The sequence below is a fragment of the Phascolarctos cinereus genome, unplaced genomic scaffold, assembly GCF_003287225.1.
Source record: "Phascolarctos cinereus isolate Bilbo 61053 unplaced genomic scaffold, phaCin_HiC Scaffold_2;HRSCAF=192, whole genome shotgun sequence".
Lineage (NCBI taxonomy): Eukaryota > Metazoa > Chordata > Mammalia > Diprotodontia > Phascolarctidae > Phascolarctos > Phascolarctos cinereus.
This window is the reverse complement of record NW_027555625.1, coordinates 191,232,341-191,304,429: the sequence shown is the minus strand read 5'-3', so window position 1 is coordinate 191,304,429 and position 72,089 is coordinate 191,232,341.

The window sequence follows — 72,089 nt, the reverse complement described above, 5'->3', positions numbered from 1 at the left end:
GAGTGCATTGATGGGAGAAGGTGATCCAGGTTTATATATATATCCTTATGCATTTTGCTATTTATGTATTGACTTTAATATGTTAGTGTCTAGGATATTATTTCTTTTGCCATTTTGTTAAGCAAATGGCTATGCTTACAATATAAAAGTAACATTACTGTGAGTAGCTGGTTATGTAAATATCATGTATTGTGTAATGTATGACTTTATGAGTAACTGGTTACATAGATAGAAAACACATTGGCTGTGGACTCAGAAGCTAGAGTGATGAGTACAAGTTGATTTCCCTTCAATAGACTTAAATCTAGGTTTTTGAGCGTCTCAGTGCAATTGTGTGGTTGTGGTCTATCTGTGGGAACCTAGGCATACTAGTATGATGACAGGTTGGAGTGAGTAAACCAATCCAAGGAGTCAATGTGTGTTGACAAACCTCATGTGAGGGGTGATATAGATATAGATACATCGCTAGATAGGTAAACAGATAGACATAGATATATAAATATGGCTAGATGCACATATACTTATATATCTATATACATGTTTATATCTGTATACATATTTGTATGATCTCTTACATGTGTTATATGTATACGTATGTATGTATAATAACAATACTGCTTTACAATGATGGGTTGCTATCCTATGTCACTCACCATAGCGGGACCCCATTACATTTGGGGGATTGTGTGTGGTTGTCTATACCCATTTTACTCACTGTAGCCTGGTACACAGATGCTCATTTTGATCTCAAATTAGAATATTCTTTGAAAACATAAAATAAGCCTGCTTTCAAAGCAAAATCTTATCATGTGGGAAAGAGAAACCCAGTCCTGGAAAGAAACAAATAATAAAAGAGGGCATGACTTTGCTGACAATCACCCTTATACCAGGTCTGTACTTGTAGTTTCTCTGCAGGGCTCCTATTAAGAAATGGAAAAATGATAGACAGCAATTATGAGCATCTCATATTCCCATCTAGTTTTAGGAATGCCTCATAATGATAACAACCATGTAATGATATGTATTGGACAAATGTGAATAATTATATCTTCATAAATCTGATGTCGATGTTCCCCCTCCCCCTCCTTTGGAAGAGAGACATGCTTATTTCCTCTCACCTAAAGGAAAAGTGGAAAAGCCACACACACACTCCCATGCACTCATACTCATATCCCCTCATTGAATTTTCACATCTGGAGCAGGGTTTATTAACAGGTGGGGCTCAATGACAGCAAATCACTTCAGATTGTCAGTGGCTCTTATGAGCCCTCTTTATGCCTTTCTGGCAGAGGTGTGCTTGTTCTGTTTCAAACCTGCAGCTCTTTCCAGAACAAAACGTTGACTAAATAACCAACTATGATGAACAGCATCCTAACTGGATTGATGCACAGCTGTTCTGCATTTCCACTGAGGACAGGACAAGAGGAAATTAGAGCCTGAGAGATTGAAGATCTGACAGTTTGGGCTGTGAGGGGCCAGAGTGAACTATAGAGAGAGGCAATGGGATCTCCTTCCCCAGGGAGCTTTCTCCACATGACAGACAGATCTCTGTCAGTGAAGCAATTCCACCTGGAGTCAAAAGAGGAAGTAATTCAAAGGAAATGAGCAGAGCCAGGCTGAGGCAGACTTGGGATGAAATGAGGTTTAGATTTATCAATTCATAGACTGTTGGAAATGGAAGGGATCCATCTCTCCTTCCCACACTTCCCCCCTCACCCCTTTTGTTACACAGGCCTAGAATGATTATGTGGATAACTTGTCCAAGGTTATATAGGCATGTAGGGGGCAGAGCTGGCACTCTAAAAAAAGTGAAAAAAAACCCCATGAATTTTCAAGTGCCTATGATGTTCCAGGGACTATGTTAGGCTTTAAAGATACCAAGACAAAAACTGAAATGATCCTTGCTCCTAAGAAGTTTACACTCTACAAGGGGAGACAATGTGCACAGTAAGAAGTAGATACAGAATAAATATGTAGGGAATAAACACAAAAAAATGATGTGATTAAATATGAGGTAGTTAAGGATGGAAGACACTAATGTTGGCAGGATCTAGAAAAGCTTCCTCTAGAAGTTAGGGCTTGGTGTTAGTCATAAAGGAAGTGAGGTAATGGAGTGTATTCCTAGCACAGGGGATGGCTAGTGAAAGTGGAGATGGGAGGTGGGATGCCTCCTCTGAGGATCCAAGGGGATGCCAGTTTGATTGCTCTGTATGTTGAAAGAAGGAATAATGTAAAACGAGGCTGGAAAGATACATCATGTATTCTTTATAGTATAACTTGTCTTCAGAATCATAGAATCTCAGGACTAATAGATCTTCAGTTTATCCTATATCTGAACATTCCTTCCATAACATACTCCAAAAGTGGTCCCAAGTCTTTGCTTGAAGAATTCCAAACAAGAGAAAATCTCCTATCACCTGGGGCAGGTAGCCTATTCCACATTGACATAGTTCAGATTTGTACATTACCAAGGATCTTGTAGTTTAAACGTGGTTGTAAATTAGATTTACTAATTCAGTACTCCTTACCTGTTTCTTGACTTCAGCGTTGTTTTGCATTTAGATAGCAATTTAGAGATCATATAGTCCAATGATCACATATTTAGTTTCACAAGACTTTACAGGGCAAGTTCTCTATTTTATAGATTTCTCTATGTATATCCATATCCCTATCATTTCTATCTCTACGATTGCCTCCAGTATCAAATGCAAAATGTTCTGTTTGTCATTCAAAGCGCTTCGTTAACCTAATTTCCTCTTGCCTTTCTAGTCTTTTTTATACCTTCCTCACCAACATATACTCTTCAATACAGTGATACTGGTCTCCTGGCTGTGACTTGAACAAGATGCTCCATCTCTTGGCTCCAGGAATATTCTCTGGCTGTCCCCACTCCTGGAACTCTCTCCCTCCTTCCCTCTGATGACTGACATCCATGGCTTCCTTTAAATCTCAACTAAAATATCACCATCTACAGGAAGACTCTTTAACACCTCTTAGTTTTAGTGCCTACCCTCTGTTAATAATTCCCTTTTTATCCTGTGTATAGTTACTTTGTATAAATTTGTTTGCATGTTGTCTCCCTCATTAGACCGTAAGCTTCTTGAGGGCAGGGACTCTCTTTTGTCTTTTTTTTTTCTTGTAACCCCAGAGCTTAACACAGTGCCTGGCACATAGTAGGCACATAATAAATGTCTGTTGATTGATTAACATCTATCTATAATTATATAGATATTTTATTACCCAGGGAGGTTAGCACCTTCATTTTACAGGGAAGGAAACTGAAAACTTAGAGGGGAAGTTCATAAAGGTAGCAACAAAGTTAGGATTTGAACTACGTTCTCTGATTCCATATCTAATGTCTATTCCATAATAGCATATATCAGTTCTTATTCTCTTGCTTCAGACTTAAATGTCTAGCCTGTTGTGTCTCAATTGTAGAATATATTTCTTTATTCCTGAATTATGAATGTGGGAGTCTAGGCTTTAGGCAACTATTTTCCTATAGCTCTAGATGACCTTAGACAAATAATTTAAACCTCCTGGGCTTTAGTTTCCTTACCTGTAAGATGAGAGGATTGGTCCAGATCAGTCCTCAAATGCCAATGGAATGGGGCCATTTAACCAAACATAAGTATCCCTGCAGGCCACATGTTGACTGAGAAAATGACTCATTAATATTATCTACATTTTATAGTATTTTTATTATTTAAAAAATATTTCCCAATTATATTTTAATTTGGCTCCACACTCAGGAATGTTGTGGGTTCAGAGGCCATGTGTTTGACATTTCTGACCCAGATGGCTTCTAAGACCCCTTCCATCTCTAGAGCTATGATCCTATGTGCCCCTTAACTGGGTCATTCTTAGGATACATCATTAGTTGTACTGGTTTTAGACTAAAAACAAAACAAACCTTCTGAGCCTCCTTCTAGAAAATATTTTTATTTCCTATTTCAGCCCCCAAACTATCTTTTTTGGGGGTCTCGGGCCTTAATATGTCCATCCCCCATTATTTTTCTATTTTAGTTATTTTGTTTGTTGTTGACAACATAGATGTTGTTGATAAAAACAGTTCTAATGGTTGCTTCTCAATTAACTCCTTAGTCCTGATTTTAGAGGCTTTGTCAATTGGAAGGACACCCAGGCTCTAGTTTGAGCCAGCTCTGAGAATATTCCAGTTTATATCATGAGTATAGTGTCTTGATCTCTCAATATTAGACTGTGCACTCCAACTTGATATCCTGCTATTTACTTCTTCAGTTTCAACCCTTGTTAATAAAGTTGACACAGCCTGTGAAATTTTACATTCAGTTTTAACTAAAGCAACCAAGGGGTGACAGAAAAAGCACTGGATTTGGAATCCGAGGATATGGATTCAAAATTTGACTTACCTGAGAACACAAAAGAAATAGAGGAATACCTTCAAAAAAATAAAATACCCAAACTAACATAAAACCAAACAGAGATCTTAATTCATTCTCACATAAGGAATTGAACTAGTTTTAAAGGAATTACCAAAAGATGGAAGGAGGGGAACAAACTTCTGAACCTTATATTTCAATCAAAAATTTAAAGAACAATTAATAGAAAACACTCTATCAAATTCCTTTTTTATGAGACAGATATAATCCTAGTGACCTAAACCAGAGAAGGATGAAGCACAGAAGGAAAACTATAGACCATTATCATTAATGAATACTGATTCAAAAATTTCAATAAAGCACTGTCAAACAGACTATAGCAATTCATCCAAGAAATGATCTATCATGACCGAGTTGGATTTGTACCAGGAATGCAAGGATGGTTCAAAATTAGGGGAAAAAATCTACATAATTAATCATATTCAAAACAAGAGCATTTAAAAGCACATGATCATCTCAGCATAAAAAATCATTTGACAAGAAATAACACTCTTTTATGCTAAAAAGAAATACTACAGAGGTATAGGCATAGACAAACATTTTCTAATATCATTAAATGCATCTCTCTAAAGCCAAAAGCAAGCATCATATGTAATAGGGATATATCCGAACCGCTCCCACAATTACAAGAATAAAGCCAGGATGCCTACCTTCCCCCAATTATTTGGTACAGTTATGGACATGATAATAATATCAATAAGACAATAGAAAGAAATTAAAGTCATAAAGATGTGTAAAGAGGGTCACTGTCCCTATTTGCTGATTACATAATGGTGTACTTAAAAAATCCTAGGGAATAAGAAAAAAAACTAACACTAAATGAATCATCTAATAGCTTCAGCAAAGTTGCAGTCTACAAAATAAGCCTTCAAAAATAAGCTATTTCTACATAATAATAACAAAATCCAAGAAGTAACAATAGAAAGGAAAGTTCAATTCCAAATACCTATAAAATACATTAAATATCTGGAGATCAATCAAACAAAAAGCACACAAAACACTTGTACAGATTCCATTACGAAGTTCTCTTTGAAGAAATAAAGAATTTGCATGGATTAAGAAAAATTCAGTGCTCATGGCTGGGCTATGCCAATATAATTAAAATAACATTTCCAATGTTAATTTATAGTTTTAATTCTATACCAATCAAATTATAAAAGGGATGCTTTGAAGAACTTAATATGATAATAAAATTTATTTGGAAAAATTTAAAAAAATTTAGAATATCAATGGAAATAATGAAAAAAGGTAGAGATGGTGGTGGTTAGAACTCTTGTTTCCATACTCTACATCATAAATCAACAGTCCAACACCATCGTGTATTTGTTAAAAAATAGTTAGATAGATCAAGGCAACAGACTAGACAAGGGAGTACTAGGGAAAAAAAAGGAACTCAATAGCCTACTATTTGATAAGCTGAAAAGTGTAACATGCTTGGGGGGAAAACCCTCTCTAATTGATAAAACAGATTAGGGAAAACTGGAAGGCAGTCCGGTAAAAATTAGACTCGGCCCAATACCTTAAACCATATTCAGCAATATGTTATAAATGGATATGAGATTTCAATATTAAAGATCCTGCTATAAAAAAAAATAGAAGAGAAGTACATCATTTTCTTCTCATAGCTTTTTGTAAGAGATATATTCTTAACCAACCAGGAATAGAGGGAATTATAAAAGATAAAATAGATAACTTTGATCCCATGATGCTTGAAATCTTCTGCCCAAATGAAATTAATATATCTAGGAAAATAAGGGAAGTGGTCAAATAGAAAAAACAAACAACAAGCAAACAAACAAAGAAAAAAAGCCTTTGTTGACTTTTTCTGACAGAGGTTTCATATCCAAGAGAAAAAAAATAGATATATGTATATGTATATGTATATGTATATGTATATGTATATGTATATGTATATGTATATGTATATGTATATGTATATGTATATGTATATGTATATGTATAGATAGTGTGTGTGTGTGTGTGTGTGTGTGTGTGTATATATGCATTTCTCAAACCAGAAGTCACTCCTCAATAAACAAATGGTGAAAGGATATAAACAGATGGTTCTCAAAAGAATTGCACACTATTAACAAGCACATGAAAGAATGCTTCAAATCACTAATAATAAGAGAAATACAAATCAAAACCATCCTGCAGTTTCACCTCACATCCTGCAAATGGACAAAGATGAAAAAGTTAACTATAGTCAGTGCTGGAGAAGATAGGGAAGATAGAGATACTAGTGAAATGTTAATGGAGCTATGAATCAGTACAACTATTTTGGAAAACAAATTGTTACTATGCAAGAGAGAGACAAAGAGAGACAGAGAGACTCAAATGTCTATGTTCTTTGACCCAGAGATTCCATTACTAGCCTTATTCCACAAGGGTGCCACTGATAAGAAGAAAGTCTCCCTATACACCAAAATATTTGTACCAGCACTTTTTGTGACAGTAAATAATTGGGAGCAAAATAGATGGCACATAGTTGGGGAATGGCTAAACAAATTATAATAAATGAATGTAAAACAATATTATTGTGCACTAATAAATGGTGAATGTGATGAATACAGAAAAAATCATAGAAGGTTCTACATGGACTGATGCAAAATGAAATAAGAAGAGCCAAGAAAACAATTGTAAGAATGTAACCTGAAAGAACAAATAGCTCCCCCCACCAGAAAAATTGAAAACGAATATTGCAAAATCATCTAGAACAAACATAGTTTAAAAGAAGAGACATTAGAGGACGTTGTCATTCCACCACTTTGCAGATCTACAGGTTTACATTCCACTTTTTTTAATGTATTTATCAGTTTTGCTAACTTGATGATTTCTCCCTCTTTTTTCTCTTTTAAAATACTATTTATTGAATAGGATGGTTCCCTGAGGGAAAGAGAAAGAAGGGGAAAGGAAATTGGGAGAAATTTTGGTAGTGTGAAAAATTAAAAGCATCAATAATTTTTTTTAAGTGGAGAGTGGGAAAGAGCATGTGAAGGTACCTAATGTAGTTGGCTTTCTCAAAGAGTTTAATCATGGAGAAGAAGAGAGATATAATGTAACTAGTGGGGATGGCAGGACCAAGTAAGGGTGTTTTAGGGATGAGAAATCAAGGGAGTGATTGTAGGTAGCAAGGAAGAACTAGTAGATGGGGAGAGGTTGAAATTAAAGACAGGATTAAAGAAAGGGATAATCTGTTGGTTAAAAGAGGAGGGGATTAATTGAAGGGTGCTGGTAAAAGGATTGACCTTGGCAAGCAGAAAGGGCCCTATCTTTATTAGAGAATTGACTGAAGGAGAAGATGTTGGGTAAAATATCTGAATGATGTAAGATGAGGAGGAGGGGAGGAGAAAGAGCTCTTAACAAACGGCTCATTTTCATTTGTTTGTTTAAGAATGGGGTAAAGGCCACAGCTGAAAGAGTGGGGAGAAAGGGGAGAGCTGGTATAAAAAAAAAAAAGAGAGATGGTTTGGAACAGCTTCTGTGTAGAGCAATATAGCACATGAACTAGAGATAAATTAAATGTTTACATTGCTGCCCTGAGGGCCTAGGTGAGATTAGCTAATATTAATATGTAGTGGACCAAGTTAGCTGGTTTCATGATTTCTTCCAGCCCTGTTCAGCAGCAGGTGAATAAAAGTGAAGGACACGGATAGAAGAAAAACCCAGGCTTAGGATTTAGGAAAACACGATCAGCAATAGAATAAGAAGGCAAGGAAATCCAGAGTAGAGGTTGGTGCAGAGTTGAGTTGTTTTACCAAGGGCTGGAGATAAAGAGGAAAGAATAATGTAGTTAGTGCTGAGTAATAGCCTAGAAAAGAATTGACAGATGGGATAAATGTAGATCACCGTGAGGAAGAATAGGGTTCAGATTCATAAGGCATAGCAAAAATGGATGATGAAAGATTGTGATCAGAAATTTGTAAACAGAAGAGGTACTCTTGTAGGTGATGGCAGATCAAGGGTATGACTTTCCTTGTGTATATCTGAGGTAGAGTTGAGTAAATCATGAGAACTGAGTAGTCTAAATGATTAGGAAATTAAAGAGGTGGTAGATAAAGAGTCTGGAAATTGTGATAAAGAGCAAGAAGTATTCTATGACCAGTGAGTTGGGGGGAATGAGAGAAGTGGTAGCTGGTACTGACCAGGAAAGTGTTGTCATCAGGATGGTGTAACATCTCAGTGAGTGCCAAAAGATCAAAGAATTAAGAAAGGAAGTGGTTTCAGATGATAGGAAGGGTTTTTTTTTTTAAATTATAGAGCAGGCATTTCAGAGACAAATATAAGTAGGTAGATAGATTTGTTGTTATTGTTAGGTTGTTTCATACTCTGTGAACCCATTTGGAGTTTTCTTGGCAAAGATGCTGGAGTGATTTGACATTTCCCTCTCCAGCTCATTTTACAAATGAGAAGAATGAGGCAAACAGGATTAAATGACTTGCCAAGGGTCCCACAGCTAGTTAGTGTCTGAGGCCATGTTTGAACTCAAGAAGATGAGTCTTTATGACTCCAGGCCCTCCATCCAGACACCAGCACTCTATTCACTGTACTATCTAGTTGACCAGATAGGTAGAACATTGATTAAACACTTACAATTTGCCAAGCATTGTGGGTACAGTGAAAGGGGCTGCCAGATGCAAAATGAAACATTGTGTGGGATAGGTTTGAGGTAGACAGGAAAAAGGAAGAAGTCAGTTGAATAGGGGGAACAGGATTGTAAATTGACAGCCAGAGATTCAGAATCACTGGGATGGGGCAATTATAAGGGAGTGGGAGTCAAGTGAAGTGAACAAACATTTCTTAAACATTTAGTATGTGCTAGACACTGTGCTAAGTACTGGGGATATAAATATAAACAGAGAGAAAGCTAGTTCCTGCCTTTGGGAAGCTAAAAAGGAGAGGAAGGGGAAGAAAGAACAAGACAGTGAGAGCATTGTCTAAGAGAGTCAGGCGTGCAGCCTGGAGAAAAATGAAGATATGGATGACATGGGCCTCCATGTTAAATTAAAATGGAGGTTCTAGGAGGAATCAGTCCATAAGAGGAAGAGGCTTTAGGGCAGAGGATACTTTCAACATATTAAATTCAGGGATGAAGCCCAGGGGTGCAGTGTGCATCCAAGGTGAAGAGGTTTCTGGGGCACTATAAAGAAAGACAGGGAGAATCAGGAGTGCAACCCAGAGTGGGAGTATGTTAACCCTGGATGTTTTAACACTCCAGGAGTGAGTCTACGCTGAATATCAATGGTTGGAAGAGAGCTATTGGTGGAGACACAATTAGATTGTTCGAAGTCCTCCCTTGACATCCTACCTCATGGCAGGTGGTGATGCTGTGTTCTGCTAGGTCCCAGATGTCCTGATTTACAGAAGGCTAGAGCATATAGACATATAGGAACTTGGTCAGTGAGCACTTGAACCTGGACTACTATGAAGAAAGTTCTGGGGGCGAGAGGTAGAAAGTATTTTTTCTTCTAGCTTCAATATTCTGAAAGTTGCCCAGGGAAGCTGGTAGGTGAGTGCTATAGGTCCTTTCTCCATTGATGGTCTCCAGAGATGGTCCTAGAGCAGTGGGGAGAGCTCTACAGAAGAATAATCACAGTGATGTCTTTTCAGACAAAATTATTCTCCTTGATGGTTCATTGAACCATGGATCTTCCAAAATTAAGGAAAACCGCTAAAATATCCTGTTTGTGAGATCATAGAATTACAGCTGAAGGAACCTAAGAGATCAGCCAGTCCAACCCCTCATTTCACACAAGATAATCCAAAAGAATAAAGAGGGCTTGTTCAACCTTAGACAGTTAGAATTAAATACCAGGCCCTTTTATTCAAAATTTGATACTCTTCTCAATGTTCCCCACTGTTTCCTTTTAAGCCTGTTCCTTTTGGATCATTTCTCCCGCCTCCACTCTGTAGGTTATATTCCCTGAATATTTTTGATGTGGATTTATATTATTTTCTACTTGTTTATTTTCTTTTAAAGATGTTTGTCAGTGTAGTGCAAAAATAATGGGGCCTGTTCTCCTATTACGGTCAAGAAGACTGGGTTTTAGATCTGGCTTTGACTTAAGGTAAATCACTCCACCTTCTGTGCCTCAGTTTCCTCATCTGCCAAGTGGGAATTCTAATATGCCTGTCCTAACTCACAAAGGTGTTGTAAGATTAGAATGGGAGGTGGGGGGGGAGGAACTTGCAAATGATCACCCAGGGAGGGGATTTTCTGTGGCACCAGCATGGCGGCATTCTAATTGGAACCATGGGGCTAGTTAATTCTGCAAACCTGTCTAATAGCTTATTTTTCCCCTATCACTAATATGTTTCTCTAGCCTATCACTAAACCGTCTTCCTTCTTCAGCCCTGTTATCCACAAATACTGCCCTAGGAACAGATGCCTTTCTTTGTTGCTTCTTTTTGGACTCAATTTTCCCCTCACACACTGCGTAGCACTACTGTATGATGCTAGACCAGCCCTCCATTCTGCCCTTGGAAATCTCTGGAGTTTGGAACAAACTTTTCCTATATCCTCCTCTTTTCTCCACTAGTATTCCTTGTGTCTCATATTCAACAGGCCATATTAAATGAGCATTTATTAAGTACAAACTATGTACAAGGTGCTGGGCTAAGTGCTAGGCATAAAAAAAGTAAATAAAAAAAATGAAAACAAATAATCCCTGTTCACTTAAACTGAAATCTGATGATATCACTTCCCTGGAAACCAACTTAAAAATAGAATATTTTTTTTTCCTCTCTCCCTTGATTTGAAGAGCAACATGGAGATGTCAGCTTACTGTTGGTTCATTACTGTTACTTAGGATGAATAAACAAATAAATGAAGGAATGAGAAAAAGTATCTATTAAGCGTTTGTTTTGTGCCAGGCACTGTTCTGCGGAGATAAGGATAATAAGACTTAAAACTGGAAGGGCCTTGAACATTTCTTTGGGTCACCTTCCCTCCCTCATCTTATAAATGAGGATCAAGGGAAGGGGAAGGAAAAGGGAACAAGCATTTGTTAAGTACTTACTGTATGCCAGGCACTGGGCTTAAACACTATAAATATTATCTAATTTGATCCTCACAACCAATTTAAGATGTTATCATCCCTATTTTGTAGTTAAAGAAACTAAGGCAGACAGAGTTTAAGTGATTTGTTGGGGGTCACACAGCTAGTAAATATCTGAGGCTAGACTTAAACTCAGGTGAGCTGATGTGATTTGTCCAAGGTCATACAATCAATTAATCGGTGAATTGCTATTTATTATCAGGGAACTGATGTGACTTGTCTAAGGTTACCTAATTAATAATTAAATGAAAAAAAATATTTATTAGGCACTTACTATGCTCCAAGCACTGTCCTAAGCAATGGAGATAGCCTCCCCCCCTCAAAAAAAAAAAGAGTAAAAATAGTCCCTGCTCTCAAGTAGCTTACATTTAAATGGGGGAGAAAATGTGTGAGTTTGTGTGTGGGGTTGTGTGTGTGTGTGTATGAATGATAGACATAAAGTAGATAAGAAGCATATTTAGAGGGAAAGGTACAAGTATTTGTTGGGAGTGGGAAAGTACTCCTGAAGAAAATGGCACTTGAAATAAGTCTGTAAGAAAGCCAAGGGATGTAAGAGGCACAGGCAAAAATAGAGAGCATTAAAGGCACGGAGCTTAGCCATTGCAAAGACATGGAGATAGAAGGATGGAGTATCATGGCATCACGCCTGAGGAACAGCCAAGAGGCAATGTGGCCAAGCTGTAGAGCACTTAGAGGGAAGTCCTATTTAAGAAGACTGGAAAGGTCGGAAGTAGGCAGGTGAAGGGCTTTAAATATCAGACAGGAATTTATATTTGATCACAGAGGTACTGAGAAACCTCTGGAACTTATTGAGTCAGGAGAAGAAGAGTTAAAAGCAATGTTCTTTAGGAAAATCTTTAGGAAAACTATTTTGGCAGCTTTGTGGAGGACAGATTAGAGTGGGGAGTGAGTCAGGGCAATGAGACCAATGACCACTTATATAGGTAGTAAGTGGCAAAGTCAGCCTTGGAACCCAGGTCTTCAGACACTAAAAGCAAGCAGTGATTGCTTCACTATACTGATTCCTTCTTTTCTGTTTCCTAACTATTCTACTCCCATAAAAATTTTAAAAATAAAGAACATTTATATAGCACCCACCATATGCCAGGCACAGTACTAAGCACCATGCAATTATTATCAAATTTTATCCTCACAACAACCCTGGTAAGTGCTAAGATTATTCCCATTTTACAGTTAAGGAAACTGAGGCTAAATCATTTGGCCAGGGTCACACAGCTAGTAAGTGTCTGACGCTAAATTTGAACTCAGGTCTTCCTCTCCATTGGGCCACCAACTTTCTCTCTTTGTTTTCTGTGCCCCTGGCTTATAGAACCCTGGCCTCATTATCTCTTTTTAATACAGTCTGGCTTTCTTCACTCCAACAAACATTTATTAAGTGCCTAATTTGTGCACGGCTCTGTGTTAGGTGCTGGGACTCCAGAAGACAAAAAAGAAATAGTCTTTGCCCTCTGGGTGTTTACCTTTATGTTCTGCTGAGTAGATAGAATGTGTTTCCTCATCTGGAAAATGAAAGGATTGAATTAAGTGGCCTCAAAGATCCCTTCTGGCTTTAGAGTTACAAGATGTGCTGGTTAATATTTAACAACCAGCTCTGTAAGGGAACTTTTACACTTTTACAATTAATCTGCATTAATATTGACTCCATCACTTTCTTAAATCTAGATGATCAACAGAACAATAAATCAAGCTGTGACTTGTAGCATTTGCTGATTTCCAAGGCATAAATGTTCACTTTGGAAATTTAACAACCAGCTGTGGAGAAATGATATGAGCAGGGTCTGGGAACATAGTCCTCCAAAGAGCTAGAAGCTCATGGACACAGCTAAGTAAATAAAGTGTAGCTTTGGGAGGGAGAGAACCAAAGTCTTCAGGGCACCTAAGCTGAGAAGGATTCTGAGAGTTGGGGATGGAGGACTTGCATTCCAAGCATGGAGGCTGGCTTATAAAAATGTGTGGGGAACAACTAATTTGGCCAGAAAGGAGAGTGGGTGAAAGGGAGTAATAAGAATCTCCTTTATTGATCTCAGCCCTTGAAGCTTGTCTCTCTCTACTCATTCCCTGCATTTATATTTGCTGTCAGAAGCTCTGAAGCAGACATGCATGCCCTAAGGGAAAATGGAATAACTTCTTGCTGGCATCTTCTGCCAAATAGAAACCAGCAGAGTCAGCAGTCATTCATCTTAGCATTCTAGAAACTCAGAGTAGAAAAGGACAACAAAGTTCATCTACTCCAAAGTGTCTTTGGGTAAGAGTTCCCCACTGCAATATCCTGATAATTAATCATCCAACCTCTGCTTGAATACTTCTAGTGATGGGTAACTCATTACCTCACTCTGCTTTGGGACAGTTCTTATTATTAGGAAGTACTAACTTCAAGGCAGAGGAATTCCGTCTCCCTTCAATTTCTATGCATATATCCTTTCTCTGCTCTCTAGGCTCAAATTAAACAAATTTAAACTCTCTTCCAGAAGGACTCTTTCTTCAATGCATGAAGAGAGAGATCACATCCTATTTCAGGAAGCAGGCTATTGCAGTGGAAAATCAGGCTATTTGGAGTCAGAAGAGTTCAGTTTGAATGGGTTTTTTTATGTATTACCTTCACAATCTTGGGAAATTCACTGATTGTACTTTTTCCAGGCTTTAGGCTCCTTATTTGTGAAAGGAAGGGTTAAACCAGATGATATCCAAAGTAGTGCTTTCCAAAGTAGGGTGCAGATACCCTAGAGGGTACTCAGGATGAATCATTGGGGTGTGGGAAGAAAATATTAGGATATATATACATATATAACATATTTACATATATGTGGATGTGTGTATGTATATACACACAAGTATACATATACATGTATATATATGTATTTTATCTAAAAATTAACTTTACTAATATTTGATATACAGTTTGATGCTGGTGTCTTCACTGTGTGTCAGACATCATCACACGTTATGTTACCTCCTCTCTGCCCCCCTCTCCCCAGGAACTATGAAAATTTGGGGAGTTCAGTATGTAATACATATAATTCTTCAGTGAGTCAATTTGTTATAACATGTTCTGAATCAAGGCTGGGTTGGATTATAGGATGGAACCCTTTTGTGCTACATAGATGCCCTGCCCACTGGGCAGCCAACATCTCTGAATTGTCCAGATAATTTTGCCCTGCCCTTTAATAAGCAAAAGAGGTGGCTGTCCCTACTCACTGCCAGGCGGATTTGGAAAGCATACTCAGCACCTCCCAACTTTCCGTTCCATCCCCTCCAGATCAGGGCCTGGAGTAGGTATCTTGGGTTCCGGGGGGACCAACCAGGGCTGTGCAATCTGAAACAGCACTAGCAGAGGCTGGAAGCCTAGGCACAGGGTTGATTTCCGGGAGTGAAGTGCTAACTGTCTCATTTGGGCATAGAAAGCTGGGCTAGAAGGTGGCATTCTTGTTTTTCCTGTTTCTGCCCTCCCCTTGATCATCTAGGTCTTCTCTTCCCCCCAACTTCATTCTTTTCTTTCGATCCTTTCTTCCCTAAGTTGGGCATGGTGGTTTTTGTAACAGAGAATGAATCGTGGACTCCCTCTGCCAACCAAATATGACTGTTTTCTACTCTGGTGGGAACTGGAAGTGTTTAAGGGGCAGACGATGGCAATGAATAGTCATTAGTTGCTGGTTGACTGAAAGGTATGAAATTCAGGAAGTAGAAACTATATGGTGCAAAATTCAGATTAATATACGATTTTGTTACTTGATCCCATTGGCTTGATGTCTCATAGGCAGGAGTGGCAGGCAGAAACAGAATGGAAAGTCAAGCCAGCAAGCATTTATTAAGTGTCTACCATGATTCAGTACCTGCTATGCCAAGTGCGGCAACTAACAACACACAAAAAATAGTCCCTTCTCTCCTGGAGCTCATAGTCTAGTGATCATTCTTTGCTATTCACAGACATTTATTTTCTATTATATGAATGAAAAAAGACTTGTACAAAAAAGAGAAAAGGATGTTCAAAGCTACTTCACTTTAATTGAAGAAATGTTTATTAAGCACCTGCTTTGTTTAGGTACTAAGGACATGATTACAAAAGGGGCAAAAAAAGGCTTTGCCCTCAAAGAGTTTACATTCTCTTAGGGTAAAGTAAGACTGTGCACAGAAACACAAACATGAAATACATATAAAAAACAAACTAAAATTTTGGGAAGAGGCGCGAGGCAGAGGACTGGGAGAATCTAGAAAGGCTTCTTATAACAAATAGCTCTCCCAGGTACTAAGGACATTTCACATTCATAGTTTGGCTTTTGACTGAGGAAGAATAACAATGTATGTCTGTCCTGAGAGTTAAATTTCCCGTAACTACAATACTGTTTCTGTATTAGGTTTGTGTTCCATTTCCCAATTTCCCTGTCTATCTTCTCTTTATATGCAGGTGATCATTGAGGTTCTCTTAACTTCAGTTTTTTATCTGTAAAATGGCAGTCATAATACATTACATACCTACTGCACTGAAATTTTTGTGAATATCAGATGAGATAGAATATGTGAAAGTACTTTGAACCCTGAGGTAAAATACATATATAGGTATAGGTATATAAATATGAAGAAAATGTACTATTATTATTAAGTTAAATTAATCATGAAAGGTAGAGTATAATAAATATCATAATAAAGGTATAAACACTAAAATGGAGATCTAGAGAAATAATTTCTAGTACTTTTAGGTGGGGGTAGTGCAGGTAATAAAAGTATTTACTTAGATTAAAGCATTAGAATTGGACCTTCATGGATGAATAAGATTTCAAAATCAGAGATGGGAAGAATAGCTGAACCATGAGGAATGCTTAGAAAAGGTACCAAAGGAATATTCATGACGTATTTGGGGATTATCTATACTTTTTGACTAGATTATTGCATACATATTGGCATTAGTATAAAATAAGGCTGGTAGATTTAGTCTTGATTTCAGATGACCTTGGTAAGAACTTTGGATTTTATCATATTGGCAATGGAAAGTCATTGGGTGTTTTTTGAGCAGATGAATTAAATGATCAGAAATGTGTATTATAAAGATTGATTTAGAGGCCTGTGGAAGATATAAAGATCAGAGGCAAGAACAGTGAGGAAGATATTGCAATAGCCTAAGTAGAGACAAAGAGGTCTTGAACTATAGTAGTGACAATTAAAATACAAAGGAAAGAACAGATGTAAAAGATATTTTGAAGTTAGAAGTGTGGATGACGAGGAAATTTTAAAATGACTCTGAGGTTTTGAACCCTAGTAACTAGAAAGAGCTAGGTGCCACAGTGGCTAGAGTGACAGACTTGAAATCAGAAAGACTTATTTTCCTGAATCCAAATCTGGCCTCAGACAATTAATAGCTGTGTGACCCTGGGCAAGTCACTTAATCCTGTTTGCCTCAGTTTCCTCATCTGTGAAATGAGTTGCAGAAGGAAATGGCAAACCACTTCCATTATCTTTACCAAGAAACTCCAAATGGGGTCACAAAGAGTCAGAAATGACTGAACAAGAACATGAAATGATTAAACATAGTAGGGGCTCGTTAAAAATACTTTGAATGAATGAGAGCTATTATATAAGAAAACCCATTGAAAGAATGAAAAAAAACCTAAAAAAACAAAAAACACTGCCAATATAAAATACCACCAAATCATAGAATTGTTTCATTATAGGATCACAAAATTTGAGACTTGGCAGGGACCTCAGTGGCCCTTAGTTCAATCCATGAGTGGAAATAGAATCCTTTCCACCATGTATCTGACAGTTTATAATTCAAAGTGTTTAAAGATTTTGAAAGAGGAGTAACCCACTATCTCCAGGGACAGTGCTTTCTAGATAGATCTAATTGTTAGAAAGTTTTTTCTTTCTATCAAGCCTAAATTTGCTTCTTTGCAAGCTCAACCTTCTGGTACTACCCTCTAGGGATCAAAGGAACAAGCCTAATCCCTCTTCCACATGTCAGCCCTTCCAATAATTGAATACTTATATTTTTCTCCCTTGTGTACATGGGTAACACTTCATGAATTCAATCTGCATATTTAGTTAATGTGATGTTTATTTATTCTTTCAGATCATTAATAAAGGTGGTAAATCCAACCTGGCCTAATAACCATTGTGGCAGACATCTTGGCCCACTTGGTGCATTACCATTAATCATTACTTTCTGTTTCCAGCTCCCTTGCCAGCTTTCAGTCTGTTGGATTGTGTTTGTGTTGACTACCATTAGAATCATCTTAAGCCAGTCTGTGAAAGGTGTTATAAATGGTTCTTTATTAGAGGGTCTCTGTATGATTGTTTACCACGTTGCTGATCCTTCTTAGCATTGTTAGAGAGATCCTTATTAATCTTACTTTATAGTGAATGAGCTTTTACACAGTGCTCCCTGTCAGCCTTCTCTCCCCGCCCCCCAAACCCGCCCCGGCCCTGCCAGACATTTGAACTTTATCATTAAGGCATCAGAACATTGTTCTATAATGGTTTAGGAAGGAAATCTTCCTAAAAGGTATCATATGTTTCCCTGGCTTGTTAAGTAAAGGGCCCTGAGTGAACTAATTTAACCTTTGCTGACTGATTCAGGATCACTGAATGCTGTATTATGCTGTAACACAAAGATCCTCTCAGGCTTATTAAGGTGTGTAAGGCTGGTTGGTATTCCATTACATGATCCCAGGCTGCTGTGCTTTTTGAGTTCTTCTGTCTGCTGCTGATAGTTTCTCTAGCTAGAGTCAGCTCTGTAGAGCAGTGGATAGAGCACTGGGCCTGAGTTAAAACTCAGCCTCAGAAACTTAACAGGTGTGTGACCTAGGGCAAGGCACTTAATCTCTGCCTCAGTTTCCTCATCTGTAAAATGGGGATAATAATAACATTTACCTCCCAGGGTTATTGTAAGGCTCAAATGAGATATTTGTAAAGTGCTTAGCACAGTGCCTGACACATAGTAAGCTCTATCTAAATGTTAGCTATCATCATTATTGCTTAACTTCCCTCAGCCTCAATTTCCTTCTCCGTAAAGTAGGGATTATAACACCTACTTGTTGTTGGGAAGAAAAAAAATCAGGTAATATTTGTAAAGAGCTTTGCAGACCTTAAAGTGCTATACGAATGCTATTATTAATATGCTTTCTCTCACTTCTTATTGCTATCAATGTGCCTGCTTCTAGCAGCGACACCTCCTCTGTCCTAATTAATTGCTTATAATCTGTTGCTTGTTAAGAAACCAAATAAACCCCATTTCTTAGAACATCTGCTAATTATTCTTAGTAGAAGTAGTAATAATTATAAAATAAGAATGATTTTTTTTCAATTATGAATTTGAGGGGACTTTCTTAAGAGTAAAATACATGAATTTTAGTGAATGGATTTTGTGTCACCAACTTAGCTGTTTTAGCATTAAACATGGAGCCATGAGTCCGAGAATAAAAATCCTGGCTCTGAAACTAGCATTTATGACCTTGGGCAATGATACAGGGGAAAAAGCAACAGTTTTGGTGCTACAAGACCACTGTTTAATCCCAGCCCTTGCATTTAGTACTGTTGTGACTTTGATCAAGTTATTGAAACCCTCTGAGCCTCAGTTTCTTCATCTAAACAAGGAAGTTGGATGTGATAATCTCTAAGGTGCCTCCCAGTTTGAAATGTCGGATCCTATGATCCCAAGACTTTATTTCTGTGATCTTCAATCACTGTTCCTGGTGATAACAGTTATAATACCTCACTAGATTCTTGTGTTCAGAGACAGTTGGTGGCTCACTGGAGAAAGCCGTGGGCCTGGAATTAGGAAGACCTGAGTTCAAATCCAGCCTCAGAAACTTACTAGCTCTGACTCTGGGCAAGTCACTTAGCTGGTGTGTGCCTCAGATTCTTCCACTATAAAAGGGGATAGTAATAGTACCTGCCTTCCACGGTTGTTATGAAGATTAAATGAGATATATTTATAAAAAAGCACTTAGCATAATGTCTGACAAATAGTAAGTGGTATATAAATGTTTGTTCCCTTCCCCTTTTTATGTAGAAACCACATTAGGGAACTTCAGTTCATGGGACCAACAAGATGGAGGACTAGCCATTTTCTCTTATCCTCATGACTTTTCAAACCTCTCCAAAACAAAAATTATGTGCTGAAGATAAAGCAACTTCAGCTGTCTCCCAGGTCCAGGGCATCTGGGACTCAAAGTAAAATAAAACAAACAAACTAAAACTAAAACAATGAACTAATGCCTACCCTGAGCTCATTCAGCACCCTGCCCCTCTCACCCAACACACCACCAGTAGTGAGGCTACATTAGCTGATGAAGGACCCCACCCATGGACCCATAGGCTTGCAACAAAACCCAAGCTGACACTCTGGTCCCCCTCCCCCCACCTCCTCTTTTTGGTGCTGTGGAGAAACAGGTGCCACACTGCAGTTTTGTCAGTGGTCAGTGCCACGGCGGCATCCTATGCAGCAAAAGATCTCTGCAGGAGAGTGAAAGAAAGAGGGAAAGGGGCAAAATCTGTGTCTGGGCCTAAAAATAAAGCTCAAGCACACCCCTTCTTCCCAGAACCTTGGAAACTCAAATCCCAAAAGACAGAAATCTCCCCTACCCCCACATGCAGTGATATCAATGTCCCAATGTTCTGAACTGCTGGGCTAGAGGACTAAGGAACAGAGGGACAAGAAGAGGCTCCCACACGTGGGGGCTGTCAGGTACTCCAGTAAGCCTGAGAGAAAGAGCCCAGCATCCAGATGGTTTAAGTTCTATCCACCCAAAAGCCACTTGGGGCAGAGACTTTGGCTGGTGAGAATGTAAGCAATAGGGGAAAATAAGAGGTGGGGTGGGGGTGGGTGTAATGAAATTACCAGAGATCTCAGGAGAAAGAAAACTCAAAGATCTTCAACATAAGCAGATAAATGAATGGGGAAAACATTAACAATAGAATGAAATAAGGCCTCCAGATCTAATCAACAAATTCAGGTATAAGAATAAATACTACAACAGAAAAGAAAAGCATCCAATACTTGATGAGAGAGAAGACCCTCTGGAATTTGAGGAGAATGTGGAACCATAACATCCTATTCCTGGGTAGTTTATAAGAGAAATGAGAATTATAAATGCAGAATTCATGGCCTACACAGCAAAAATAATTAGTAGAATAGAAAAACCTCAATCTCTGATGTCATCTTACTAAAGAAATAAAAGGATGATTAATTGGGAGTACAAATACACAGAAATAATGGACAATTTAAAAGAAAAGAAGTAAAAACAATAACATTAAAAGAAAATATCATCTCTGTCCAAGCAAAACATGTTGGTCTCAAAGAAAGGATGCAGAAAGACAATCTAAAGATCATAGGTCTCCCAGAAGAACATGACAAGTCACAAGATCTAAACACTATATTGCAAGAAATAATACAAGAAAATTGCCCAGAACTTTTGAATACAGAAAATGAAATACCAATTGAAAAATTCAAAGGTTGTCTCCAGGAAAAAACAAACAAACCAACAAACAAAAAACAAGGCTGCAGATCCCAATACATATAGTGTTAAATTTAACAATTCAATTCAGAACCAAAACTGCAGGTGACCAGGAGCAGGACTTTCAAAGGAAAAGAAGTTCAAATGATACATTCTGTACCCACTAAAAAAAATGCAGGAGAGAATGAAGTAATATGTTCTGAAGAGCTGAGAATGGAGCTCAGAAGGGAACTGAGGGTATAGCCCAGGGTGTTCCACCTTGCAACTCTGAACTTTACCATAAATGAAAAGAGATGGATGTCGTTTTTCAGCTGTTTTTGATTCTCTGTGACCCTATTTGGGGTTTTCTTGTCAGATACTAGGGTAGTTTGCCATTTTCTTCTCTAGCTCATTTTATAGATGGAAAACTGAGGCAGATAAAGTTAAGTGACTTGCCCAGGACCACATGGCTAATAAGTGTCTGAGGCTGGATTTAAACTCAGGGAGAGGAGTCTTCCTGATTTCAGGTCCAGCACTCTATCCACTGTGCCACCTAACTGTCTTATTAGAGGTCGGTAAACCCAAATCATCCCTGAATAAGAAAATTCTCTGTATCATTCTTAAAAAACAGTCCTTCAAAATATGTTTTAAAACCCCAACTAAGAATGAAAGCACTACCTTCTGATGCAGTCTTTGCCATTTTTCAATACAACTAATTGTGGGTTGTTTTTGGGTAGCGGGAGGCAGTCAAGATCAGGAGTCCTGGCTCTGAAACTCACTAAGCCTGTAATCCTCAGCAAGACATTCAACTTGCCTGTGCCTCAGTTTCTTCATCTACAAAATGGAAATGGAATTTTTACTTCTATCCTCAGGCTAGCGAAGAAAGTGACTTCTAAACTTTAAAGTGCTACAAAAATGTGAGCTGCGTGCTTTTATGAGGGGCAATAGTAACAGTGAACAAGAGTGAAGTTGTTGAAAAAAAAAAGGGAGCAAATCAGCAAGGCTCCTTATTGCAAATCTCTTTCAGGGGATTAGATTTAAAGTAAAACTGTGTAAAAAAGAATAAAAGACTTGGAAGTAGGGACCAAATGAGATGGTATCTCCAGCTAAAATGGCAGATGTTAGAAAACTGAGTAACAAAGAAAGAAATCATGAGGTCCCAACAGTACCTCTCCTAACCTTGGGATGCTGAGAACATGTTTTTCCAACACTGACCAGCAGCTATATGTCAACTTCTGGCTTTAGGGATAGGTGGCAAAAAATAGTTGATCTCTCATCAAGAGTAGAATATGTTCTCATTATACTTGGAATCCACTCTTTTCTCATGTCCTTTACCATCTTTGCCTTTTGAAATCAACCAAATCAACCTTCAAGATCCAGTTGAAATGCCACCTTCTCCACGAAACCTTAGTCCGAAATGTTCTGAATTTTGCTTGCTCATTCAACATTCAACAGGTTCTATTATACTTTATGGGTTTGGTTTTGTGTGTGTGTGTGTGTGTGTGTGTGTGTGTGTGTGTATGTTTTGCATTCCCCCACTAGGTACACTCCATAATATCGTAGATGTCAGTTACAAAGGACCTTAGAGAATGTCTAGTTCAGTCTTCTCAAATGACTCCTGAGGAATTAAGGCCCAAGAGAGTTTAGTGACTCACCCAAGGTTGCACAATTAATAAGTAAATAAGAAGGTTGTATACTCAGGTTTTCTCACTCCCAGTATTAGACTGTCCCAGGTTGTCTCTCAGGAAGTAAGGATCATGCTTAATAAACTGTATATGTCTCTAGCTTCTAGAACAGGGCTATAACTACACTAAAAATCTAAGAAATGTTTATTGAGTTGAATGTAAGTTGATCAGGCCTCCTAGACTTAGGGTCCTAATTTAAAATACATTTCATTTAAAATTCGTTGATTCTTCTCTAGTACCTTACTTTCAAAAGTTTAAACTTGCCACATTGTTTGAAGACCCACCCACATTGAAGCCATCATGGGAGATGTTGTCCTGAATTTCAATTTCTGCTGAAAATTTTGATTTAATATGGACAGGGTAAAAGAATTGGGAAATACCAAAAGTAAATCCCAAATAGGTGATGTTCAAGAAAATCCATCTTTCAAGAGAAACTTTGTACAATACTACTTGTTTCAGGGTCTAGCATGTTGTATACACAATCAGTTATCTGAAAAGGATAATAGTTCACCACAGGATTCTTATTCAGGGATGATTTGGGCTAAATGACATCTAATAAGGCAGCTAGGTGGCACAGTGGATAGAGTGCTGAGCCTGAAATTAGGAAGAATCCTCTTCCTGAGATCAAATTTGGCTTCAGACACTTATTATCCGTGTGATCCTAGGCAAGTCATTTAAACCTATTTGCCTCAGTTTCCCATCTGTAAAATGAGCTAGAGAAGAAAATGGCAAACCACTTCAGTATCTTTGGCAAGAAAACCCCAAATAGGATCACAGAGAATCAAAAACAAATGAAAAATGACTTAACAATAACAACAATAACAACCTCTAATGCCCTTCCATTTCTGAAATTCTTTGATTCTCAGAGTTTGTGAATTTTAGAAGTCATCTAGTCTACCCCATCTCCACCCTACTCTTTCATTTTACACATAAGGAAAAAGAGACCCAGACAGAGGAATTGTCTTGACAAAGACCACGTAGGCTATAAGCAGGAAAACCAAAACTCTAAATCCAGTAATCTATCTACTACATCCTGAAAACTGAGACCAGTGGTAGAATGTCAAGGGCATAGAACAGGCAGGCATTCCTTATGTCCTCCAAAAACAATACATCTCACTAAAATTCATTCAACAGGAGACTATATTCTACTTCCTGATCAGGTTTCAAAAGATATGTAATCATTTTAGGGAGATGGAACAAAGTGATATAAACTTATTCATAGTAAGGTATAAGTAATGCCAGATTTTGTTTTTCATAAAATTATAGAATGTTAGAGTCCTTCATCTAGCCCTGGATTATTTTTGTTATCGTTGTTTGTTTGTTCGTTTGTTTTTTAATTTTTGTGTGTCATGGAAACTTTTGGCAGTTTGATGAAACTTATGAACCTCTTCTTAGAATAATATTTTTATATGCATAAAACACATAGGCTTATTATTACATTTAAATAGTTATCAAAAGAAAAGAAAAAAAATCTCATGGGAAATAGGTTAAGAACCCCTAAGCAAGTCTAGCCTTTCTCTTTTATAAATGAGATAAAGTGAAAAATATCTGGGGTTTTAGTGGATTTCAAGGTCAATATTGGGCTACATTAATAGACACATAGTGATCACAATGATGGGGGAAGAAGATGTATGTCCTGTTGTCCTCTGTACTGTTAAGACCATTATCTGAAATACTGTATTCAGTTTCAGATGCTGAATTTTAAGAAAGAACTTGGCAAAATGGAATATATCTAGATAAGGGAAACCAGGGTGTTGAGAGGACTAGAGGTTACATCATATGGGAATGCATTTGAGAAAATTTGGTTATTTAGTCTATAGAAGAGAAAATTTGGGGAGGAACTTAAGAAAGTGAACTTGTTAGCTATCTTCAGATATTTGAAGAGTTGTCATATAGAAGAGGATCCAGAGAACAGAAGTAAGAGCAATGGGTGGGTATTGTATAGAGTCAGATTTTGGCTTTATGTATGGGGAAAAAAATTCTTGCTGATTAGAACTATGCAAAAGTAGACTGAGCTACCTTGGAAGGTAGTAGGTTCCTTCTCATAAGGAATATTCAAGCAGAAGCTGGATGACAACTTGGTGATGATGTTGTTGAGATGACTCTCAGTTAGACACATTAGATTGCATGACTTGTATGTTCCCTTTTTCTCTTAGATTCTATCACTTAACTAAGGACCCCTGCAGCATATTCATGGCAGAGCTTGGACTACAACTCTGATCTACCTACTCCCTGGCCTGTGGACTTCTCGATACCCCACTCTGTTTCTCCCTATTAAGACATCATAGGATTTTACATTCCGAGGCTTTGAAATTGAGGACCTCGACTACCAGTGATCAGTCAAGCTTAGACACAGCTGCACAAAGTATGATTTGGAAGGTACTGGTCAGGCTCACTGTTCCATTTTGATGGCCATTTTTTTGACCAATGAATCTTAAAACAAGTCCCCACAGGAGAAATAACCCCGCAATGAACTTATCCCCACTAACATGCCATATTATTCTATTGATCCAATAAACTTGCAGTCCCCTAAAACCCTCAGATCTTTCCCTACTATTCTTCTTTGCACATCAATTTCTTCAACTATAAAATGAAGGGGTTGGGTTAAATAATATAAAAGGTGCCTTTCAGCTCTAACATGCTATAATTCTATGAATGGAATGGATATCAGAATCCTTGCTGGCATGGGGTTTTGATAGGGATTGGAAAATAGAACAGGTATCCCAAGGTACCTTAAAAGGGTTGGTATGTACTGGTAAGGGACAAGAGAATGGACAAAGAAAGGGTGACTGGGCAATCAAAGATAAACTTCACCAAGTTTGTGAATTTTCTCAGGGCAGGACATAGATTTAAAAAATGTAGGGAGCGTATTCACAAAATACACTTTGCAATGTTTGGATGTCCTACAGGTTGAATGAGTGATCTCAATTTTTCAAGACCTAACCAGGTTGATGCATTTGTTTTATATTATCTTTGTAAAATAGATACTACTTATCATTTGCCTACTTCATCATTGTTTTCTTGTCCCTTGATCTCTTTATGTTCAAACATAGAATTATCACTATTCTCTATTTCAGGAAGCACAGATAAAGTGACTTTCTCAATGTCATAGAGTGAACCAATAACAATGTATTTTAGCTGAGAATTTCACAGCCTCCCTTCCTGTGTCTAGGCAGTAATAGCTACTATGCCTTCAAGCATCACTCTGTATCTTCAACCCTTTCTCTAGCTGTCCTGCTCTTTATCCTAATTTTGCAGTGGTATTTCCTCATTGTTCATAAGGCCATAGGATTAAGAGCTAGAAATGATCTTAGCAATTATCTCATCTACCCCTCCTTGTTTTATAGAGGAGAAAATAGGTGGCTTGCCTAAAGTGACACAAGCTAGTAGCAAAGCCAGGACTCTTTAAACCAGAACGCCTAATTTCAAATTCACTGATCTATTACTCCAAGATACCTTTAAGTTCCTTTTATTTCATGTCCTCTCCATGCATTTGTCATCCCACAAATGTACTTAAGTGTGTGGCTTTCAACAGATACTTTTTGAACTGAAGAGAGAGTTCAAATGCTTTGCTTCTGGCTTTGTTCTAGTTTGCTTTGTGTTGTTCTGCAGCAATTGTAGAAAGAGACAGCTATTTCATTATTCAAGGATCCATGATTTCATATTTGCGGGTAATTCTACTACCAAGGCAGAACCCTTTATGACTCAGGATAGGGCCTTGGGGAGTTGTAGTGGTTGGAAAATGTATTAGCTTATGACTAATCTAGTGGTGAGCCTCTCCAGACATAGCCAGGCTGGTACTAAGAAGCAAGACATATCATCCACCTGAAGTCGGTCCAGTTTGATAAGACATGTCAGTGCTTGTATTTCACTGGCAGGGTCTTAGGAAGGACAAAGAAATGGACAAAGAAAGAATAACTGGGCAATCAAAGGTAAACTTCATCCTCATGCCATAGTATGAGGCATCAGAGGACTCTAGAATGGATGTTGTTTTGTAATAATTTCCAAGAATTCAAGCCATGATTACACACGCACACATACACACACACACACACACACACACACACACACACACACACACTCAACAAGTTAGTCTTGTTCAAAGAGACTCAAGTGAGATTTTCACACATCAGTAAGAATAATTGTTAGAGGCAATGTGGCTCTAGTGGATACAGTACTGAAATCAAGTTGAAATTTGGTAGGACTTAATTTAAAGTCATTTAGATTCAACAAATATTTTAACCACAAACTATATGACAGGTATTGGGATAGATTCTGGGGAAACAGACAAAAATAAAACAGTCCCTGCCTTCAAGGAGCTTATATTCATTTGGGGATTAGGGGTAGAAGGAAAACAAGTACATAGAAAATCAAGCATTAAGTATGTACCAAATCATTTAGGGGTGAAGGGAAGGTAAAGAAGGCCAGATGAGAAGATGGCCAGGAGTAAAGGAAAAATTTCTGGTCAGATCCAGATAAAGCAATAGTGAGACATTCAACAATTGGGAGAGTGGAGTAGGAACAACAAAGTTTCAAGGGCTAAGTCCTCCTAGGCATAATCTCTGTCCCAGTGGAAAGGTGGCTACTAAGAAGAGAGGGAATAAAGTAAGGCATTGCTATAATGGGGGTGTAGTAACTTTGGAATGGGGCTCCCATCTACAGAAATCCTATGAATGGTAAAGGTTAGCATGGACTCCATTTCAAGTGCTGGGGAAGAAGAGAGATGGCACTGGTGTTAGAGTTCTTTTTTGGTAAATGTGTTTCTTTAGAGCAAGAAGCATGAGTCTCTGGTGGTCCTCGGTTGGGTCTTGGAGATGAGCACTTGGTATCAGAGGTTTTGGTTTTAGAGTTGGGGAGGCTGATATCTGAGGCTCAGGTCCTGGGTTAGGTTCTAGTGTTGAGATATATATAGCATGGGAGCCTCTAGTCCTTGACTATGTCCTTTCCAGCAATGGAGTTGTAGTCTGGCAATTGGAAACTTTTGACATTGATGTTGTAAGTTGAGTCTATTATGGAACAGCAATGCAGTATGAGAAGAAGCTAGAAAACCTGCTCATTCTCCATAAGTACACCATCCCAGCTTCCCAAATGATAATTCACTGGAGCTGAAATATCCTCTTACAATTAATCAACAAGCATTTTAGTGTCTCCTATATACCTAGTAATGTGCTAAGTGGTTGAGCTAGAAAGACAAGCAAAAAGTTTCAGGTAGCTTAATTTAATTGGGGGAGAGACGAGGACCAACATGTACATGTACAGATATATGTAAAATGGATACAAAGTAAATAGCAGTGTTTATAGTATCTGGAGAGGAAGGCTCAAAGCCAGGAATGCTGGATTTGAATTCTGCCTCTGACGCATACTGACTCTGACCCTGGGCATATCACTTAACTTTCAAGTGTTCTAGGCAACTCTCTAAGACTATAGAGAAGGTAACAACCTGGACTGGAAAGAGGACTTTGCTCAACTGAGGGTTCCTAATAGAAATTAAATTATAGTTCCTATCCCTATGGAAGGCATTATTTGCTTATTTGTGAGAGAAATTATTATTTTTCTATTAACAACAAATAATTAAATTAAAATGGATTTTTTTTCTCTCTATTTCCTCATTCAGGGACGATCCTTGTAAGTCAGTCAGTCTCTGAAAGACAGGGATGATGATGAGATTGACCTAATCCTCTGGGAACATTCTCCTTAATCTTGGGTGGGACTCCACCCAACTCTGACAGTTTACACCTGATTAAAGTGAAAATAGAATTTAATATAGGTGAATTCCAGTTCTAAAAGCATTAGGCTCATCCCTTGAACCACATCTCCACCCCTCCCCCCACACCTACACACATACACATTGTTCAACTTTGGTGGTACTGGTGAGATTGACTCTTTTGTTCTGAGTGCTGGGCAGGGTCTCATGATCAAGTCACATTCTCAGCAGAAAGAGCTGGAGACTTTTAGCCTACCTCCTCAATCCATCCACCCTGTCATTGATTATTCACCAATTAAGGTTGATCTCTGCCTGTCAGGGGCACCCACTTTTCCAAAGGCATTTAAGCACTGGATGATCTCCATAGTCTTTGTGTTTGGTTACTGAGAGACCATTGACCATCAATTTATTATTTGCTAGCCTAATTAATAAATTGTTTATTAATTACCTAGAAATTCTGTCTGTTGGGTTTTTCATTTGTCTCAGTTGTTTCTGGTTAAGAGTGAGACAGTTAGCAGTAATGTGGGGGAGAGGTATATCAGGAAAGGTTTCAGGTTATCTTTGAACTGAGTTTTGAAGGAAGTGAGGGATCCTAAGACTCAGGAGTGATGAGGAATGCATTCTAGGCATGGAGACCAGAGGTGGAATCCATGATTAAGGAAAAACAAGGCCATTTTGGTGGTATTATAGAGTGTGTAAAGAGTAGTAATGCATAATAAGATTAGAAAGTTAGTTTAGAGCCAGGTAATAAAGGAAGGGCTCTGAGGGTCAAAGGAAGTTTGCATTTGATTCTAAAGGTAAGGGGAAGCTACTTCAGTTTATTGTAAAGGGCCATACGTGGCAAGACCTGTGCTTGAAAACATTATTTTGATAGTTCTACGGAGTATTTAATGGGAAGGGAAGAGACTTGAAGGAGGGAGACCAATTTGGAGAATGCAACAATAGTCCAGGCAAGAAATGATGAGAGTCTGAAGTGGTGTATGTGTGAGTAGAGAGAAGAGAGCAGATACATAGCATAAGAAGATCATAAAATTAAGCCTTCTTTCTGCAAGGTCCTATTGTAGTTTGGAATCATGCAAGAAGGCCATCCTCAGGAGAGGAATCTTGGGAGATAGGGGTGGGGCGGGTAGCAACTGTGAGGTGATTGAGCGGAAAGAAGAGGGGAACAAAGCTTCAATAACTTCAATAGTTTGTTGTGATGCTCTTTTGGTTTCAGTCTCTGCACCAGCTTTCTTCTCCTTCTCCTTCTTCTTCTCCTTCTCCTTCTCCTTCTCCTTCTCCTTCTCCTTCTCCTTCTCCTTCTCCTTCTCCTTCTCCTTCTCCTTCTCCTCCTCCTCCCCCTCCTCCTCCTCCTCCTCTTCCACTTGGTAAACAGTATTTTATTTTTCCAATTATATGTAAAGATAGTTTTCAACATTGATTTTTTTGTGGGGGGGGCAAGGCAATTGAGGTTAAGTGACTTGCCCAGGACAACATTGATTTTTTTATAAGATTTGAATTTCAAATTTTTTCTCCCTCTTTCCCACCCCCCCACCCCAAGATGACAAGCAATCTAATAGAGATTATATATTTATGCATGTGTAATCATGAAAGCATTTCCACATTAGCCATGTTGTGAAAAAAGAAATAAAAAAAGGGAAAAGTCACAAAAAAAGTGAAAATAGTCTGGTTAGATCTGCATTCAGCCTCCATAGTTCATTCTGTGGATGTGGATAGCATTTTCCATCATGAGACTTCTGGAATTGTCTTGGATGATTATATTGCTGAGAAGAGCTAAGTCTATTATAATTGATCATCACAGAATGTTGCTGTTACTGTGTACAATGTTCTCCTGGGTCTGCTCACTTCACTCAGCATCAGTTCATGTAAGTCTTTCCAGGTTTTTCTGAAATGTGCCTGCTCATAATTTCTTATAGAACAATACTATTCCATTACATTTATGTACCACAACTTGTTCAGCCATTCCCCAATTGATGGCCAATTCTTTCCAATTCTTTGCCACCACAAAAAGAGCTGCCACAAATATTTTTGTACATGTAGGTACTTTTTCCACTTTTTATGTTTTCTTTAGGACACAGACTTAGTAGTGGTATTGCTGGATTAGAGGGTAAGCACAATTTCATTGACCTTTGAGCATAGTTCCAAAATTGCTCTCCAGAATGGTTGGATAAGTTCACAACTCCACCAACAATGCATTTTCGTACATCTTCTCCAAAATTTATCATTTTCCTTTTCTGTCATAATAGCAAAACTGATAGGTGTGAGATGGTACCTCATGGTTGCTTTAATTTGCATTTCTCTAGTCAATAGTGATTTAGAGCATTTTTTCATACGACTATAGGTAGCTTTGATTTTTTCATCTGAAAACTGCCTGTTCATATCCTTTGACCATTTATCAATTGAGTAATGACTTATGTTCTTGTACATTTGGCTCATTTCTCTACATATTTTAGAAATGAGGCCTTTATCAAAAAACACTTGCTGTAAAAAATGTTTCCCATCTGTCTGCTTCCCTTCTAATCTTGGTTGCATTGGTTTTGTTTGTGCAAAATCTTTTAAATTTAATGCAATCAAAATTATCTATTTCACATTTCATAATGTTCTCTATCTTGTTTGGTCATAAGTTCTTCCCTTCTTCATAGATCTGACAAATAAACTATTTCTTGTTCTCCTAATTTGCTCATGATATCACCCTTTATGTCTAAATCATGTACTCATTTTGACCTCATCTTGGTATATGGTGTGAGAGGTTGGTTTATGCCTAGTTTCTGCTATACTATTTTCCAGTTTTCCCAGCAGTTTTTGTCAAATAATGAGTTCTTATCTCAGAAGCTGGAGTCTTTGGGTTTATCGAACAGTAGATCACTATAATCATTTACTACAATCTATTCTACTGATCCACCACTCTATTTCTTAGCCAGTACCAAATAGTTTTGTTAATTGCTACTTTATAATGTAGTTTTAGATCTGGCATGGCTAGGCCACCTTCCTTTGCATTTTTTCCCCATTAATTCCCTTGATATTCTTGATTTTTTGTTCTTCCAGATGAATTTTGTTATTTTTTTTCTAGCTCTAGCAAATAATTTTTGGTAATTTGATTGGTATGGCTCTGAATAAGTAGATTAATTTAGGTAGAATTGTCATTTTTATTACGTTAGCTCAGCCTACCCATGAGTAACTGATAAGTTCCCAGTTGTTTAGATCTGACTTTATTTGTGTGAAAAGCATTTTGTAATTGTGTTCGTAAGTTCCTGGGTTGGTCTTGTCAAGTAGACTCCCAAATATTTTACATTATCTATCATTATTTTAAATGGACTTTCCCTTTCTATCTCTTGCTGCTGGGCTTTGTTAGTAACATATAAAAACGCCAACAATTGATGTAGGTTTTGCTTTACTAAAGTTGTTAATTATTTCAACTAGTTTTTTAGTTGATTTTCTAGGATTCTTTAAGTAAACCATCATATCATCTGCAAAGAGTGATAGTTTTGGCTTCTCAATGACTAGTCTAATTCCTTTAATTTCTTTTTCTTCTCTCATTGCTAAAGCTAACATTTGTAGTACAATATTGAATAATAGACAGGATAATGGGCATCCTTCTTTTACTCCTGATCTTATTGGGAAGGCTTCTAGCTTATCTCCATTACAGACAATTCTTGCTGATGGTTTTAGATAGATACTACTTATTATAAAGAATTCTCCATTTATTCCTATAAATATTGGTGTTTCAATATTCCAATATTCCTATATGTATTGCTGTTTTTAATAGGAATGGGTGCTATATTTTTTCAAAAGCTTTTTCTGCAACTATTGAGATAATCATATGATTTCTTTTGGCTTTGTTATTGATATGGTCAATTGGGTTGATAGTTTTCCTAATATTGAACCAGCTCTGCATTCCTGGAATAAATCCCACCTTGTCATACTGTATTATTCATATAATAAATTGCTGTAATCTCTTTGCTAATTTTTTATTTAACATTTTTTCATCAATATTCATTAAGGAAATTGCTCTATAATTTTCCTTCTCTGTGTTCACTCTTCCTGGTTTAGGTCTCAGCACCATATTTATGTGATAAGAGCATTTGGTAGGACTCCTTCTTTGCCAATTTTTCCAAACAGTTTATATAGTATTGAAATTAATTGTTCTTTAAATGTTGGTAGAATTCACTTGTAAATCCTTCTATCTCTGGAGACTTTTTCCTAGGGAGTTCATTGATGGCTTGTTCAATTTTTTGTTCTAAAATGTGGTTATTTAGATATTTTATTTCTTTTTTTGTTAATCTGGGTAATGTATATTTTTGTAAATATTCATCTATTGCACTTAGATTTTCAGATTTATTGGCATATATTTGGGCAAAATAGTTCCTAATTATTACTTTAATTTCCTCTTCATTGGTAGTGAATTCACCCTTTTAATTTTTGATCCTGGTAATTTTGTTTTCTTCTTTCTTTTTTAAATCAAATTAACCAGTTTTGTTTATTTTATTTTTTTTCTTAAAGCAAGCTCTTAGTTTTATTTATTTGTTCAGTAGTTTTCTTACTTTTAATTTTATTAATCTCTCCTTTGATTTTCAGAATATCTAATTTGGTATTTAATTGGAGATTTTAAATTTCTTCTTTTTCTAGCTTTTTTAATTTCATGCTCAATTCATTGATCTGCTCTTCCTCTGTTTTATTCATGTAAGCTTTTAGAGATGAACAGTATTCCCTAAGTACTGCTTTGGCTGCATCTCATAAATTCGTTATATTGTCTCATTATTGTCATTCTCTTGGATGAAATTATTGATTGTTTCTATGTTTTGTTGTTTGTCCCACTCATTCTTTAGTATTATATTATTTAGTTTTCAATTAATTTTTAATCTGTCTTCCCATAGTTCTTCATTAGGTGTAATTTTTATTGCATCATGATCTGAAGAGGATGCATTTAATATTTCTGCCTTTCTGCATTTATGAGATTTTTATGCCCTAATACATGGTCAGTTTTTGTGCGGGTGTCATATACTACTGAGCAAAAGACATATTCCTTTTTATCCCCATTCAGGTTTCTCCAGAGGCCGATCATATCTATTTTTTCTAAAATTCTATTCACCTCCTTAACTTCTTTTTTGTTTATTTTGTGGTTAGATATATCTAATTCTGAGAGGGGAAGGTTAAGGCCCTCCACTAGTATAATTTTGCTGTCTATTTCTTCATGTAACTCACTTCTCCTCTAAGAATTTTGAATGCTATACCACTTGGTGCATATATGTTGAGTATTGATATTACTTCTTTCTTTATGGTACCTTTTAACAAAATCTAATTTCCTTCCTTGTCTCTTTTAATTAGATTTATTTTTGATTTTGCTTTGTTTAAAATCAGGATTTCTACCCCCCCCCTTTTTTTACTTCAGATGAAGCATAATATATTCTGCTCCAGCCTTTTACCTTTACTCTGCCTCTGCTTCAAATGTATTTCTTTAAAACAACTTATTCTAGGATTCTGTTTTTAAATCCACTATTCTATTTGCTTTTGTTTTATGGGAGGGTTTATCCCATTCACATTCACCATTCTGATTACTAACTTTTTATTTCCCTCCATTCCCTTTTTATACATTTCTCTCTCCTATCACCCTTTCCCTCCTGTCCAGTGTTTTGCTTCTGACCACTGCCTCCCCCAATCTGCCCCCCCTTTTATCAGCTTCTCTCCCTTTTCTTTCCCCTTTCCCCTCCTACTTCCCTATAGGATAAGATAGATTTCTCTATCCAACTGAATGTGTATGTTATTCCCGCTTTGAGTCAAATCCCAATGCTCACCCCCTCCCTTATTTCTTTTTACTGTAATAGGTCTTTCATGCCTCTTCATATGATACAATTTACCTCATTCTGCCTCCCTCTTTCCTCTTCTCCTAGTACAATCCTTATTTAATATTTTTTATCATCACATCAAAGTCAACTTATAACCACACCCTCTAAGTATACTCTTTCTAACTGCCCTAATAGAGATACAGTTCTTAAGAGTTAGAGGTATCATCTTTCCATATAGAGATGTAAACAGTTTAACCTTATTGAATGCCATGGTTTTTTTTTCTCTCCTGTTTACCTTTTATGCTTCTCTTGAGTCTTGTATTTGAAGATCAAATTTTCCACCAGCTTACTTCTTAAGCCATGATGGATGGTGTGGATTCCAACTTAAGACCTTGATGGACTGAGCTCTCTCTCAGAAAAAAAAATGCAAAAGCCTTCTTCTCCCTCCTCCTCATCCTCTAATTGTCGGCCCTGCTAGGTGCTGGTAACTTGGGTCCATCAATCTAATTCCCAATACAGAACTTTCCTTCCCTTCAACCCCCCTCCCACTTACTCTAAGCTTCAAACACATTCTCTGTGGTCCCAGAGAAAGGGGAATCAGCAGCAGTCACAGATGTGGAGTGGGGCAGAATAATCCTGCACAAAGGGAGGAGACCCTGGAGTGCATATTTCAGAATGTGAAAATCATTTCAGTTTCTTCAGCATCCCACTGAAAGCTTAGGCTGGAGCGCTGTTGTGAAATTTAGCTGGCAGCCTGATATTTCATTCTCTTTTGATATGAGCATTTACATAAGAAATATTTTCTGCCAGCTTCCCCCAAGGAGACAGTCATCATTTGCATGTTGATGGCATCCAAGGTATCAGGGCACTTTACTTTTAAGATTTCCTGAAGGTACATCAGGAAATGCCTATACTAGTCAGAGAGGGTTTCATGGGGCTAGCTATTCCATCTGTGTGGAGGTCAGAACCTACTCACCAATTTATCAACCAAATTCATTAAGTAGCATAATGGTATAGGGGACTGAGTGCTAAGTTTGGAGTCAGAAAGACATGAATTCAAATTCTGCTCCAAACACTTAACTAATTATCACCCTGGACAAATCACTTAACCTCCCTGGGCCTCAGTTTATGTATCTTTAAATTGAGAGGTTTGGTTTCAATCACCTATAAAGTCCCTTCCAAATTTTTAGTCCCTTGATAAGTGCCGGGGACTATGCTAGGTTTTGGTGATAGAAAAATAAAATGAAATAGCCCTTAATTTTAAGGAGCTAATATTCTTTCTCCCAGAGAAAACACAGATACACACACACATACACAGACACACACCCACACACACACTTTAAAATTCATGTCTATATATATGTATGAATATGTGTGTATTTGTAACTATATACAAAATATGGTATGGGATTCAACCTGTGATTTCAATGATAGAAGGGACTCAGATGAGAAAATTTCTACTAGTTCAGATAGACACCTGTTCTGCAATATAGAATAGAAGAAAGAAAGTTCCCTGGGGCACTGAGGAAGGTAAGGGAGCAATGAAAAGAGAGTGTTGGAATCATCAACAATAAGCTTCAACTAATTTTCCTAAATCTCCTTTCCCTCATGTACCACCATGCTCAAGTAGAATGTCTTGCCAAGATGGTTGCCTGAATGGCAGGCAGACCGCCAAGCTCTCTCATGCTTAGTCCAGCAAAACACTTGGATTTTTCACCAGATTGAATGATGATAAAGACTTACAATAAGAAACAACAGTAAAAAAATTCTTCTACCCCAGAAATATATGAGGTCATTCAGAAGCCCGAGTGGACCTGTTTACAAAGCCAGTGACAGCACAAAGTATTTTCTAGCAAAACCAGCGATGGTCCGTGCAGTGTTTACCCTCCAAGTCTCTATATCCAAAGGAAGCATGAATGAATGGCTCCAATAAGGAAGCTCCAGGGTGGTGAGAAATCAATAGGGTGGAGACCTTAGAAACCTTTGGGGGCAGTAGTAGGCAGTGGCCAGATTGGTGTCACATTGGCATTCAGATGGGGACAGCTTAAACCCAAGGGCTCCGATATACTTAACACTCTACTCAGATGCCCTCAGAGAAGGCTCTGAAGATCTAGTGTTTGAATCTCAAAGATCCAGGGGAGAGGGGTTTAGCCTGGGAGGTAGAGGCTAGCAAAGAAACCCAGGGGATACAGGGTAAGAGCAAGCAGGGTGAACCACCCAATCCAAAAAGTACGAGAGGAGGTACCTGACCTTGAACACAAAGCCTCAGTTTAGGAATTATAGATAGAAAGATGAGTTAATCAATGGAAACACCAACCAGTATAAAATTATTGTATATCCAAAGACACCCCAAAAGGAGAAGAAAGTAATTTCATCATAATCACAGAGATGGAAAAGGAAAAAAAAAGATTTTCATGACCATTTTCCATAATAATACCTAAAAGAAATGAATGAAGAGATAAAAAAGAAATAAAGGTTGCTGAGGAAAGAATTAGAAGAAGAAAAAGTAACATACATGAGAAAACTGAAAACCATAACCAAGAAATAGAATCCCTGAAAATTAGAAATGATCAAACAGAAATCAATGACTCCATGTTGTTGGTGTTATTCAGTAATTTCAGTTGTGTCCAACTCTTTCTGATCCCATTTGGAATTTTCTTGGCAAAGATGATGGAATAGTTTGCCACTTCATTCTCCCGCTCATTTTACAGGGGAGGCTAACAGAATTAAGTGGCTTGTCCAGGGTCACATAGCTAGGAAGTGACTGTGGCCAGATTTGAATTCTGGAAGATGAGTTTTTCTGATTCCAGGTCCAGCACTCTCTCTCTACTGTATCATCTAGCTGTCCACAATGTCTCCATGAGACAGCAAGAAATATTAGATCAAAGTAAAGATAGAATCTATCACTTCCTATAAGCTACCCCAAAAGAAAAATCCCAGGAATGTTATGGCTAAAAGCCAGATCTCCCACATCAGAGACAGGTTACTGCAAGTATCCAAAAAAAAACTAGTTCAAGTACCAAGAATTAAAGTCACAATTATACAAGAAATTGTATCTTTTACTTTAAAAAAAAAAAAGGTTGGGGCAGACTATGACACTCCTGGGATTTTCAAAAAGCAAATGGTATAAAATGGAGATTCATGGTTTCATATAGAATCCTTTTTTTTTGGATGTTCTGCTGTGTGTATAGAAATGCCTTTTGGAAGTGTTTAAGTTTAGAATTTTAAAAGAAAATTAAATGTTCAGGTATTTTTTACCTGGGGTAAGTCACTCAGCCTTTCACAGCTTCAACTTCTTCATTCATAAAGTAAAGGTTTGAATTAGTGTTATTAAGATTAAATCAAGCTCTAAATCCTTTATATGAGGCAGTGAGGTGGCACAGTAGGTAGTGCCCAGGGCCTGGAGTCAGGAAGGCCTGAATTCAAATCTAGCCTCAGACGCTTATTAGCTATGTGATACTGGATCAAGTCATTTAACCTGTATTTGCTTCAGTTCCCTTAACTGTATAATTAGCATTAATAATAGCACCTACCTCCTAGGGTTGTTGTGAGGATAAAATGAGATAATAATTATAAAATGCTTAGCACAGTGCCTGGTAACAGAGTAAGCACTATAATAATATTAATGTTAGTTATTATTATTCTATGATCTCAGAAAAGCAACAAAAAAACCCCTTTCTTTTTTGACACTATGGTTCACTCTAGCTGTTGTCTTTGCATTTTGCCCTTCCCAGACAGATTTACTGAGAGAGATCTTTTTTTTCACCATTCATGCATTCCTTAACCCCATATAAATGAACAAATGAATAAATGAATGAATGAGTGAAAAAGCATTTATTAAATTCCTACTCTCTGCTAAATTCTGTGCTACATTCTAGGGATACAAATGCAAAAATGAGGTGCTTTTTGTCTTCAAGGAACTTACAATCTAATGGGGGGAAGACAACACATATAAGAAAGTAGTGAGCAGGGGATGAAGTATAGACCTAAGGAGTCTTAGAAATGGGGAGTGGAGGGGCAGTGGATAGAGCTCCGGCCCTGAAGTCAGGAGGACCTGAGTTCAAATGTGACTGCAGACACATAACATTCACTAGCTGTGTGACTCTGGGCAAGTCACTTAACCCCAATTGCCTCACTAAAACAAAAACAAAATAAAAAGAAATGGTGAGTGGAACTGTAGGATGACCTTTTGGGTTACTGTTCTCAAAGCAAGAGGTTAATGTTGTTGACCATCCCTTACGTATTGAAACTTCTTATTCCCTGGTTTCAGTGTTGCGGAATTATATCAATTATCCTCTTATTTATATAAGCATTATTCTGTTTTATTTGGTGGGCTGTTTTTTACCTCCTGCCCCTTAAATGTAGGTGTGTCCCAAGGCTGAATCCTTAAGTCTCTTTCCCTCTTTTCGTTAAATCATTTTAAGACATCTCATCCATTTTTATAACTTTAGAAAACACTTTGTAAAATAGGAGAAAAGAAAGACCAGTTGTTGTTACTTTTATTGTTATACCCATCCAAAAGATTCCCAAATCCATTTCTGCAGGCTTGCACTTGCTTCTAAGATCCAGCCCTGAATTTCCACTGCATAAAGGACATTCTTCACTTGTATGGTTCAACAGATTTACTATGCCCATAACGGAAATCACCAACTTTTTTTCCAATATCAGTTTTCATCCTGTTTTCTATCTTTCCCATTTTAAGTTCCACACTTCTATTCATGGTTGACTCCTCAAATATTCTTTCCATCTATCTGAATCTGATCATTCCACCAAAATCCAGTTCAGATTCTCTGCTCCATGGAGCCATCCCTGACTACTCTGGTGCCACACTGTATTTCCCTGTGAATGCTCATGCCATTTTTGCCAAGACCACTTGTATGGTACTTGGCATCTTTGTAAATTATTCTGGTATTCATGCATAGAGATAAATAAACTAATAAATGAATAAATATGTATGTATATATATTTGTATGTATGTATGTGTTTTGAATCCTCTAATAAATGATAAATTCCTCGAGGACTAGTTAGAAACATGGTATATCACAGAATCTCAGAGTTAGAAAGGATCTAACAAACCTATACATGAACAAGAATTCCCCAACAAGGTCAAGGTGTAGTGGCATTCCTGTCTCTGCTTAACGATTGGCAGTGGCAGTGGAAGGGAAAAGCAGGAGAGACTGATTACCTCTTATGGAAGTCCACTTTACTTGTGAACATTTCCCATTATTGGGAAATTCCTCCTTACATCAAGCTCTACCCATTGCTACTGGTCCTCCCTTCTGGGATCAGGCAGAATCACTTTAGTCTCATTCTCCAGGATATCCTATCAGATACTTGAGGATAGTTCTCATCTCCTATTCCCTTTTCCCTTCTCTACCATGTCTTTCCAAATTAAACACCCTCAGTTTAAATTATATATGGCGTGATCTCAAGGCTATTTCCATTCTGATTGTTCTCCTTTGGCCTTTCTCCATCAAGTCAATACCGTTTGTGTAATGTGAGACCCTGAACTAAATAAACACAGTACTCCAGAAGTGACCTGACCAGTATATAATAAAGTAGGACTATCACTTCCCTGATTCTAGATGCCAAACTTCTCTTACCTAAGATTGCACTGAATTTCTTTATTATCATATACAATATTTATTCATATTGAATGTATTATACATTAAAACCCCTAGATCTTTTCAGACAAATTGCTTTCTAACCATGGCTCCCCCAGCATTATATTTGGGTATGGATGAAACTTTGCATTTATCCCTATTAAGTTTCATCTTAGTACATTTGACTCATCCTTCAAGACTTTTGAGAGCTTTAGCTATTCTGACTCTGATCCAATGTATTGGCTGTCCCTTTCTATCTTCCTGTTATCTGAAAATATGACAAGCTTACCTCCTATACAAAAAAAAAATGTTGAAAAGCACAAGACCAGGAACTGCTTTCCGAGTGATTCCACTAGAATACTCCCTCCAAGTTGACATTGATCAATCAATGACTACTTTTGAGGGTCCGATAATTCAGCTAGTTTCAATCTACCTAAATTTATTATCATCTAGCCTACATTTTTCCCTCTTGCCCGAATGATAGGATAAGCTATTTTGTTGAAATTTAATTGTACCATGTATATGGTACTCCTTTCATCTAGGTACCTTGTAAAAGAAAAATGAAAGTAAACTTAGTCTTGCATAACCTGCTTTTGATAAAATCATGCTGGCTTTTAGTGACCACCCACACCACTTTTTAAATGCTCACAAATCGTTCCTTCTATAATGTGTTCTAAAATTCTCTAAACAGAGAATTCAAGCTGCTGAACAAACCTATTTACTCTTATTGTCTTCATTCCACTTCCTCTCCTTTCACTTTCAACCCCTTAAAATCTTGCTTCCAACTTCATCATTAGATTGAAATTGTTCTCTCCAGGTACCATTGATCTCTTAATTGTCAAATCTAAGGGGTGTTTTTTTAGTCTTCATACTCTTGATGTCTTTGCAGAATTTGATGCTGTTAACTATGTCCTAAATATTCTCTTTTCTCTGAGTCTTTGTGAGACTCTGGATTCTCTTTCAACCTGGCTGATTGCTCTTTCTGGGTCTCTCTTCCAAGCCCTACCCTGTAACTATAAGGTCACCATTAGGCTTTTCCCTGAACCATCTTCTTTTTATTACATCCATTAGGATGTCTATCCTAAGCATGTGAAGATTTTTCCCAGCAGAATGGACAGATGAGAACAATTCTTACCAAAGGCCATGAAAGCAGATGAAGCAGGTGCTATGGAGTGCTTATGGTCAGGCATTGAAGATGCTAAGGTCATCCACTGCATCCTAGGCCATCTCCAGTAGTCTGACTTTTGTCCTGCCACTGGACTTTGATGACTCAGGAATAGTAAAGCTATCAACTTTATGTGAATTTGCCTCACAAATCCAATTCACAAGTAAGTCAAGCCATTGATTTTCTTTGAAAAGGAAGGATAAACAATAACAATTATTTCCTGTAGTAATCTCATCTTATCTTCTGGGTTCAATTACCATCTCTCTACAGATAGCTTCCCTATAAATAGTTATTTTTCCTGAGCCCCAGTCTCATATCGCCAACTGTCTCTGTGGAATGTTTTGGACTTTATGGTCCATTGTAACAGGGATATTCACTGTTCCTCAGACATAACATTCCATCTCCTGTTTCCATGCCCTTGTATAGCCTGAAGGCCATGCCTCTAATGAATTTCTTCCCCATCTCAGCTTCTTAGAGTCCCTAGCTCAGTTCAAGCACCACCTCCTACAGGAGGACTTTCCTGATGCCCTCAGCTGTGACTTCCTTCCTCTGCCCTGAAATCACATATTTTATACCAAGGTACATGTGATTTTCCTCAACAGAATGTAAGATGATTGAGGGTAGCAACTGTTTAATCCTTCTTTCTGCCTTTACGATACTGGTGATTTACTTTCATTGAGAATATTAAAAAATACACAAAAGAAATACAAAATAATTTGATTCAGGGATGGAGCAGAGGTGAAGGGAAAAACCAATAACTGGGGTGGGTCAAGAAAATTCTCACACAGGAAGAGGTGGTGTTTGAATTGAACTTTGAAGGAAGTTAGAGACTGAAGAGGCAGAGGTGATGAGAACTTTAAAAAAAATGCATCTCAGTCATGGAGGATAGTCTGGGAAAAGGCATGGAGACATGAGAGGAGCATCATGTATTTTACTGTGTTTTTGCATCTGAGTTTAGCCAGTCTGCTTACCTACCTGACTGCCCACTTCTTGTTCAAACTTTCCCCACAGAGTATTAGACCTTTGGGTCCCCTCTATCCATCCTCTGAACTATAGAAGAAGGAGGCCTGTGTGACTGGGCCATAGAATGTACAAAACAGAGTATAAAGTGTAGAAATAGAGACTGGAATCAGACTATAAAGTGCTATAAGCAACAAATAGAGGAGTTTGCATTTGATATTAGGGGTAACAGGTAGCCTACTGGTTAATTTATTGCACTGGGATATGGTCCGACCTATGCTTCAGGAACATTGCACTGACGGTTGTGTATAGGATAGATTTGAGGTGGGAGAAATTCGAAGCAAAGAAACTAATGAGATCATTACGACAATAGTCCAGGCAAGAGAGGATGAGGGCCTGATTAGTGTGGTGGCCATGTGAGTGGAGAGAAGATGAATGGGAGATGGTTGTTTTAGTTGAATTGATTAGACTTAGCAACAGATTTCATGTTGGGGTGACAGAGTTATGAGCTAAAGACAACTCTAAGGTTGCAAACATGGATGACTGCAATGATTGTGGATGCCCTTGACGGAAACAGAAAAGTTAAGAAGACCGGGGGGCGGGGAGTTTACAGGGGACAAAATAATAAATTGCTTTTGACTTGTTGAATTTAATGTGCATAAAGGAATGCAGTTTTTAGAAACAAAGGAAGAGTTAAGTACTTCTGCCTTGTCACTCTCATCAGTTATCGTTATCCCATCTGCAATAAATGTCTTAGCTCTTCTTTGATCTTTCTCTTACACTGGTTATATCATGCATTGCCTCTTGTTTTCTTCGGTATTCATCACTTACCTCCACTCATTTTGGTGATATCACTCCTGTTTCTTTGCTTCTGTGTCAGAGGTTAGCCAGTCTGCTTACCTACCTGCCTACCCACTTCTTAGTCAAACTTTCCCCACAGAGTATTAGATTTTTGGGTCCTCTCTCTCCATCCTCTAAACTATTTGAAATCCACTCTAGGGTACATGCCAGACTGTTCCAGATTTTCTTTTATCGTGAATTCCAAAGCACAGTGTTCATTTGCATATATGGTTACTATCACTTCAACTTCAGCAGCTACTTTCTTCCTTTTTGGATGGGTCAGCATAGTGGTTCCCCTTGTTCTTCATTCTACCCTTTCTCTGCTCTTGTCTGGAAGTATGCTAAGAGAGGCACTGTGGCATAAAGGATAGAAAGTTAGTCTTACAAGGTAGGAAGACTTGGGTTTGAATTCCTCCTCAAATATTCACTAGCTGCTTGGCCCTTTGCAAGTCATTTCATGTTTATTAGCCTGTTTTTTCATCGGAAACATAGGAGTGATAATGGCACATATCTAATAGGTTGTTGAGAATATTAAATCATGTATGTAAAGTATACCTTAATGCAATTTGTATAATTTGCATGATTATTGAGCTCCAAAGGTCTAGAATTCATTCTTCTTCCTTTCTTTTTTTTTTGTGTGTGAAACATTCTTTTACCTTCCAATTTCCTCATGCAAGTTTGAATTTCTCTTATGCCTCTTCATATCCTTTTCATTCTTATTTAATTCAACAAAAAATTATTAAGCACCTAAGACATTGTGCTACACACTGTTCTCCCCTTGAAGCATTTCTTCCATTTTTTAAATGAACACATCATTCTCTTTGATAATTTGGAGGGTAGAGCCCTTTCATCTCCTCTAGGATAAAGACAAAATTTTGTCCACGTATACATGCTACCTGGAACTTGTAGAAACACAAACACAGTAGTGTACTCCCTGACAGTAAGTCTAAAGTGCTCCTTGCCCTCCATACTTGCCTGAAGTGAGATCTTTCATTCCTTTATTCATCATGTTGTTTTTGGTAGATCTGGCAGCCTGTTACTGTACAAACAGCCTGTTTGTCATGCCTATTAGCTGTATTGGGGGTTGAATTGCTTGAGACTCCTGAGGGAAGCTTAATATAGTTGGGAAGAGCTTTCTCCTGATTGGATGGCGCAATCTGTTCATCTACCTTTAATTGGCAGTTGACACATTTCTGCCAAGTCCTAATGGAGTGAGAAGCAAATAGAAGCCCATTCCAAAGCAATTGTTTCATTCTGCATCCTCACCCCATACCTTCCGGATGCAGATCTCCAGATATCTCCTGTTCTATTTCCTTTATTTCCAAAGCATTTGGATTTCTTTGAAGTCAGATCCTCCATTCCATATAAGTGCCATTAGTTCCTCCAAGTGAGATTAGTTAGATCCATTCTAATAATAACAATAGTTTAGTGAGATAGATTGGACTAGGGTCACAATGTGTAGGAAATTGTGCTTATTTATAGAAGGATATGAGGATTAAATTTGTGTTCAGAAGTCCTGGATTCTAATACAGAACTCTGCTATATGCAGCTTCTGTGGTCTGAGGCATGTAATGTTCCCTCTCTGAACCTCAGTTTCTCATCTTTAAAATGAAGGGATCATCCTAACATCCATTTCATCTTTAAAATTCCATGATCAGTATTTATTCTTTTCTATTCATAATGACATTCCATTATCTGGAGATGATATAAACCAAAAAGACCTGGACTTGAGATCAGTAGGGAACTGGGTTTCAATTTGGATATTGACTTTTGCTGACAACATGATCATGAATAAGGAAAATTCTCTCTAAGCCTCTGTATTCCTACCTGCAAAATGGGGATAAGAGCTGATATGGCATCATGGTTATGACTGGCCTTGGAATCCTTAGATAAGAGTGACTGGCCTAGGGATCAGCTAGGTGGTGCAGTGGATAGACCATTGGCCCTGGAGTCAAGAGGACTTGAGTTCAAATCCAGACTCAGACACATGATACTGACATAGGCAAGTTACTTAGCCCTGATTGACTCATCAGAAAAAAAAAAGAAAAAAAAAAGAGTGACTGTCCTAGGTCCAGGAAGACCTAGATTTAAGTCCTCTGAGGCAGTGTAGCTGTGTGAACATGGGCACATCACTTAACAATTCTCTCCATCAGGTTCTCTAATACTATAAATTATAGAAAAGTTGTCAATTTGCATCTGGTAGAATAAGTTTCTACATTGGTAATGTTCCATATTAATGAAATCAGGTCTAGACAACCCTCGGGACATTTAGGTAGCACAGTGGTAGAGTGTGAGGCCTGAAATCAGAAAGACGCATCTTCCTGAGTTCGAATCTGGCCTCAGATACTTACTAGCTGTGTGACCCAGTAAGCCACTTAACTCTGCCTCAGTTCCTCATTTGTAAATTGAGCTGGAGAAGGAAATGGCAAACTACTGTGATATCTTTGCCAAGAAAATCCCAAATGGGGTCACAAAGAGTCAGACATGACTTGAATGAATAACAGAAGACCTCGCCTCCCCCCACCAATAAAAATGGAGATATTAATGCTTACACTATTTGCCTCATGGGCTTTCAGTGACTAAAGTGTTTTATAAATAACAAAGCAGTATAGAAATGTAGTTTCGATTTGTATAAATTTCCAGGAATAGTAGGTTAAGACATTGGTATGAACTTTCACTCCTAGCTTGATTTTCTATGAAGTCAGATCCTAGAAGCCCCTCTCATGTTTTTGATTTTCCATGGGTAGGAGTAGTGAAGTAGAAAGAATTCTGGATTCAAAGTCAGATTACCTGAGTTTGAATTTTTCCACTTACTATCTGCATGACTTTGGACAGGTTACTTAACCTTCCTTTCTCTTGGTTTCCTTAATTATAAAATGGGGGTTGCACTAGATTAGAGGACCTCTAAGATACCTTCCAGATATAAACCTATGAACCTCTGACTCTATTTCTTAACTAGCTTCTGTTAGGGGTCCCCTGAACTTGTCCTTTTGAATTGCCATATTTTCTAGAAACACTTGACCCAGAGCATAGAAGAGGCCCTGAACATGTCAAGGACCAAGCCCTCCCCACATAATTTGTTGTTTGCATCCCAAGCCAGAATCCTTGTGTGTCCCTGGGAGTCAAGACAGGTTACCAGCCAATCACTTACCACTTCTTCTATGGCATTCCTATTCTCTTTGAGTTGCTATGAAGCTATGCTTCTCTCTCCATGTGATATGGCTGGCAGGGTCCTCAGATGGTCCAGGGGAGCTGCTTCAGAAGAAACAGAACTGATCTGACATCCCTCCCAAGAGAAGCCCGAGAGATCAAGGCCAAGGCACCTGGGCCTGTTAGACTCCTAGCAACAGGCCAGGCATGGGGGTGGGGGCTGGGGATGGGAGTGGTGGTGGGTGTCATGTGGGGAGCTGTGAATGCTGTCAGTTGAGTAGTGAAAAGGGACAAGCAGCGATGTCAAAAATGACACCGAGCCTTTTGCTAGTCTTGCAGAAGATGTCTTCTGTGATGTGACTGCCGCTGACATCAAACAGCATAAGTGGCTGGTTTCTGTGGTAGATTGAAATTCATCCAGCACCCTGCGTTCACAGTGATGACTTTCCATGCTAATTCTCAGTGAGTGAGGCATGAAATATATTCACAGGCGATACACAGTTAGGACCCTTTTGAGTTATTGGAGGTACCTGTGATGAAAACATCTGTGCCACTTGCTTTGGTGGTGAATTTTTGTTCCTTCAGTTTCAATTATGCAGTCAAAGAATCACTGGGCAAAAGGGGGAGTGAGTTTGCTGATTTAGCTCTTTCTCTTTGTGATAAGAGTGAGTGCCTGGTCTGTCTGCTGCTTGAGCAGTGGGAAGTATAATAAGGATAGGCTAACTTTCATCTCCTGCAACAAGGAAGGATCTTGCTTAGATGATGTAAATGAGATTTTCTTAAAACAATCCCCAAAGTTCTTCAGTCCCACTGAGCTGACTCAAGGGTCATTTAACAATTCTTTTGGCATTACAAATAGTAGGTCAGTTTACTGGGGCTCATATTTATGCAAATACATCATTAGATTTCAAGCCAGAAGAGATGGGTTCAAATCTCACCTTTGCTATTTACTAGCTGTTTGTACATTGGGCAAATCATTTCAAGGCTTAAGGACTCAATTTTCTCCCCCATGAAATGAGGATGACTGTTGGGCACCTAACTCTTTCCAGGTGTAATTCCCATGTAAATAAAAAGGGCAACTATGTCAATGAAAGTCATTATGACACTGGAAAACTCATTGATTGGTAATCTGAATGTATTGGAATTTACCTATAGCTGCTCTTCTCTTACCCAGTCTTTTGTAAGGTGTAGACAATTCTCTATTTGCATTAGAAGGGTCAGACTTAGCCATGACCTAGAATTAGTTTCTACTTTGGTAGAGAGCATATCTGAACTCTTTGGCCGAGGCAGACGTCATACATATAATGGAAAGAGCTCTGGATTTATAGTCAGAAGACTTGGGTTTGAATCCTAGTTTTGACACATATACCTATGGGGACCTTTGTGATTCACTCCTACTATCTGGGCCTGGGTTCCTTACCTGCTGCAACACTCCCATGCCTCCAGAACCAGATTAAAATGCAACTGGGAAATATTTTTAAAAATAAACAAAAGTAAAATAGAGCATAGATAATGTTAATATATGGTTTTCAATGTGCTACCTTCAGGGATCCTTATGTACGGTTTAACAGATCTGTTTCTAATTTCTTTTGATGCCACTAGACTAGATGATCTCTAAGATTCCTTTTATCTCTGAAACTCTAAGGTCCTACTAATGTTCTGGTGGTGGCACTTTGATCTGGTTTATTTATCTTTCTAGGTTTCCTATTTTTGCTTCTTTGAACCGAGCTACCTGCCTGCTCCACAGCCTGTATCTTTCACTGGATTTTTACATAGTTGCCTTGCTACTAGCTTCTAGTAATTGTATGTTCCTTAATCCTCCTCTTGCTTTCCTAGATTCCAACATGACCCTCTGCCTTTTTTTGACCTCTGATAATTACAATTCACACATGTGTCAGGCTCTCTCAGACTTAGGAGCTCCCCTTTTGCCCACAGGTAGGCATGACAATGTGTGTCAATTGCCTGGACTACTGCAATAGCCTCCTAATTAGGAGTCTTGAGTCTTGGTAGGAAATCCTTCATGTCATGCACCTGGATGACTTTGTACTTTACTCAGGTTAATTCTATCTCCTGGTTCGGAAGAGGCCAAAGATGCTCCTACTGAACTTTGGTTTTGGAATCAAAGAATTTCTGAGCTGGAAGAGAACTTATAATTCAATTGAAGAAGAACCAAATGAGCTATAATATTTTTCTCATTTTCAGTAATTATCTACTGGCAAAATGTTTATTTTTTTTAAACAAGCTGAAGTCCAAGGTTAAAGTTTGTATTAACTACTTAGTCATAGAACCAAAGAGTTTTAGGACTAGAAGTAGATTTTCAGATCATTTAGTCCAAAACTCTCATTTCATAGTTGGGGAAACTGAGATCCAGAGAAGGAAAGGAACATGCTCAAGATCACACAGCAAGTTAATGATTGGTCCTGGATTAGAACCCATGTCTCCTGGTTCCTGATCCAGGAACTTAATCTTCTAGACATCTTATTCATTCTAAAGCCACAAAGTTGGAAGAGGAAGATTTTAAGAGTAACACTACGTGGGATGAGAGATGGTTATCTCTCTGTCTTAAAGCCCTTCATGGTCAGAGTAGAGGTAAATACATATTTTACTTGGTCTTCCTGTCTCAAAATCTAGGTCCTGAGGTTTCAGGACCAAGCTGTTCTAAATAAAAATTATACATGATACTCAAATGAATATTTGACCAAGAAAAATGGCATTAGCATGTGTTTTCAGAGCTTTTTCCAGGGCATATCCCTGCTGACTTGAAGTTTCCCATATACCCATCCTAAACCTCTCTTGTTCCAATTTAAACTAATTTCTTCTGTTCTTACTTGAAAACATCTGATTAGTTCATTATAATTATTCCATCCACTTAAAGATATCTATTAAGCAGTATCTCTCCCCACCCCCACCTCCCACCTCCAACTTTCATTTCTATAGGCTAAGTAAAAGCAAATCCTTTAGTCTTTTCACCCAGATAATGTTTTGCTAGTTTTTATTTCATGACCTCAGCTACCTCCTCTGAAAACAAGGGACTTGAACTTACTGATCCCCAAAGTCTTTTTTAGCACCAGTATTCTGAATCTATTTCCCAATGCGTTAAAAAATTTTTGCTCTTCTCCAATTATTCCATGATATTCTCCAAAATCAAAACTATATGTAGTACTCACATGAACATTTGATCAATTCCAATGTTAATGGTAGGATTATTTCTCAGCTTTTCCAGATCATTTTCCTTCCAATCTGAAATTTAATAGATACCCCTCCCTCACCCCCAATTAAAACCCAAACTCCAAAAAACATTTTTTTATAGCTGTCCTGTTCTTGGATCCTAGGAGGTGTGGCTCCTTTAAAACCCTGAGAGGAATATGCTTGGTTTGCTTCTGCTCCATCGAAAAGAAGCCCTGGATAGGAAATCCTTGTCTCAGTACCTCCCCAATCCCCACAAACACATCTCTGCTTCTTTGCAACCACATTTCATGCATTGATGAGAATGTCTTAGTTTCCTAACTTCAGGTTTCTTGTCCCAGTTTTTCCACTGCTGCCTGAGCTTTCTTGCGCCACTCGTCTTATTTTAACTTGGCTTCAAAATCAGTTTCTATTCTTCTCTGTTCTCTCAGCCCAGGTGTCTCACATCCCTCTCAACAAGTTCTTCAGTTGTAGTTTAGGAAAAACAAAACAAAACAAACAAAAAACCCCACCACCACATTTACTCTTTCTCTCCTGCCCAAGTCAACAAGCATACATTAAGCACCTTCTATGGCCACTGTGCTAAGTGCTGAAACAGCTGTCTATGCCCTAGCTACGTCTTCTTCTCCTTACTGGAAACTTACAGTGTGGGAACTTTCAGTTTTCTAGTAAATTGGTTCCCCTCCTTCCTCCCTATTGCTTAAGCCATTAGATATGAGAAACTAATAAGATTTGCCTAGCTGGATCCTGCTCTTAAATAGTACTAGTGGTAGTAGTAGTAGTAGTAGTAGTAGTAGTAGTAGTAGTAGTGGTAGTAGTAGCAGCAGCAGCAGCAGTAGTAGTGGTAATAGTGGTGGTTTTTGCAGTGATAATTAACATTTATATACACCTACTATGTGCCAGACACTGTGCTAAGTGCTATAATAATAATAATAATAATAATAATAATAATAATAATAATAATAATAACTATGATTTATATATGCTTACTACATGCCTGGCACTGTGCTAAGCACTTTACAATTATGATATCACTTGATCGTCACAACAACCCTGGGGGGTAGGTGCTGTTATTATTTCTATTTCATAGTTGGGAAAAGTAGGGCAGAGAGAAGTTAAGTGACCTGTCCAGGGTCCCACATCTAGTAAGTATCTGAGGCCAGATTTTAATTCAGGTCTCCGTGACTCCAGCCTGGCATTCTATCTATTGTACCACCTAGCTGCCTATCTCCCTATACCATACCTAGTTCTCTTCTATTTCTTAGAGCTTCCATGATACATAAAATGAAGATGAACCTGGAAATCCCACCAATAAAATTAGTGATAACTAGTGTAAAGATTTGCCAGTTTTGGGGGGAATGTTCTCACAAGACCATTGCAAAGGCCCTCCTCCTTGCAAGGACTAAAGCTACAAAAGACTTTCTGGCCATACCCCTAATTGTATCACTTCCATGTCCTTTCCTATGGTGGTCTTAGTCCCAGGATAGGAGTTCAGCAGGATGCCTTCATTGTAGAGGCATCAGTTTTGGTTCTAATGTGGAGCACGGGGATTCCCTAGTTTGGAGGATTAGCTGATATAATTAGATGGAGATTGAATCTACCCTGGAACCCTTCAATTTTTGCCTATTCATACCTCTTGTTGCTCCCTTAAGTGCCTCCAATTAAACCACTGTTTCAAGCTCCATTTTGATTTTTTTCAGTGGCTTTTGGGGCTTCAAAAATGTCCACTTAAACAGAGAAGAGAAAAGGAGGATGTATTTCTGCTACTGCTATAATGTACATAACCCATCCAAAACTTGAGGATCTTAGTACTACAAACTAAAGTATGTATTTTCCACCCAAAAATGACAGAACAATTGAAGAGATAGGAACAATGTGTTCTGGAAAACCAGGACCTTCCCCCTTGGGGGCAATTTAAAAGCAAACAAACAAAAAATACACAAACCTATTTCTTGTCTCCTAGGACTGTCACATATAGCCAGTATATATCAGAGGCAGGGCTGGATCTCAGGTATTTCTTAATCTGAGGATGCTATTTTTCCTATTATACCAGCAGTTCTCAAAGTGTGGTCTTTGGACATTTGGGAGGACTGTATTCAGTCCTGTGCACCTGACAAATTTAATTGACAGTGACAAATTACAGAACTTCTAGAGGAAAGTGATCAGAGTTGTGAGGGGACTGGATCAACTAAAGGACCTGAAGATGAGTAGCTTGGAAAAGAAATCTAGGGCACACTTGACGTCTTTAAGTAAATGAATGACTTTCATGGGGAAGGAAGGTTAGACTTTTTCTCCTTACCTTCAAATGGAAGAGCTAGGCCCAGGGTGGAGGGGTTGCAGAGAGGCAGATACAGGTTCAAAAATGAAGAAAAATTTCCTAATAATTAGGTCCACTTAAAAGTAGAATGGGCCACTCCTCCCCTCTCCATCACCTTGGGGAGGTGGCAGAAACAAGGTTCTTCATTGGCTGTTTTCAGTAAAAGGCTATATAAACACTTACTGGGAATGTTGTGCCATCGATTACATTGGATGACTTCTCAGGTTCGTGCCCATTCAGGTACTCTGTGATTCTTGGAGAGAATAGAAAAGGGGTCAGAAAATGTTATCGTGAACACAACTATCAGTCTGCCTCATGTTCTTGTAAACTCACTCAACATTTGGACTCCCTTCTTTTACTCAGTTCATCAGGCATTTGTACTCTGGTTTACGTTCTCAGATTAGGCTCTGCAGCTCCCTCTAGGAGCCAACAAGAGGAACTTCTCTTCTGGAAATCATTCTCACTAAAATGGAAGAGCTGGTTGCTGAGATGGAAATGATAGAAAACTTGAAGGGGCTGGAGGTGATCACTCTCTTCTTAGAACTTTTTGATAGAGGAGACTCCAGCCAATACTGGTCTTGTATACATCTTAGATTTGAGTAGAGATTTCACTGGGTTTTGAGACAAAACAAGCAGTATCCCATTGACTAAAATTCTACAAGGAAAGTCAGTCCCAGAAGGATAGATGCTCTAAAGAATAACATTATGGAGAAATAAAAAATAGAGATGTCTAAAAAGACCAATGTGGATGCATGGACCAACTTAGATGATGAAAAAGATACATTCAAGAAGATAGAAATAAAAGCAGGTAATGGAGGGCAGATACAATAGCATACGACCACCCTGTAAGAATTGTGTCAAATGCTAAATGGTAGAATGATCTGTGGCTAGTGAGGAAAACTCAGGAATAGAATGTAGATCTGTGATTTCTGGGTGAGGAAATCTCTCCACTAATACAAATACATGCAGTCTTAAAGAGCTATCTAGAAAACTGAGAGAACAAGTTATCGGCCCAAGGATACATAGTATATGTAAGAGGCTAGACTGGAACTCAGGCATTTCTTACTCTGAGGATAGCTCTCTATTCACTATACCAGTGGTCCTCAAAATGTGGTCTAAGGACTCCACGACACTTTTAGGGGGTCTATGAAGTGAAAACTATTTTCATAACAATAACTGAATATTTTAATTTCTAATATAGTGAATGTCAATAGATAAAAGCTCTTTGGGGGAATTTCAATCATTTTAAGAGCATAAAGGGATCCTGAGACCCAAAACCTTGAGAACAACTACATTATACCAAGCTGCCCCTTGAAGAATGCTAAAGAAAACAAGAGTTTTTAAAACTATATTTTTAGGAAGTCAGAGGTAGTATGCCCTAGTCAACTGATCACTAGCCATGGAATCCAGAAAACCAATATCCAAATCTCACATCTGACACTTACTAGCTTTAGGACAATAAGCCAGTCAATTAATCTATATTTGCTTTAGTCAGCCTCCTAGGACTTATCTACTAAGTCATAGGTGGGTTATGATAGGCAATGGTAGAGATTTTGCTCCATGCAGAAATAATAAGTCATATATACTAAGATAAACTCCAAATGGATAGATGACTTAAATGTGAAAAGTGTCATCATAAGCAATTTCAAAGAGCAAGGAAGAGATTACTTTTCATATCTATGAATTGGAGAAGAGTTCAAGATTAAACAAACAATAGAAAAGATCACAGAAAATAAAATGGGCAATTTTGATTATATAAAATTGAAAAGATTTCTTTCATCATCATCATCATTATCATCATCATCTTCTCACATACAAATATAATGTGGTTAAAATTAGAAGGAAACAGGAAAGTGAAAAAAAAGCTTTTCAGTATACTTCTCTGATAAAGGACTCATATCTAAGATATATAAAGAATGGGTTCAAATTCACAAGACTAATGAGCAGGCACTTTGCAGGAGAAGAAATTGAATCTATCAATAGTCATATTATTTTCCCCAAATCCCTAATATTTAGAGAAATGAAAATTAAAGCTGTATCACCTTATATCCATCAGATTGGTAATGATGACAAAAGAGGAAAATGATGAATCTTAGAGAGACTTCATCAAAATACAAGTCTGTACTCCAATTCCTTGTAAAATTACTTTAATTCTTGATATAATTCCAGAACACACTATTAAAAGAATAGCTGTTGTACCAATATAAAGGGAAAAATTGATCACAAAGTGCCAGAATGCCTTCATTAAGAAAAGATCATTAAAGACTAACTTCATTTCCTTCTTGAAAGGGTTAATAAGACTGTTTAATCAATGAAGTGATATGGATATAGTTTAGCTAGATTTTAGCTGAACGTTTGATATCTTATAATTCTTACAGAAAAGGAGGGATAGACATGACCATGATAACAGTAAAGTTAGTTGAATCAGAACTTCTTGAATGGCAATAAATAGACATTAAGGTCTTGATGTCATATTGGAAGAGGGTTTCTAGTGAAGTACCCCAAGGATCTGTGAATTAGATCTTTGCTGATTAGGATTTTAATCAACAACATAAATAAAAGCATAGTTGACCTATTGACCAAATTTACAATTAAAACAAATGTAGCAGGAATAACTTGGTTACTGAGTCAGGGCAAAATTTACTAAGATAAAATTCAGTAGGCATAAGTATATTATTTCACTTGGGTTCAAAAATTATTTTTGCAAGTACAAAAAGGGAATTATGTGGCTAGATATCGGTTTGTTTCTTTAACATTTAATTGAAAATTTAATGACCTAAAATCTATTTCTCTCCTACCTGCCCCAACTCTCTATTAAAAACAAAAGCAAATGTATTGTAACAAATATATGGAATTATATAAACAAATTTTCATATTGGCTGTGTCCAAAATTATACAAGTCTAAGTCTCTTCTCTGAGTCCATCAACTCTCTGACAGGAGGTCAAGATGCTTCATCAGTTCATGCTTCATCACTGGTCCTCCGGAATTTTGGTTGGTTCTTGACTTGGTCAGAATTCTTAAGTCTTTCAATGTTCTTTGTCTTTATAGTGTTGTTCTGTTCACTTAGTTCTGTTCACTTCACTCTTTCACAATTCATGTAAGCTTCCTCAGGTTTCTCTGAAACCTTCCCTTTCATTATTTTCTAACGCATAACACTATTTCATTACATTCATATGCCGTAATTTATTCAGTCATTCCTCAATTGATGTATATCCCTTTGTTTCCCATACATTGCCACCAAAAAAGAGCTGCTATAAATATTTTGTATCTATTGGCCTTTTTTCTTTCTTTCTTTGATCTCCTTGATATATAAACCTAGAAACAGTGGTATCATTGGATAAAAGGGTATGCACAGTTTAATAACTTTGGAGGAATGCTTCCTAAATGCTTTCCAGAATGGCTATACCAATGAACATTTCCACCAACAATTTCCTGAAGCCCTTTCAATATTTGTACCATTCTTTTTTGTCAAGTTTGCCAGTCTGGTGGATATGAGGTGGAATTTCAAAGTTGCTTTAATTTGCATTTTTAATTGTTAGTGATGGGATTTTTTTTGGCATGCTTAATGATAACTCAGATTTCTTCCACAGAAAACTACCTGTTTGTATCCTATGACCATTTATCAGTTGGGGAATGAATGGCTCTTATTCATATAAATATGAATCAATTCCCTATGTATCTTGGATATGAGACTTTTAGAAGAAAAATTCTTTTCCCAATTAGTTGCTTGCTTTCTAATTTTAGCTGCATAAATTTTGTTTGTACAGATACATTTTTACAAGTATATCTATCTATTTGTAAAAGATCTGAGAGTTTTAGTGGATTTCAAGCTTGATATGAACCAATAGCCTGTGATATATCAACCAAAAAAAACCTAATCTGAGAATTGTGGTTGCCAGGAAGAGAGAAATGAAAATGATTCTTTAATCTACTCCGGCCAAACCATATGTCAAGTGTTGTGTTCAATTCTTGGTGCCACATTTTAGAAGTGATACTGATAAGCTAAGGAGGACACAAAGATCACCAGGTGGGAATGACTCAGAAGATAAAGAGACTTGAGATCATGCCATGTGTGGATTGGTTGATAGAACTAGGAATGCTTAGCCTGGAGAAGATTTCTCAGAGACATATCTGACTTCATTAAAGTGGTATCCACTTGTAACAGCTTAATACATTATTGCATAATTATACCTGTCATAGGTTTGTTCATTTTATTTATTTATTTTTATTTATTTTTTTGTTTTTGGTTAGGCAATGGGGTTAAGTGACTTGCCCAGGGTCACACAGCTAGTAGGTGTTAAGTGTCTGAGGTTAGATTTGAACTCAGGTCCTCCTGAATCCAGGGCTGGTGCTCTATTCACTGCACCACCTCGCTGCCCTGGGTTTGTTCATTTTAAAGAGAAGCTTTGAAGATGGCAACAGATTAACCCAAATAAATGGCTTCATAATGGTGGAATTTCAAGTAGTGTGGCCAAGTGAGTTTGTGGGCAAAGGGAGGAGAAGGCTTTCATACAAGGTAGTGACTGTCAATGTTCAAGGTCATTCCTGAGTGGTTTCATTCATTAGCTCCAAGTGTCTAAAAGAGTCAGAATTATTCTCTTCTGCCTAACCCCCTTTAATAAGGAGGCACTTAATAAATGTTTGTTCAATTGATTTGAACTTATTCAGCTTTGTGATTGCTCCACTGGAAATCTGACATTTAGCCCCTATAAAATCTACCCCCTCCTTCAGCATAACCTCAGCTGCCCCAGCCCAACATAGATCCATTCAGCTAAGCCCCTAAGCTTCAGCCCAGTGTTGTTCCTTCTGTCTTCTGTCATGTCTTCCATGATGCTCAACTTTCTTATTAAAAGTCTGGCCTTTTATAGACATAGCTCATGAATCAGAGATAATCCATTTGGTCTCAAGGAAAAAAAAATCATAGAAGCACAGATTTAGAGCTACAAAAGACTTAAGAGGTCATTCAGTCCAAGCCCCTTCATTTTTCCACCCACATGACCATGCCCTAGCCCAGGCTGTTATCACCTTACCCTTGGAATTGACAATAGTTTCCTGAAGCGGAGGGAGAGTTCATACAGGATATTTTCATTCACAGATGATTATGCACTCAATGAAGACTCTGAGGCTGAGATGTAACAGAGTATGGATTGATTCTCTGCTTCTTGTGCTAATTTTGGCCTAACAATGAACACCAAGAAAACAGAGGTTCTCCACAAGTCAGCACCACACCATCTGTACACGGAACCATCAGTTACAGCAAATGGAGAAATTTTGAATACTGTGGCTAAATTTACTTACCTTACATTCCAGGGATGTACACATTGATAACGATGTAGACACATGCATTGCCAGAGCTAACTCAGTTTTTGGGAGGCTCCAAAGGAAAGAGTGGGAGAGAAGAGGCATTAGACTGCCTACCAAACTGAAGGTCTACAGGGCCATTGTGCTGACCTCATTGTTGTAAGCCTATGAAGCCTGTACAGTATACCAGCACCATCCGAGGAAATTGAATCCCTTTCATTTGGGTTGTTTTAGGAATATCTGAAGATTAGCTGGCAAGATACCAGACACTGGGGTCTTTTCTCGAACTTACCTGCCAAGCATTCAATCTCTCTTGCAGAGAGTGCAACTGCAATAGGCTGGCCATGTTGTTCAAATGTCAATATATGTTTACCTAAAAGACCATTTTATGGAGAACTCACATAAGGCAAGCACTCACATGTAGGTCAGAAGAAGCAATACAAAGACACTCTCAAAGTCACTCTGAAGAACTCTGGAATCAAATACATGACGTGGGAGACACTAGCAAAGGACCTCTCAGCATGAAATGGTCATATCAAAGAAGGTGCTATGCTCTATGAGCAAAGAAAAATTGAAGTAGCTCAAAAGAAATGTGAGAAGCGCAAATTTAGAGACATCTCCCCTCCAAATGTTCATATGGACTATAAGCCTAACCTGTGATAGAGCCATCTAAGCTTGTATTGATCTGATCTGTCATAGTCAGACATACCTTCACTCCAACATGGTGATGTCATTTTGGTCCTCTCTGAGAACAAAGGACAACAACCAGCTACTCACCTTTCTGCTAACCAATTCATTTTCCACATAGTATTCTTAAAGGACAGGCCTGATCATGTCACTCCTCTGATCAAGAAACTCCAGTGCCTCCTGCCCCTGTTTCCTATATGTTAAAATGTAAACTCTTCTTTTTAGATTTTAACAATCTGTCCCCAAACTCCTTTTTTAGACTAATTTAAAATTACTTGACCTCATGTATTTGAGGTCTATTCTTTCTTCCTTCAACCCTTCTGCAGTGTTTGCTATTTTGTATGCATAGCATTCTAAATCCAGATTCTGTGCCTTTGCACAGGCAGTTACAGTTTCCTGAAAGCCACTCCCTCCTTAACACTACTTCTTGGAATTCTTATTTTCCTTCAGTAATCAGTTCAGGTGCTACACCTACATAAGTCCTTTCCTGAGCCTCCCAGTGTTTGGGAGGGCTTGCCTTTTGTATTTATCTTTTATCTATTTTGTGTTTGTCAGTGTTCATGCTATTTTAGGCTAAAAGAAAGTCAGTAGTTTTGTTTTTACATCTGTATCTTTCAGCTCCTAGGATATGGAAGACAATTAGCAGACACCTCATAAATTGGCTCAAAATCCAGCACTCTTTTGCTGCACCACATTCAGTCATTCTTTTAAATTAATTTACTTTGTTTTTTTTTTTTTAATGAGCTGACCAACTTAGGGTAACATAACATAGAGGTCAGGTCTCTGGTGGCAAGGAGTCAAGGACTAAGGATGAGTCTCCTAGACTGTGTATTGGATGGTTCAAACCCGTAGGAACCCAGGACACTGGAGACTAAGATTACTTTTGTAAGTAGATAACAAGTGAGGCTGTGTGATCTAGTAGAAAGAGCCTGGTCTTGAAGTCAGAAGTCCCAAATTGGCCATACCCTGGTTGGCTCAATGACTTTTTCCCTCTCTTTTGAGTTTCCATATCTATAAAATGAGGGTAGTAAGATTTGTACTGCCTACTACACAGGGTGGTTGTGAGGCAAACATTTATTACATGTAAAGTATTATAAAAATGTGAGTATTGCTACTAAGAACTCCCGGGTGAAAGTAATATCTGGGAAACTGATATTGGAGATATGGAAGATTGATCAAATAAATGTATAAGAAGATGGAAGGAAGGAAAAAAGAAAGAGAGAAAGAAGATAAGAAAGGAGGGGTGGGAGAGAGGGAAGGAAGGAATTGAGGAAAGAAGAGAAGAAAGGAAGGGAGGGAGGGAGAAATGCAGAAATAAAGGGAGGTAGGGAGAAATGAAGGAAAGAAGAGAGGGAGAGAGGGAAAGAAGTGATGAAGGGATAAAAAAGGAAAGAAGGAAGGAAGGGACAGAAGGAGGAAGAGAGGAAGAAGGTATAAGAGGGAAGAAAAGAAGGAAGGGAGGAAGAAAGGAGGAAAAGAAGGAAACAAAGGAAGAAGGGATGGAAAGAAGGGGAAGGAGGGAGGAACAGAGAAAGGGTATGAGGGAGGGAATGACAGAAAAGAAGAATAGAGAAGGGAGGGTGGTAAGGGAGGGAGGAAGGAAGGTAAGAAGGGAGAAAGGGACAGGGGGAGGAAGGGTTGATGGAAGGAAAGAAAGAAGGGAAGGAGGGAAAGAGGTAAGGGAGGAAAAAAGGAAGGGATGAAGAGAGGGGACAGAGGGAGGAAAAAAGGAAGGGAAAAAGAAAGGAGAGAGGTAAGAGTTGAAGAGAGGAAGAAAGGGAGGAAAGAATGAAGGAAGGGAGGGAGGGAAAAATGAAGGAAAGAAGGGAAGAAGGGAAAGAGGGAGAGAAAGGAGGAAGGATTGAAGGAAGAAAGAATAGAGGAAGGGAAAGAAGAAAGGGAAGAAAGAAGGGAAGGAGGGAGAAAGAAAGGCAAAGAAGCAAGTAAGGGAAGGAGAAAGTGAACATTTATTATCTATGTACTACACACTGTAAAATCGAGCACTTTATAAATATTATCTCATTTGATCCTCTTAACAGTACTGGGGGGGAGGGTAGATATTATTGTTATTATCTCCATTTTCCAGTTGAGGAAACTAAGGCAAAGGTAAAATGACTTGCTCAGGGTCGCGCAGCTAGTACACGTCTGAGGCAAGATTTATCCCCAGTCTTCTGGACTGCAGGCCCAGTAGTCTATTCATTATACCACCTACTGCCTCTGACTGAATAAGGTGAAGGGAAGAACCAGAATGAGGCTAGATCCAGTATTGGAAAAGTAACTTAAATAATCCTGCAACTCCAGAAGACATGGGTAAGTAAAATAGGCTACCATTCAAAGTCATGTACTTATCTGCTATGTTCAGGCTCTTAGGCTGTCTTCCCTTGACCCTTAAAGAAAGGTGATGTGGTCTGATAGTCTGAAATCAGATAATTGGGGTTAGAATTCTGTCTCTGCTTCTTACTGCCTATATGATATTGGGTAAATCACAATTTCTCTGGGCCTCCATTTCCTCATGTTTAAAATGAGGGAGTTGGTTTTGATGCCTCTAAGGTCCTTTCCAGACTCCCAGATTGAGAAAGCAGACAATAGAAAAGATGGTATTCTTGTCCTTGGAAACTTCAATTTTAAAATAGCAAAACAAGTTACCTCTAGAATTATTAGACCCACTTGACATGGAACATTGAAATAAATATCTCCATGAAAAGAGATGTTGGGAGACAAAGAGATCATAAAAATGGGAAAAGGACCCACTTGTACAAAAATATTTATAGCAGTCCTTTATGTTGTGGCAAAGAATTGGGAATTGAGGGGAGGCCCATCAATTGGGGAATGGCTGAACAGGTTGTGGTATATGAATGTAATGGAATAGTATTGTGCTATAAGAAATGTTGAGCAGGCAGGCTTCAGAAAAACCTGGGAAGACTTGTATGGACTGATGCTGAGTGAAGTGAGCAGAACCAGAAGAACGTTGGACACAGTAACAGCCACTAACTTTGACTAACTTTGATAGACGTGGCTCTTCTCAGCAATGCAAGGATCTAAGACAACTCCAAAAGGCTCACAATGAAAAATGCTATCCACCTCCAGAGAAAGAACTATGGAGTCTGAATGCATATGGAAGCATACTATTTGCTCTCCTGTTCTTTTGTTGTTTTGTTTTATTGCTTCATTCTCGTGGTTCTTCCCATCAGTCTTAATTCTTCTTTACATCATGACTAATGGAAAATATGCTAAATATGAATGTATAAGTAGAGCCTATATCAGATTGCACTCTGTCTTGGGGAGGGGGAGAAAAATTTAAAACTGAAAATGTTATGGAAGTGAATGGTGAAAACTAAAAATTAATTAATTAATTAATTTTAAAAAGAGAGGTTGGGAGAAGACCTAGAACCTTCTCCTCGTGGATTTGTTTTCTCTAGGTGTGGAAAAAATCAGTTGGTTTGATCAGCTTTAGTGTATTTCCAGGAATCCAAGTTAAACTGATTCATCTGTAATTTCCAAAGTCTTTCTTTTCCCCTCTTCTTCCTCTTTTAAAGTTTCCTCTGCCATTGTTCAGATGCTTCCATTGCTTTCCATCAGTTTTCAGAACAAATAGTTAATGATTTTGTGGAAAAAAAAATCCATCAATGCCTGGAACCAGCTTTGGCTTCTCATTTATTGTGGGACAGATAGAATGAGTCCAATTCCTTTATTATTCTGACAGTGTTCAAAGTCAATAACTTAGGATTGTATGGGAGAAGGTGATAATTCGAAGGTGTTTATAACACCTTTGCCCTATGTAATCCCTCAAATGTTTCAAAATGTTAAAGAACCAAGCACAGTGGCTCCATGTTATTTGGGAATGATGGGTGAAATTGTTCAATGAATATCCGATGTGTGCAGAATAAAGTCTAAATTCTTTAGTCTAATATTAAATACCATCACAATCTGGCCCCAATCAACTTTTTCAACATTTTTATATATTCTTTCCCCTGAGAAACCCTCTGATCTGGCTAGCTGGGTTTATTGACTGTGCCTCGATTACCCAATGAGGTACACAGGACACAATATTTATAGAAGTGCTTTGAAAGCTGTTAGTGCTGTGAAAGAAATTGCTAGTATTCAGATTTTCTTTTCTCTTCTGTCTGACAATTCTCTCTTGCTTTGTGGAAGCTTCTAATGAAAAGACTGGTCTTTTATAATTATCACCAAATGGATTAGAAAGCCCCTTTCCTTCTGGGTGCTGAGATGACCAATTCCATTACATTAAGTGTAAAAGTCTTCACCACCATAAGTGTTTTTCTTATTCTTTTATATTTGGCGGGTGTTGGTCTTGGGAAGGTGCCAGTGAAGAGCTATTCCAGTGGTTCAAAGGTGCTGTGAAAATGGGCTCAAAAGAATTGAATTTTGTTCTGTTTTCTTTTCTTTTTTATTAATTTATTTTTAGTTTTCAACAATCACTTACATAAGCCTTTGAGTTTCATTTTATTCTTCTTATTATTATTTTTAGGCAATTGGGGTTAAGTGACTTGCCCAGGGTCAGACAGCTAGTAAGTGTCAAGTGTTTGGTCTGAGGCCATATTTGAACTCAGGTCCTCCTGACTTCAGGGCCAGTGCTCTATTCACTGCTCCACCTAGCTGCCCAAGCCTTTGAATTTTAAATTGTTCTCCCCCTCCCTCCCTCTCCAAGAAGGCATGCAATCTGATATAGGCTCCACATATACATTCGTATTAAACATATTTTCACATTAGTCATGTTGTAAGGAAGAATTAGAACGAATAGGAGGAATCACAAAAAAGAGGAGACAAAACAAAACAGAAAGAAAAAAAGCAAATAGTGTGCTTCCATATGCATTCAGACTCCATAGTTCTTTCTCTGGAGGTGGATAGTATTTTCCACCAAAAGACTTTTGGAGATGTCTTAGATCCTTGCATTGCTGAGAAGAGCTAAATCTGTCAAAGTTAGTCATCTCACAATTTGGCTGTTACTGTGTATATACATTCTCCTGGTTCTGCTCACTTCACTCAGCATCAGACCATACCAGTCTTTCCAGGTTTTTCTGAATTCTGCCTGCTCAGCATTTCTTATAGCACAATAGTATTCCATTACATTCATATACCACAACTTGTTCAGCCATTCCTCAATTGATGGGCACTGTTTTATTATCTGTACATAATATGTACCATTTTAATTTAAGCTGTTGATGATGTCTATTGTCTTTTCCCCAATGTAGATGTACATTTTCTGTCTCTATTCTTGTCTTCTATACTTTCCTCTGTGCTCTAATCATCATACTTTGGTCATCTTTGGGTTAGAAATAACCCTAATCATAGTAAAGAAGTCAGCACATCTTTAACAAGGAGTAATTTGAGGGATATAAAACAATTCTTCATTATATAAAGATTTCTATCCCTTAGCCTGCTATTGTGACTAGAATTCCCACCAAAATTACTAACTAAAAATACAAATCAGGCTTCATAAGAATTTATATAAATTCAAGGCATTTTTCTCACTGGGTGGTGGGAGGGATATAAAGATCAACAGGACACTGTTGCTTCCTTCAAAGAAATGTATGATCCATAAGGGGATTATTGACAGGAAGTAAGGGTTACTTAAGAGAAATCCCTAAAATTATGATGTTATTAAATTTAAAAATTCCATTAATCACCTCTCTGCCAAGAAAATCCCAAATGAGGTCATGAAGAGTCAGACATTACTGAAAAACAACTGAAAACAAGTGGAATGGGCTGCCTTGAGATGTGGTGGGTTTCTCTACTCATGGTGGGTTTTAAATCAGAAGCTAGTTTTATGTGGTGGTGATTCCTTTCACATCTGGGTACTTAGGTCTTTCCAATTCTCAAATTCTGACATTTGGTGAAGATGACATAGACTGGAGCCACATTAGAGAGTAATTTGGATTCCAGTTCATGGAGTTTAGATTACTTGGTACACAGTGGGTGCCCACTGAAGTTTTTCTGGGCCAGAGAAAAATCAGGGCTATCCATTAGAAATAGCTAACATTTATATAACACTTTATACATATTAGTTCATTTGATCTTTTTGACCAACCCATGACTTAGGTAGTGCAGGTATCACTATTTTCATTCTGTGCATGTGGAAATTGATAGCCAGAGAGCTAACATAAATTTCCCATACTAACACAGCAATTAAGTATCTGAGGCAGAATTCAAATCCTGGCTTCCCTAATAAAAAACCAAAATTCTTTCCCAAATTGTGCTCTGCTAATGCTGTATTTGATGAATTCAAAGAAGGAATAGAGAGATACTCAGACTGGAAGCAGAGATTCAACACTTCTAAGGCCATCAAAATAGTCCAGGCCAGGAGGAATTGAACTAATATAGTAGCAGCATAGAATGACAAAGGAAGTATAGATACAAGGTATATTGTAGAACTAGCATCTACTGGACTTTGTAAATATTGGATTTAGACAGGAGAGTAGTGGTGCTATTAACAGATAAGGAAGACAGGAAGAAGTATAGGGTTGAGGAGAAAGATAATATGTGTTGTTTTCAGCTGTATTTATACAAATGTGGAAGTGTTAGACCAATGCATAGAATTCTTAGTCTGACTCATTGCAGCTTCTGTAAAGAGGCAGCCAAAAGAGGGGTGATCCTGCACCACAACTGTCACTCACAAGGCTTCAGGATAGCCTCTAGGGGATTGAACTGACTGAATTTTATCATGGCATGCCTCATCAGGTCAGATTCAGAATGAGGGGAAAAGACTTCCCCTTTTAGCAATCTGCTCCTAGGAGGAGACTTTCCTCATTTCATTACCCTTCCTTTTTTTTTCCTTTGTCTCTCACTTTATTCTCCCCTTCCCCCTGTCTTTTTGTCTTACAATGTTTCTAAAAAGAATGCTATGGGCCTATACAGCCTGAGGCTTATATATAATTATATTTGGTTGAATCAGTATAAATGAATAGAAATGTGTATAGAAATTAAACCTATCTTTGATGTATAATTATGATTGTCTCTTCAGTTTACACCACTGCCCCTTATGTTTTTCCACCACCATCATGGCCACCATCCTTTTCACAGCTGGAACTTTTCCCTTTCCAACATAACTTCATAGTACCTGCTGCTCATATGTACACTATGATAGCGGCCTATATCCATAGAGGTTGAGATCAAAGGGTATGGAGGTATTCAGCACTCTGGACAGAGATCAGATATAATGATCTGGTAACTATGAAATTCTAAGGGGACCATCCTCCACCAAGTTGTCAAACTGATCTTCCTAAAGTGCAGGTCTCCCCATATCACCTCCTCCCTGCCCCCTCCAGTCAATAAACTCTCGTGCCTCCCTGTCACCTTCAGAATCAAATAGAAAATCCTCCTTTTGGCATGTAAAGCCCTTCATAATCTGGCCCCTTCCTACCTTTCCAGACTTCTTACTCCTTACTTTTCCTTTCCCACACACTCTTCAATCCAGTGACATCGGCCTCCTTGAATGACACTCCCTCTCAGCTCAGGGCATTTTCACTGGCTATCTCATTTGCCTGAGTTTCTTCCCATCCTCAACTCCACCTCCTAACCTCACTGGCTTCCTTCAAATCCCAGCCAAATCACCCTTTCTACAGAAACCCTTTTCCCAATACCCTTAGTACTTACTAGGCACTAGTTTCCGGGTTCATTTGTTTTGACCTTACATTGTATCTTCAGCAGTTAGCACAACATCTGACAGGTGGTAAGTGCTTAATACTTATTGACTTAATATCATTAGCAAGAGTAAGAGATTGGTTCATTGGGCAAGTGCAGTATGGTGAAAAAAAGTGAAATGATCTTCATTTAAATCCGAGTTTGACCACTACTTACATGACAATGTCCAAATTCATCTCCCAAGCTTCCTCATATACATGTCTCTCTCTCTCTCTCTCTCTCTCTCTCTCTCTCTCTCTCTCTCTCTCTCTCTCTCTCTCCCCTAATAGACTTGCCCTGTGGACTGACCATTGAATTTATTCTGAAGAATAAATAACTTTAATCCTTAGTTTTTCCTATGTGGATTATCAGGCTGATCTCCTTTGAATTATCATTGCATCATTGAGGAAGCTCTTTAATATTCTAGAGCTTGGTAACACAAGCACAAGAAGTGTCTGGGACAACTCACCATCAATCAGTAATAGGGCCCAGAATAAAAAAATTCTCTTTGATAACACCAAACACCATTGGAAAACACACACATCTATGTTTTGGGCTTGTTTTGATGTCAGCAATCAAAGTGGTCATTGAACAGGGTGAAGGCTTCATTCTATCATATCATAGAGGTGGAAAATATTTTGAGATCTCATTCTGCAGAGCAGGAAACTATGACCCACAAGACTGAAATGATTAGAGCACACATTCTAGAGCTGGAAGGGCCCCCTGATGGCTTATCTAGCTCAATCCCTCCTTTTAGAAATGAATAAACTAAGGCAAGATAGGGGAAGTGCAAGGTGACACAAGGTGAGTGTGGTATAGTGGAAAAAACACTGCATTTGCATTCAAATTTAAGCTTGAATCTTGACTCTGCTACTTATCCTCTCTGTGTCCTTGAACAGGTTACTTTAATCTCTCTGAGTCTCTGCTTCCTCATCCATAAAATGAAGAGTTGCACTAAATTAAGGATACTTAACCATTTTTTTTGTGCCATGGACTCCTTTGATCGTCTTATGAAACCTATGAACCCCTCTCAGAGTAACATTTTAAAATAATTATAGAAATTTGCTTTAGAATTTACCCCCCCATCCATGTTCACAGAGCCCCTGAAGTCTGTCCATGGATATCACAGTAAGAACCCTTGCACTAGCTATTCTCTGGGGTCCCCTCTAGCTTTAAATCAATGATGCTACAAATACATAACACATACTTTCAACTGAGCCCTTTCCTTGCCCACAATGACTTGCTGAAAGCCACCCGGTAGGTTAGTGGTAAAGTTTAGAACTCCTAACTCCCAGTTTCAGAACAGGAAGGAGGCTCTTTCTATCAAGTTTTATTTCAATTTAATTTTTGTATTGAACCTAAGCTGTGCTACACATCCAGGAGGAAGGAGTCATAAGAAAGTCACAGGAAACAGTTGCAGGGAGTTGTGAGGGAAAAGGAAAAGCAGTAGTTATTATTGGCAATGTGGAGCCAAATTATCTTCTATTCATTAGCCTATGGCCACCAATAAATGCATGGGGCCACAGCTTTTCTAAAAGGAAAAAAAAAGCAATTGCATTAAAAATGCAAATTAGTTAGAAAAGAACTTAGTCATTCAATTCAATGCCCTCCATTTTGCAAAGGATTATTGTTTGGAGTTCATTTTTTGAAGAGGACCAATGATATCACAGTGGATGATGGGTGGTCTTGACTTCTCTGTGAATTGGATTTACATGAGGCAGAATTGTGCAAAATCATCAGCCTCACTCTCTCTTCCTCCCAGAGTCATCAAAGTCCAGTGGCAAGATGACTGGTGATGGCCAAGGATGCAGTGGATGACCTTGGCCTCTTTGATATCTGACCAACCTCTAAGTGCTCCACAGCACCTACTTCAGCCATCTTTGTGCCTTTGGAACAAATTGCTCTCATCAGCCCATTTCACAGGAGGAAGTCTTCACATGTTTGGGGTAGACATTCCCCTAACTCATCAGTGAGCTTGAGGCCTGTTGGTTACTCTCAACCTGGCTTAGCTGGTCTACCAATATGGTTTTACGAGAGTGTGGCTACTACACATGTTATAGTTTCTTGGACCCCAGAGAGAGTTCAGAGCCCTGAAAAAGGCTGGGAAGCCCACACACCAGGGGTGTTTATCTTCCCAGGATGCTCCATATACCCCTTACAAAGAAGGAAGCGTAATTACCTAAGATCAAACAAAGATTGAAAAGTAGAGCTAGGCCTAGAATCCAGGTTCTCTAACTCCAAATCTAGCATTCTTCCTACTGTAACAAATATTTCATATGACTTAATCTACCAAATTTTTTCTTTTTAATATAAAACATTCTTTTTGGTATATTCCTTAAAAATAGAAAAAAAATCATTGGGATTTTTAAGAAAGAAAATGTCTCTTTGGGGGGTTGATTTTTCTTTTGCTTATTTTTTGACAATGGCTGTATCTTTTCCTCTGCTGGTTTGAGCTGTATTGTTCAAAGTGCCTTGCCATCAATAATGATTCAGTCTGATAACACCCGGAAGGAGCCAGCAAGAGACATTTTACCCTCTAAAAATCATGAGCCGTCAGAAAGAGTACAGTCTGAGGGATTGGGTGAACACCCAGGTTCAGGAAATTAAAGGCTCTGTTGTTCTCTGCAGTGATATTCACGTTGAATCCTTTTCTTTCCCCTCCCCCTTTAGCTTCAGATAAATCTCCAGGCCACAGTGGCACAGGAAGGATGCTGAGGCTTGGGCAAAGGGTGTGACAGGCTGAGCCTGCTTGTGCTCTGACCTTTCTGTGTTACTGTTTTTCCCTGACTTTGGATAAGACACTATCTCACAGAGCCAGGGAACATTCCAGCTGGTGTGGATTTTAATCTAATCCAACTCCCTCTTTTTACAGAAAATGAAACCAAGGCCAAGGGAGGCAAGTGGTCATAACCAAGATCATATGGCTAGTTCATAGCAGTCTAGGGACTAGGATCTCATTTTCCTGATATTCAGGCCAGAGTTCTTTTTGCCATGTCAAGCCACAGACTCTGAGCTTCCTCCAAGCTCCGTTGTTCCTTGTCTCTGAAATAATACAAAAAGCCCAGGATCTGAATGATAGTCCTGCCTTTACCAATTATTAGCTGTGTGAATTTTTTCAAGTCAATTATCCCCTCTGGACTTCAGTTTCCTACTTCTTAAAAGAGAGGTAATAATTTCTTATCTGTTTATTGATATAGTAGAAAGAATACCACCTTTGGAGTCAGAGGGTTAGGGTTCAAATCCAGCATGATTTATTACTTGTGTAACCTTGGGAAAGTCACTCAAAATCTCTGGGCCTTGGTTTCCTCTTGTATAAAATGAAGGGGTTGAACTAGATGACCTCTGAGGGCCCTCCAAGCTCTACAGTTGTGATCTCCTGAAATTCTTTTTTTTTTTTTTCTGTGAGGCTCAAATGAGATCATGAAGAGGAAAATGCTTTGAAAGCTGTAAAAGACCATCCTCTTCAGAGGATGGTAGATAAAGCATCATTCTATCATCTAGGCAAAAGAGGCACAAATTTCACTTTAAAAGACCAAAGTGACATCATTTTCATCAGTGTTAATACGAGGTAATGATAGTAAAAGGGCTTCCTGTTTGCATTTGTAAAATGAGGGGGTCTGACTGGATGGCTTAGAAGAACATTGAAACCTCAAGTCTGAGGGCATGCCATTTTAAGTGATCCCTGGATGTTCCTTTCCCTCATAACATCAAGTGTATTCTTCCCTTCTGGGTTAATTATTTGTGTATGAAGAAATAACCTCTCTCTTCCCAGTCACATATATATTCCCATTCATGTGAGCAGCAGAGGGGCATGAACTTAGAGTCATAGGGCCTGAGTTCAAATGCCAGGTCACCTGTGAGACCTTGAGCAAAGACATTGGAACCTTTGGGGATTTAGTTTTCTCATCGTTCAAATGACAGGTTGGAACTGATAAGGTCTAAAGTCCTTCCATGCTCTAGATCTATGATCTTGAGACTTAAATTCCCTTCTGGTTAATTCATATTTGTTCATTCAGCAAGCATTTATTGAATGCCTGTTGTATGAGGAAATTCCAAAAGTAAATGACTCATTTTTGCTCTCAGAGTTCAAGGGAGAGGATATGTGCAGTTAATATAAAGCTCTAAATATAAGTATATAAAATATAAAGTCCTATGAATCCAAATGGTAGAGAGGCATGATCACAGGAGTCAGAGCTGTAAGAAAGCTTAGACATTGAGTCCAACCCTCTAATTTTACAGATGAGGAAACTGAGTCCCAGAGAGATGACATGATTAAGATTACAGGTAGACAGTAGAAGAATTGGGATAAAAATTCAGGTTCTCTGAATCCAAATCCAGGACTCTTTACATTATAACTCATTACTAGTGAGTACAGGCTGGCTGGAAAGGATGAATGAGGAGGGCTCCAGGAAACAAGAAGCAATTGAAGTGTTCCTTGAGTGATGGATAGAAATTGGAGGGGGTGGAGATGAGAAGGAAAGCATCCTGGCATAAGGAACATCAGGAATAAGGTACAAAAGTGAGAAAGTATAGGTTATATTCCAGGAATAATGAATATTGCCTAAAAACTTGATCATAGGATTCAGTGATAGAAGGGTCCTTAGGTAACCAGTCTAACCCTTTTATTTTACATAGAGGAAAATTTTGTTCAGAGAATAGGAAGTGACTTACCCAAGGTCATAGGAGTAGTTCGTTAAAGAGCTGGGACAAGAAAAAAGGACTTTTTAAAATTCTTAGTCTATTGTTCTCTCCACTATAGGACACAATATGAGATGAACCTGGAGATGCTGAGACAGGTTGTTGAGGGCCTTAAATGCCAATTTAAAGTTTTTCTTTTTATCCTTTTTCTTTGTAATCATTTGTTTTCTCTTTTAAAAAATTGCCCATACTTGGCCAGAGCCTCACATTAAATCATTTGGGTTTTCTTTTTAGCAAAATGGCAGAAAGATAGAAAATAAATAAAGAAAAATCCTATTAAATGAACTTCTAGGATCTATATAGCTGTTGACTAGCCACTGGTCTGGTCTGTCCTATCACATTTAATAATGCAGGCAAAAGACTCGTTTTATTAATTATTAATTCACCATTTTTCATTTCTAAGGACAGCAAGGAAATGAGAGCTGAGATGGAAGAAAGTAGGGAAGAGAAGCAAATGAAATGAGGCTCCCCTGGTCTTCCCTGAGAAACCTATAGATTTTATTTTGATCCTATCAGTGAATTATGTCGGATTCGAATAGATACGCCCTTCACTTTGTCCTTTATTGCCTAGCATGTACACATATGTGCATGCATGAGATGTAAGGGAACTAAAATCCATGAGTGTGGTGATATATTCTATAGGAGGAGAAAGAAAAAAAAACCTTCATTCCTTGAAAGAATTTTCTTTGTCTTTGTGAAAGCAGCACGGAAGCTTCTTTTCCTTTTTTTTTTTGTTTACTCAGGAGAAGGTGAAGCAAAAACTCAACATGTGGCTGCAGACATGATAATTTCCTTGTCAGTTATGTGGTGGGGAAATCACTCTTAATGATAATTGGTGTATATTAAGGTTTTTTTTTTCAAAGCAGCCTGACTATTCTTTCTAAACAGCCCACTCCCCTTGGCTGCTATTTGTTCCAAGCTCACATCCTTATCCCTGTATCCCTGCACCCACTGCAGGCAGATGAGGATCTAGGCTGTTGGATCTGTCAGAACGCAGCTATTTCCAGCCCTGAGTCTACTCTACTCTTCCCACTTGGCAATGGGGCTTATTACAATTAGATGTGCAGGGACAATTATGGAGGGATCAGAGCTCCTTGCTCACTGACAGAGCAAACATCTTTTTCTTCCATTAGACATTCTCTTGTTATCTTACTAATGTGTCCCTTGGCCTCCAGAAACAAAAGGAAGAATGAAACACCAATATTTCCTCTCCGTTTCATTCTGGTTTTTATGTCATTTGTGCCAGAGGTAGTTGTGGTTTCTTGACCTCTTGCTTATCTGTGCCACCTTAGGTGTTGACCATTTCTAATACATATGAAGTGTCTTACAAATTTCAGCACTTTATATAATAAATGCCAGCAATTGTTGTTACTGTTGTTACCATGGTCATCATTCCATCACCATTTTCTCTCAGAGAGAAAGAGGGCAAGTGGACCAGTAAGTCAGTCAGAAAATTGTTGTTAAGCACCTACTATGTGCGAGACACTGTGCTAAGAGCTAGAGACATAAGAACAGAAAAAGGCAGTTCCTGCTTTGAAGTAGATCACAATCTAATGGGGGAAGGCAGACACAAAAGGAAGTTAAAAAGGGGTATGTGTGGTGTGTGTGTGTGTGTGTGTGTGTGTTTGTAGAAAGGTACCTGGATCATGAGGCTGTGATGAAAAAGTCCAAAAGAATGTGGCCAAGTGGGAAACAAAGAGACAGCTGTCCTGGGTACCCTCACCAAATGGAGGTTCTGGGAGGAGTTCTTTGCTTCACCCTCCAATCAGAGGGACAGAGGGTACTGATGAGGTATGAGTGCCAAGGCTGACTCAATTTTGCAGGATGACGAGGTTCCTGGGGACAGGATATCCCAATCCAAAGGAATGAAGCCAGGTAGAAAATGAAGAAGCCTGAGATTCAAGAAGATGAGCTAAGAAAAACTTTTGGTTCTTCAAGAAAAAAAAAATCAGTCATCAAATACAAAGTAGTCTAGTTATTTACACAAAGCTTTTTAACCTGTGTGAATTGGCCTTGATAACCTTGGAAGACAGCCAATCTGAGGGAAGAAAGATTATTATTTAAAATGGAGTTATATGCTAGAAGAAAGAACCTGGTGTCAGAGACTGTTCAGTTTGAACCATCATTTGACTGTCCCTTTAAGAAACTGACATACTGACCAGCAGACCAGTAATAGATGGGAAACCCCTGGCAGATGGACAGGGATGTTTTCTCCAACAAGGTGTTGGGTGATGGGAATGGAGGAAGAGCAGCCATTCGGTCTACACCCAGACAAGACAAGACTAGGGACTGGGGGATGGAAAGGAGACTGAAGCTATAGAAAATGTAACAATCTGGCTTGAGCCTTCTAGACCAGCCTTCCCTCCCTTTTTTTTTCCTAATAGTACTTCCCTTTAAGTACGCTGTGCTCCAGCCAAACTGGACTATTACTCATTCTCTGAAC